At 48.3% G+C, this 71,822-nt stretch overlaps 1 protein-coding gene and 1 pseudogene across 2 annotated transcripts; one reads left to right on the forward strand and one right to left on the reverse strand.

Moving 5' to 3' along the window:
* Window positions 1-24,191: 24,191 nt before the first annotated feature.
* LOC307095032 (neurofilament light polypeptide-like) lies at window positions 24,192-26,684 on the forward strand (annotated as a pseudogene). Its single transcript has 2 exons — window positions 24,192-24,288; window positions 24,410-26,684. The product of its transcript is annotated as a neurofilament light polypeptide-like (transcript).
* A 5,387-nt stretch (window positions 26,685-32,071) lies between these two features.
* Window positions 32,072-38,772, reverse strand: LOC307095069 (uncharacterized protein). The gene is made up of 3 exons (XM_079764232.1): window positions 38,536-38,772; window positions 35,725-35,848; window positions 32,072-34,765 (listed from the first exon to the last, which is right to left on the reverse strand). The coding sequence occupies exons 1-3, from the start codon at window positions 38,536-38,538 to the stop codon at window positions 32,607-32,609; spliced, it is 2,286 nt and encodes a 761-aa protein (XP_079620358.1). The 5' UTR covers window positions 38,539-38,772; the 3' UTR covers window positions 32,072-32,606.
* Window positions 38,773-71,822: the final 33,050 nt, after the last annotated feature.

Genomic DNA, 71,822 nt, shown 5'->3' on the forward strand with positions numbered 1-71,822 from the left:
TGCAAAGGCTGGGGGTTTGCAAAGGGCTGTGGGTATGCAAAGGGCTGGGGGTTTGCAAAGGCCTGTGGGTATGCAAAGGGCTGGGGGTTTGCAAAGGCCTGTGGGTATGCAAAGGGCTGGGGGTTTGCAAAGGCCTGTGGGTATGCAAAGGGCTGGGGGTTTGCAAAGGCCTGTGAGTATGCAAAGGGCTGGGGGTTTGCAAAGGCCTGTGGGTATGCAAAGGCTGGGGGTTTGCAAAGGCCTGTGGGTATGCAAAGGCTGGGGACCTTCTAAGGACTGGTGACATGCAAAGGGCTGGAGGCTTTGGTTTCTGCAACCAGGTTGTTATGTTTCCATGGTAACAGGCAGCCCCCGGGTGGGGAGCAGGGCCTGCACCTCCAGGTGAGCTCCCAGGTCCCACTGCAACTCCCAGCCAGGCTAGAAGGCCCTTCTCTAACCGGAACAGCACAATCACAGTTATCCAAACGTGATTGATATTTCTTATCATTCTAGCTGGCCCCCAATATTCTATTTCTGCCTCCATTAGGGTGAATTTCCTGTGGCCTTTTGGAGGTGATGAGAACTAAGGCAAAACATCTGTCCCTGGCCTGGGGCCAGTCTCAGGGGTACAAAGCCAAGGGCAGGGGATTGCTGGGTAAGCCCCTCCCCCCCCCCCCCCAAGCCCTCACCCACGTACCACACTCAGCATTTCCTGGGGTGCCCACTTCCTGTGCGCAGCTAGTTCGTGTGAGAAATGCTCACCCTTCCGAATTCACATGACGGACCTGGAGACAGAAGGATGGCACAAAGGAGACTTTAAAAAATATATATTTTATTGATTTTTTACAGAGAGGAAGGGAGAGGGAGAGAGAGCTAGAAACATCGATCAGCTGCCTCCTGCACACCCCCTGCTGGGGATGTGCCCGCAACCAAGGTACATGCCCTTGACCGGAATCGAACCTGGGACCCTTCAGTCCGCAGGCTGACGCTCTATCCACTGAGCAACACCGGTTAGGGCGCAAAGGAGACTTTCAATATGCTCTTGAGAGCGGGTGTCTGTGGGGTGGTCCAGGCACGGTTGGGGCGGCAAGCACAGCCTGTTTACCTGGTCCCTCCTCTGGCTCCTCATTGGCTGAGTACTATGGGGTCATCCGTTTCCTCAGATGTCGCCTAGGTCTGGCTGTCTCCCTATTGGTCCATTTTTTAAAAACTGGGGTGAGGCCTTTTCTAGTGGCCTCCACCTTCCCTGTCCAACCGCAGCAGGCGCCTGGGGGAGGGGGGTCCCACCCAGATGCTGGCCCGTGCCCACAGTTCTTGGTTCCTAGATTAAGGTGACCAGATTAAAAATTTGGTCTATATTGTAATCGCTTTTGGTTTTTTTAATAAAAGGAAATTCACTTCTTAGATCATCGTTGAATTTGCATCCTCTTTTCTTACTCATTATGTTAAAAATCTTAAAAAAGTAATTTAAGCCGAGACCGGTTTGGCTCAGTGGATAGAGCGTCAGCCTGCGGACTCAAGGGTCCCAGGTTCGATTCCGGTCAAGGGCATGTACCTTGGTTGCGGGCACATCCCCAGTAGGGGGTGTGCAGGAGGCAGCTGATCGATGCTTCTCTCTCATCGATGTTTCTAACTCTCTATCCCTCTCTCTTCCTCTCTGTAAAAAATCAATAAAATATTTTAAAAAAAAGTAATTTAAAATTATATTATAAATTATTATATACATATTGCTTAAAAACACAGTAAGTAGGTACATAATTACATGAACATATTTTATTGTTAGTTTATAAATTAAATTAATTTGATTGTTATAAAGTAACTATATTTTAAAAATTATTTTAATTTTACTCCTATATTTCTTTCTAAATAATAACAATACTAACTTGTATTATTTTTCCTCTGAATTTGCCGTAACGTAAGTCGTAAGTGTCACTTTCAAGGCCGGCGCTAGACTTTTTGCCGCCACAATAAATAAAAATAATACGAGTACTGTCTGCTAAATTCAAGAAAATTTATGTATTTATGAAATAAATAAATAAATTACTTACCTAAATTATCTGAATAGCTGATTTGTAATGACATCACTTGTTTAACTAGCTTACTAGCACGCAGTACGATGTGTATCGTCTGAGAGACAGTTACAAAATGTTTTCGTACATCACTTGTTTAACTAGCTTACTAGCACGCAGTACGATGTGTATCGTCTGAGAGACAGTTACAAAATGTTTTCGTCGTTGCCAATCCCCAAAAATGCCATTGTTCATTCAGTCCAAACAATGGTGGTCGAATTCTAACAACTGATCAACAATGCGAACTTTGATAAGCAGTTTTCGATCATCAGTTCTCAACAATTATTTGTTATTATTAAAGTTTAACATTATAAAATTAACAAAAATAATAGAAAACTCCTATCCTGGCTAAATAGCCACACGGCCGCCGAAAACCGTGTATTCCCTTCCCGTCCTCCCGCCGCTCCCTAGCTTGTCGTGCATTCTTTCCAAAAATCGGGACTTTTTTAAAACGCCGCGGGACGCGGGACAAATTGTTAAAAATCGGGACTGTCCCGCCAAAAGCGGACGTCTGGTCACCTTACCCTAGAGGCCCACTTCCCTACAGGTAGGAGCATCATTCCCACTCCCCCCCCCCCCCCCCCCCGGAGGACACGGAGGCTCAGGGGACCGAAGGCCAGGACACAGTGAGTTGCAAAGCCAGGATGGAGCCCGGAGCACTTCTGATGTTGCCCTCTTGCAGGTGAGTCTCTTTATTATTTATTTACTTTAATATATACACTGCGTGGCCAGATCATGATGACCGCCGGACGTTTTGGGGGCAAATTAGCCGCACGCTGCATTGTACGGGACATGGAAACCGAAGGCCTGTTCGAACATCTTTGCTGTCTGCAGTTACCGAGATAAAACGTCTCCAATTCGCACAGGAACACAAGGATTGGACAGTCGAGCATTGGGAAAAAGTTATGGGTTCTGATCAATCACGTTTCCAGGTGCATCATGCAGATGGCAGAGTGAGAATTTGGCGGAAACCCCACGCGCCCCTGGGTCCGGGTGAGGCCACGCGCCCCTGAGTCCAGGTGAAGCCGTGCCCCTGGGTCCGGGCGAGACCAAACCAGAGGGAGTCGGACCTGCATTACCACCATTTGTCCACCATCCAGAGCTGAGGGGTCAGTGCCGACATGTACTCATAAGGAACTGGTGGACATTGATATTGGGTCTCAAAAGAACTGTTGGTCCAGAAAGAAACTCACTACAGACTGATTCATTTGCCTGTCAGCATAACTATTATTGCTCGTCTCACATTCGGTTCTTATAAGTAGATCTCTAGTGACACATGATTTCGCTCATCTAGGGGAAATGCTGAACAACATAGACTGATGAACAAGAACAGACCCAGAAACAAGGAGGCATCGATCAGACTGTCGGGCCTCAGAGGGAGGATAGGGGAAGGTGGGGGTAGGGGGGAGAGATCAACCAAAGGACTTGTGTGCATGCATACAAGCCTAACCAATGGTTAAGGACAACAGGGGGGTGGGGGCATCCGTGGGGAGGGGTGTGGGATGGGAATGAAGGGATGAGGACAAATATGTGACACCTCAATCAATAAAGAAAATTAAAAAAAAAAAAAGAATTTGGCGGAAACCGCATGAAAGCATGCCCCCCACATGCATGAGGACAACCCTTCAAGATGGTGGGGGCAGTGTTACGGTTTGGGGCATGTTTTCCTGGCATGATTTGGGCCCTTTAATTCACGTGAAGCAACGTCTGAATAGCACAACATACCTAAGTGTCGTTGCTGATCAAGTTCATCCCATCATGTGGATGGCGTATCCCAATGGAGATGGCTTCTTCCAACAAGACAATGCTCCATGCCACGGTGCTCGTATTGGGCAGACGTGGTTTCCAGAACATGAGGGAGACTTGACCTTGCTTAGGTGGCCCCCACCATCACCAGATCTCCATCCAATTGAGCATTTGTGGGACGGAGTTCAAAGAGCCATCAGGCAGCTGGTTCCACAACCATCCAATCTCACAGAACCGGACAGTGCTCTCCATCAGGCATGGTGTCTGATTCCTCGCATCACCTTTCAACATCTCGTGGCGTCGATGCCAAGAAGAATCGCCGCAGTCTTGAAGGCAAAAGGTGGCCCAGCGAAGTATATACACACTGAGCGGCCAGATTATGATGACCACCCCATCAGTACTTCGTTGGGCATTTTCCCAACGCTCGACTGTCCAATCCTTGTGTTCCTGTGTGAGTTGGAGACGTTTTATCTTGGTAACTGCAGACAGCAAAGGTGTTCGAACAGGCCTTCCATATCCCGTATGATGCAGTGTGCGGCTAATTTGCCTACACATGTCAGGTGGTCATCATGATCTGGCCACTCAGTATATATATTGATTGATTGATTGTTTTCAGAGAGGAAGGGAGAGGGAGAGAGAGATAGAAGCATCAATGATGAGAGAGAATCCTCGATCGGCTGCCTCCTGCACGCCGCCTGTTGGAGATGGAGCCCACAACCCCGGGCATGTGCCCTGGCCGGGAATCGAACCCAGGACCCTTCAGTCCTCAGGCCGCCGCTCTATCCACTGAGCCACACCCACTAGGGCCAGGTGAGTCTCTTCAGTCACCACACTTACGTTCTCCAAACTTATTGAACCTGTGAGCAGGGGAAACACCGGGTCAGCTTCCTGCCAGCCTCCCGCCACAATGCTTCTTATCAGCAAATCCACACGTAACCTTCTTGGTGGTTATTTGTCTTTCGAAACATGTTCTTTCCACCCGGCTGGTGTGGCTCCGTGGTGGAGCGTCGACGTAGGAACCAGGAGGTCCTGGTTTGATTCCTGGTCAGGGCACACGCCCAAATCGCAGGCTCCATCCCCAGTAGGGGGCGTGCAGGAGGCAGCCGATCCATGGTTCTCTCTCATCATGGATGTGTTTTTTTTTTCTCTCTTTCTCTTTCCCTCTCCCTTCCTCTCTGACGTCGATTTAAAAAAGAAAAAGGGAGCCCTGACCGGTTTGGATAGAGCGTCGGCCTGCGGACTCAAGGGTCCCGGGTTTGATTCCGGTCAAGGGCATGTACCTCGGTTGCAGGCACATCCCCAGTGGGGGGCATGCAGGAGGCAGCTGATGGATGTTTCTCTCCCATTGATGTTTCTAACTCTCTCTCCCTCTCCCTTCCTCTCTGTAAAAAATCAATAAAATCTATTTTTTTAAAAGAAGAAAAGCAAAAGGGAAAGCCAGGCCTGGCGTATCACGGGGTCCGCTGCAGAAGCCACATGAATATTCAAGGTGACATGGAGAACTCAAAGGGACATTATGCTCTGAGTGGCGGCTGCGCTGAGCTGAGCCCTCAGCGCGGCCCTCGGGAAGGCGCAGAGAAGGCCTCTGAGCGGGGCTGGCTGGGGCTTCCCCGCTGCTGTGCCCTCAGGGCAGACCATGGCTCCCCGGGGCCCCCTGTCTCTTTCCCCCTGGGCAGTTTACTTTATTATTATTAACTAGAGACCCGGTGCATGAAATCCTTGCACGGGGAGGTGGGGGTGGGGGGGGACGGTCCCCTCAGCCCAGCCTGCACCCTCTCCAATCTGGGACCCCTCGAGGGATGTCCGACTGTCCATTTAGGCCCCATCCTGGTGGGATCGGGCCTAAACGGGCAGTCAGACATCCCTCTCACAATCAAGGACTGCTGGCTCCCAACTGCTCGCCTGCCTGTCTGCCTGATTGCCCCTAACTGCTTCTGCCTGCCAGCCTGATCACCCCCTAACCACTCCGCGGCCAGCCTGGTTGATGCTTAACTGCTCCCCTGCCGGCCCGATTGCCCCTAACTGCCCTCCCCTGCTGGCCGGGTCACCCCTAACTGCCCTCCCTTGTCAGCCTGGCTGCCCCTACCTGCCCTCCCCTGCTGGCCCAATCACACCTAACTGCCCTCCCCTGCTGGCCCGGTCACCCCTAAGTGCCCTCCATTGCCATCCTGGTCACCACTAACTGCCCTCCCCTGCTAGCTTGGTTGCCCCTAACTGTCCTCCCCTGTAGGCCTAATCACCCCAACGGCCCTCCATTGCAGGCCTGGTCTCTCCCAACTGCCCTCCCCTGCTGGCCATCTTGTGGCAGCCATCTTGTGTTCACATGGGGGCGGCCATCTTGTGTGCTGGAATGAGGGTCAATTTACATATTACCTCTTTATTATATAGGACTAGAGGCCCAGTGCCCAAAATTCATGCACTCGGGGGTGGGGGGGTACCTCAGCCCGGATTGCGAGAGGGCACAGGCCAGGCTGAGGGACCCCACTGGTGCACGATTGGGGCCAGGGAGGGACGCGGGAGTTTGGCCAGCCGGGGAGGGACCGTGGGAGGGCTCCAGGGCGTGTCCGGCCCATCTCACTCAGTCCCAATCAGCTGGACCCCAGCAGTCAGCTAACCTATCAGTCAGAGTGTCTGCCCCCTGGTAGTCAGGGCACCTCATAGAGACTGATCAACCGGTCCACTGTCTGCCCCTGGTGGTCAGTGCACGTCATAGCAAGCAGTTGAGCAGCCTTAGCATATCATTAGCATATTACGCTTTGATTGGTTGAATGGCTGACCAGATGACCGGACACTTAGCATATTAGGCTTTTATTATATAGGATTATGTATAACAAGATATTGTAAAAATTAGGTTGGGAAATTTTTATTCAAATGTTTCTTACATACCGTTATATTGGCTGGGCCACAGAAATACGAGTTTCACTTGCTTGCCCTGGCAAGCTTGGCTCAGTGGATAGAGCATCGGCCCACGGACTGAAGGGTCCCGGGTTGGATTCCAGTCAAGGGCATGTGCCTCGGTTGCAGGTTTGATTCCACGTGGGCGAAGTCAACCAATCCATGTGTCTCTCTCACGTCGATGTTCCTCTCTCTGTGTGTCTGTTTCTCCCTCTCCCTTCCACTCTCTCTCTCCCTCAGAAAAAGAAAATCAATGGGAAAATGTCCTCAGGTGAGGATTAACAGCAAAATAAATGAAAAATAGTTTTTAAAAAAGACAGAAGGTGAGTGTGGTGAGCACTGAAGTTATAGTCAGGAGACCCACCACTGGCCCAGGCCTGGCCGCAAATTGGGGGATTCTGGGCAAGTCCCCTCCCTTCTCTGATCATCAATTTTCTCCATTATACTACAAAAGTATATTTTGAGAAAGTTCCAGTAGGTTCTTTCAGTAGCTTCTGAGACTGCTTTTATTTGTATTTTTAAAAATATATATATGTTTATTCATTTCAGAGAGGAAGGGAGAGGGAGAGAGAGAGAGAAACATCCATGATGAGAGAGAATCACTGATCACCTGCCTCCTGCACGTCCCCTACTAGGGATGGTACCCACAACCCGGGGACGTGCCCTGACCGGGAATCGAACCGTGACCTCCTGGTTTGTAGGTCGACGCTCAACCACTGAGCCACACCATCCGTCAACATGCTACTTTTTAGAAAAAATTTCACTCATAAAAGTGTTAAGATAAAGAAAACAGTGCACAGCAATACACATGCCTTCAACAGCTCACACTTGGCCTTCTGAAAAATTCATGTCTACGCCGAAACTGGTTCGGCTCAGTGGATAGAGCGTCGGTCTGCGGACTGAAGGGTCCCAGGTTCGATTCTGGTCAAGGGCATGTACCTTGGTTGCGGGCACATGCCCGGTAGGGGGTGTGCAGGAGGCAGCTGGTCGATGTTTCTCTCTCATCGATGTTTCTAGCTCTCTGTCCCTCTCCCTTCCTCTCTGTAAAAAATCAATAAAATATATTTAAAAAAAAATTCACGTCTACACCATCATCTCTTTGTCCAGCCAGCGTGGCTCAGTGGCTGAGCGTTGACCTAGGAACCAGGAGGCCACGGTCCGATTCCCGGTCAGGGCACATGCCTGGGTTGCGGGCTTGGTCCCCAGTGTGGGGCGTGCAGGAGGCAGCCGATCAGTGATTCTCTCTCCTCATGGATGTGTCTCTCTTTCTCTCCCTCTCCCTTCCTCTCTGAAATCAATAAAAAATATATATTAAAAACTAGTGGCCCAGTGCACAAAATTCGTGCACATTAAAAGGGAATTAATTAGAAGAAATATTTTAACCCTATGCACTCGCTTGCTTTTTTCTCGATTCCTTTATTCTACTCGGGATTTAATTTTTTTTAAATACCCCAGATTTTACAAAGTGCGGCAGTGGAATAAAAAACGGGAGTTTCTTTTCATACAAACTTATTTATTTGGATTTTTTTTATATTTCAAATTATTGATACATTCAAAGAGTCATTTTAATCTCGACATCCGAGTGCAAAAGGTTCATATTGCTATTTGCCCCTTCTCTATAATAGAAGTGTCAGAGATGAAAGAAAATTAGTGAGATGTATATAAAATATCTCTCCTGTCAGAGTCTGGGGCGTGCCACGGGACCTACAGTCAGGTCCCCACCCACCACCCGCACGCACTTCGAAATGCAGGAGACTCAGACCCTGCCGGCCCCACCCCTGTCAAGCTCCTCTGGGTGGGGGGGGCGCAGCCTCAGGTCCCCCATTAAGCCCTTCCAGGTGGGGGGGGGCGCAGCCTCAGGTCCCCTGTCAAGCCCTGCTGGGCAGGGGACATGGCCTGAGGTCCCCTGGCCTGGAGCTGGGGTGGGGGGTGTGGCCTGAGGTCCCCTGTCAAGCCCAGCCCTCTCCCCTGTGCCCCCCAGCAGCGTCACGTCAGCGCTGAACGGGGACGCATGCAGGCCGTGTCATGTCCCTAGCTGGGGATGCAGGCAGGCAGCCTCACCTTAGCACTGGGCGGGGTCGCACGCAGACAGCGTGACTTTAGCGCTGGGGGCCGAAGTCCCCCCGCCCCCCGTCCCTGCCCACAGACTGGTCGTGACTGGTGGGACACTGTAATGGACAAATTAGCATATTACCTCTTTATATGTATAGATACACACAATGAAACGCAATGACCCGACTTCTTGCATTTCTCCGGGCCACTGCCTGTCACTCACCCTGCACCGCACGTGGCCCGCTGGTGTGTCTGCTTCCCCCGTGCGCGCCCCTGACTCTCCGAGGGGCTGTTTGGGTTGGAAACCCCATAGAGGAACACTTGAGAAGGCTTTTCTCTGCTATAAGTTCCATCAAAACATTCCTCTGTCTGAAGTTTTCCAGAAGACACTCCGCCCTGGGAGGGTCCCGGGAGACAAGGAAGCATGACTACCCCGTGTTTACGGCAACCTTGGCAACCCATGTTGGACGGCTGAGTGCGAGGGACCGAGTCTCCTAGGACGCTGCCATCCACGTCCGGTCAGCTGGAGGCCTGAAGAACAAGTCGGCTGTGCTGTCACATGTGTTACCTGAAGGCCTACTGTGTGCTGGCGCATGCTAGGTCCTGGGAGCCCAGGGGCATGGGATACAGGCCCTGCCCTGAGGAAGCAAATGAGACATAATGTGACCCGCGATGACAGCCTAACCCTGCATCAGAGGCAGTGGGGGTAAAAGGAAACAGATTTGAGTTATTAGAGAGGTGGCATTGGGTAGACTTGGGGAAGGGCTTAAAAGAGGGCAGAGGGGCCCCCCTGGCGTGGCTCCGTGGTTGAGCTTCGACGTAGGAACCAGGAGGTCACAGTCTGATTCCCGGTCAGGGCACACGCCCGGGTTGCAGGCTGGATCCCCAGTCCGGGGCGTGCAGGAGGCAGCGGATTTTTTATTCTCTCTCATCATTGATGTCTCTCTCTCTCCCTCTCTCTTCCTTTCTGAAATCAATAAAAATATATTAAAAAAAAAAGAGGACAGAGGGATTTTGGGAAGTCCCTTCTCTATGCTGACCATCAACTTTATCTATAATAATAAAAGGGTACTATCCTAATTAGACTGGATGTCTTCTGGACATCCTTCTGGATGTCCTTCCAGAAAAAGCCATGGTGGCGGGGGCCGAGGCAGAGGCAATCAGGCCAGCAGGGAAGATTGGTTAGGGTTGATCAGGTAGGCAGGCAGAGTGGTTAGGGCGATCAGGCAGGCAGGCAGGCAGGTAAGCGGTTAGGAACCAGGGGTCCCGGATTGGAGAGGGTGCAGGCCGGGCTGAAGGACCCCCACCCAGCCCACGCACGAATTTTGTGCACCGGGCCTCTAGTTATATTATGAACGTAAAAACAGAAAAAGTTCCAAAAGGCCCTTCTGTTGTAGCCTTTGTATTGTTTTTTTAAAAAAATATATATATTTTATTGATTTCTTACAGAGAGGAAGGGAGAAAGAAACATTGATGCGAGAGAAACATCCATCAGCTGCCTCCTGCACACCTCCTCCTGGGGATGTGCCCGCAACCAAGGTACATGCCCTTGACCGGAATCGAACCTGGGACCCTTCAGTCTGCAGGCCAATGCTCTATCCACTGAGCCAAATCGGTTAGGGCTGTATTTTATTTTTAATTTATTTTTTAAACTATAGTTTCTTTTTTCTTTTTAGTCTTTTTATTTTGTTTGTATTTTGTTGTTGTTAATCCTTACCCCAGGATACTTTTCCACGGATTATTTTTTTTAGAGACAGTGGAGGGAGGGTAAGAGACACAGAGATAAAAACATCGATGTGAGAGAGACACATTGATTGGCTGACTCCCGCAGGCACCTCGATCAGGCTGGGGATGGAGCCTGCCACCGAGGTACGTGCCCTTGACTGGAATCGAATCCGGAACCCTTCAGTCTGCAGGCTGATGCTCCACCCACTGAGCTAAACCGGCCGGGGCCTGAGATGGTTTGGATGCTCTGCCTGTGTAACATAGCAACCCCTCCCTCGTCTAAAACAGTTTCTGACCTGGGCCGGGGTCACTCCCGGAGGTGGGAGACGTAAGGGGCGGCGGAACCTGCAGGGTGGGAGGAGGCAGAGCCTGGACCACGGCTTCACCGGCCACATTTTGAGCTGGAAATGCCTGTGGGGCTGGAATCGGGGGGACACTGGATGTCACAGGGATGGACGGACGGTACAGATAAAAGCAGCATGGGATACAGGCCCTGCCCTGAGGAAGCAAATGAGACATAATGTGACTGGCGACCGGTACCTCCATCCACCGTCTGCCCCTACTCCCGCTCCTCGGGAATTTCTAAACATTCGCTGACATGTATGTCATATGTTATAATCCCCCCTACACGGTGAAAACATCGAAGGTTGTTTTTTTTTTCTTTTTTTAAAAAATATATTTTGCCCTGACCCGTTTGGCTCAGTGGATAGAGCTTCGGCCTGCGGACTGAAAGGTCCCGGGTTCGATTCTGGTCAAGGGCATGTACTTTGGTTGCGGGCACAACCCCAGTGGGGGGTGTGCAGGAGGCAGCTGATCGATGTTTGTCTCTCATCGATGTTCTAACTCTCCCTTCCTCTCTGTAAAATTCAATAAAATACATTTAAAAAAATAATATATATATTTACTAGAGGCCCCGTGCACGAAATGTGTGCACTGGTAGGCTCCCTAGTGGCTGCTGGCTGCCGGCCAGGGCCTCCCTCCCTTCCCCCAGCCACCCCGGCCCCTGGTCAAACTCCCAGACAACCTCCAGGTCAAGGAGACAATTTGCATTCTATACTTTTATTATATAGGATTGATCTCAGAGAGGGAGGGAGGGAGAGAGGGAGAGGGAGAGAGGGAGAGAGGGAGGGAGGGAGGGAGGGAGAGAGAGAGAGAGAGAGAGAGAGAGAGAGAGAGAGAGAGAGAACCATCAATGATGAGAATCATGGATCAGGTGCCTCCTGAAGGCCCCCCACTGGGGATGGAGCCTGCAACCCGGGCATGTGCCCTGACCGGGAATCGAACCCTGACCTCCTGGTTCACAGGTCAATGCTCAGCTATGGAGCCAGCTGGCCAGGGCAAAGATCTTTTTCTTAAAAAGAAACCCAAAACAAAACCAAGAAGCAGTGATGGGGAGTCACCGGTGATGTCTACCTGTCTACACTCCTTGCCCCCACGGCTCAGGGGCTCGGGTGCAGGATGCTTCCTCCTTCCTCCGCCCTGGGCTTCTTACTGCCATGAACGTGGCCTGAAAGACACGTCCTGAGGCCTTGGACCCTCCCAGGCGCATTTGACATCATCCCGCCGGGGCCTCTGGTTTACCATCAAAGCCAGAGCGAGACTCACTCAGCATTTCCCATGAAATTGCTAAATGCTACTTCTCTAACCACCGGCTGGGGCCATGTGTTCTTCTTATTTTTATTTTTTTTAACTAGTGGCCCGGTGAATGAAATTCATGCACGGGGGGGGGGGGGGGGGGGGTTAAGGATCCCTCAGCCTGGCCTGCACCCTCTCCAATTGGGAACCCCTTGGGAGATGTCTGACTGCCAATTTAGGCCCAATCCCTGAGGGCAGTCAGACATGCCTCTCACAATCTGGGACCGCTGGCTCCTAACCGCTCACCTGCCTGATCGCCCCTAACTGCCCTGCCTGCCTGCCTGATTGCCCCTAACCCCTCTGCCTGCCTGATCACCCCTAACTGACCTCCCCTGCTGGCCTAATCTCAACCCCCCAACTGCCCTACCTGCCAGCCTGATCTCGCCCCCAACTGCCCTACCTGCTGGCCTGATCACACCTACCTGCCTCTTCCTCAGCCCCCAACACCATGGCTTTGTCCGGAAGGAAGTCAGACGTCCAGAAGATGGCCGGTCGACCCAGTCTAATTAGCATATTGCCCTTTTATTAGTATAGATTAAAGAAAGAAATCAAAAGACGTTAGAACAAACATCCCCGAAGCCCAGGCTGGGGGTCAGGCGGACCGGAACACAGTGTTCCGTGTGCTGGGAAGCGTGAATGAGAGAAACGGAGGAGAGACGTTTCCTACCTTTTTATTGATTTCAGAGAGGGAGGGGGAGGGAGAGAGAGAAACATCCATGATGAGAATCACGGATCGGCTGCATATGGGGATCGAGCGTGGGTTCCGTGACCTCCCGGTTCCCAGGTCGTCGCTCAACCACTGAGCCCGCCGGCCGGGTCAGGCAGAGACTTCTGAGCCAAGAGGACGATTTGAGCTCCAATGTGTCCCTCAAGCGGCCCATTCAAACCCCGCCCCCGCCCCCCTCCCCCCCCCCCCCCCGCCCGCAATCACTAGATGGAGACCAGGAACCAATGTTGAAGGCCAAAGATGAGAAATATGGACACCACATCTGTATTCTTTTTTATTTTATTTTTTTAAATGTTTTTATTTATTTCAGAGAGGAAGGGAGAGAGAGAGAGAGAGAGATAGATAGAAACATTAATGATGAGAGGGAATCACTGATTGGCTGCCTCCTGCACGCCCCCCACTGGGGATCGAGCCCGCAACCCGGGCATGTGCCCTGACCAGGAATCGAACCCAGGACCCTTTAGTCCCCAGGCCGACGCTCTATCCACTGAGCCAAACCAGCTAGGGCTGGCCTTGGTGATTATTTTATTTTATTTTATTTATCTCAGAGAGGAAGGGAGAGGAAGAGAGAGAAACATCAACAAGAAGAGAGAATCATGGACCGGCTGCCTCCTATTGGGGATGGAGTTCACAACCCAGGCATGTGCCCTGACCGGAAATCAAACCCTGACCTCCTGGTTCATAGGTGGAAGGTCAACCACTGAGTCATGCAGGCCGGGCTTTTTTTATTTTTAAATCCTCACCCCAGGAACGAGGATGTCTTTTTCTTTTTTTCTTTTTAGAGAGAGCAGAAGGGAAGGGGTGGGGGAGAGAGGCATTGAGGTGAGAGAGTCGCATCGATTGGCAACCTCCCACTCGCTTCCCCACCAGGGCCGGGGATTGAACCTGCAACCGGGAGGTACATGCCCTCGACCAGGAATCGGACCCGCGACCCTGTGGGCTGCTGGCTGGCGCTGTAACCACTGAACCGCACCGGCCAGGGCGAGTTGGGCTCTTCCACAGACAAACTGGACAGTGGAGGTGGGGGAGGGTTTTCAGCCCCAAAGTGGAAGGAGGATGTGTGTCCGAGTCAGGGGCAAAGTGAGGCCAGGCCGGCTGACGTCCATGGGCAGGAGCGAACAGCCACGCGGTGACCCCTGCGGTGACCTCTGGCCGGCCCCAGGCACAGGACTCTGCAGCCAGAGGAGACCGTGCTCACACTTCAACTTCACGTGAAGAATCACCAGGGCTGCCCGGCCGGCGTGGCTCCGTGGCTGAGCGTCGACCTAGGAACCAGGAGGTCAGGGTTCGATGCCCGGTCAGGGCACAGGCCTGGGTTGTGGGCTCCATCCCCAGTGTGGGGTGTGCAGGAGGCAGCCGATCCGTGATTCTCTCTCATCATGGATGTTTCTATCTCTTCCTCCCTCTCCATTCTTCTCTGAGATCAATAAATAAAATAAAATAAATTACCAAGGCCAGCCTTAGCTGGCTTGGCTCAGTGGGTATAGCGTCGGCCTGGGGACTGAAGGGCCCCGGGTTCGATTCCCGGTCAGGGCACATGCCCTGGTTGTGGGCTCGATCCCCAGTGGGGGGCGTGCAGGAGGCAGCCGATCAATGATATTCTCTCATCATTGATGTTTCTCTCTCTCTCCCTCTCCCTCTCCCTTCCTCTCTGAAATATATAAAAATATTTTAAAAAAAGAATGACAACTGCCTGCCTTGAAGAAACCACACTTACATATGTGTTACATAGCAAGCATGTCACATTCGCGGCCCACAGGCCACATGCAGCCCAGCCAATATCATGGAATGTAAGAAAGGTTTTAATAAAAATTTGGTAACTTAATTTTTACAGTATCCTGGTGTACATAATTATAACAAGCTACAACGCTCGCTAATGACTGATGACTGTCATCGAGTTGCATTCACGTCCCTCACGCGCCTTACGCGCAGGCGCACCATCTCTCCCCACTGATACCGGCAGCGAACGTTCTAGCAGCCGATGGCCACGTCCTTCGTCTCGGACTGACCGGCTTGGTGTGCGCAACAGGAAATACCTCACTTTCGGAGATCGAGAAATATGGGTTTATTTGCATGGCGCTTATTCATCTGTGCCATGACTCAGGGTCTGGTGAGTCAATGTTCAAGAGAAAAGATTAATTTTTATTAAAATGTTCTGTTACTTTATGTTCATGATGACTCGTTCATCTCAGCCCTTTGTAGTCAGCACGTCTCCATCGGAACAAACCTACGTGTCTACGAGAATGGAAGCTTTTGTCTTTTTGCGGCCACGTCCACGCAAACCTTGTTTATCTGGCCCGGGTTCGCCTCTGAGTGTGACAGGCTTGCTATATGGTTTTATCCTATGGCTGGGTGGAGCTTGCTACTCTTTAAGAGTCTTGCATCTGTATTTAAGAATGAAATTACATCCTAACCGGTGTGACTCAGTGGATAGAGCATCGGTCTGCGGACTGAAGGGTCCCAGGTTCGATTCCGGTCAAGGGCACGTACCTTGGTTGTGGGCACATCCCCAGTGGGGGGTGTGCAGGAGGCAGCTGATCAATGTGTCTCTCTCATCGATGTTTCTAACTCCCTCTCCTTCTCCCTTCCTCTTTGTAAAAAATCAATAAAATATATATATATTTTTAAAAAGAATGAAATCACTTCCTTTATATGTTCTGGTCACTTCCTTTAGCTATCATAGGCTTTGGTATCAGAACATGTGAACTTTATAAAATAAACTCTCCTGTTTTCTAAAACATTCCAACGTGGCCCTGGCCCTGAGCTCAGCTGGTTAGAGCATCGTCTCGATACGCCAAGGTTGTGGGTTGATGCCCGGTCAGGGCCCTAACAAGAATCAACCGCCCTGACCGTGTGGCTCAGCGGATAGAGCGTCGGTCTGCGGACTGAAGGGTCCCGGGTTCGATTCCGGTCAAGGGCATGTACCTTGGTTGTGGGCACATCCCCAGTAGGGGGCGTGCAGGAGGCATCCGATCGATGTGTCTCTCTCATCAATGTTTCTAACTCTCTATCCCTCTCCCTTCCTCTCTGTAAAAAATGAATAAAATATATTTATAAAAAAAAAAAGAATCAACCAATGAGTGTATAAGTGGAACAAAAAAATCAATTTCTCTCTCTCGCTCTCTCATCTCTTCCTCTCTAGCTCTAAAGTCAATCAATAAAAAATACAGTAAAAGAGTTACACTTGAAGGTTTGAAAAAAGAAACGGCTTCCAACGCGCGAGGCTGACAGATTTCTGAGTACAGCATGCTGCCTCGCGTGGGTCAGGAGGGTGACTGGGAAGATTCTTTCCAAAAATAGGGACTTTTTTAAAAACGCCGTGGGACACGGGACAAATTGTTAAAAAGCGGGACTGTCCCGCCAAAAGCGGGACGATCTGGCCACCTTACCCAAAGGGGACCTGTGGCCTCGGGGTTCCCATGGTCCCAAGCCACAGGGGAGGTAGTCTTGGGGAGCTCTTTTCCTGGAAAGGAAGGCGGGACTTTCCTGGAAAGGAAGGCGGGACTTCCTCCAACAGGTGGCAGCACCTGAGCCAGGGCCCCTGTCAGAGCCAGAAGGAGACCCCGTGCTCCGGACCCCCTCCCGTGACCGGCCCTCCGGCTGTCACCTCCTCGTGACCCACGACAATGCTGGGGGAGCCCAGTCACGACCCCACAGGCCACAGGGCTATGGACAGATCTTTCCTCCTACTTTTTTTTTTTTAATAACATATTTTTACTAGAGGCCTGGTGCACGAAATTCATGAACAGAGGTGGGGTGGGGGGGCGGCCCTCAGCCCAGCCTGCACCCTCTCCAATCTGGCACCCCTCGGGGGATGTCTGACTGCCAGTCCCTCTCACAATCCAGGACCGCTGGCTCCTAACTGCTTGCCTGCCTGCCTGCCTGCCTGCCTGATCGCCCCTAACCCCTCTGCCTGCCTGCCTGCCTGCCTGCCTGCTGACCCCTAACTACCTCTGCCTGTAGGCCTGATCGCGCCTAACTGTCTTTGCCTGCCGGCCTGATTCCCCTGTAACTGCTCTCCCGACGGCCTGATTGCCCCCTAACTGCTCCACTGCCTGCCTGATTGCCCCTAACCGCCTCGGCCTCGGCCTCTGCCACTGCAGCTTTTTTCAGAAGGATGTCCGGAAGGTTGTTTGGCTGTCTGGTCTAATTAGCATATTACGCTTTTATTAGCATAGACTAGAGGCCCGGTGCACGAAACTCGTGCATGGGGGGGGTGTCCCTCAGCCCAGCCTGCACCCTCTCCAATCTGGGACCCCTCGAGGATTGGGCCTAAACGGGCAGTCGGACATCCCTCTCACAATCCAGGACTACTGGCTCCCAACTGCTCGCCTGCCTGCCTTCCTGATTGCCCCTAACCACTTCTGCCTGCCAGCCTGATCACCCCCTAACCACTCCCCTGCCAGCCTGATTGATGCCTACTGCTCCCCTGCCAGCCTGATTGCCCCTAACTGCCCTCCCCTGCAAGCCTGGTCACCCCTAACTGCCCTCCCCTGCAGGCCTGCATCCCCCCAAACTGCCCTTCCCTGCAGGCCCAGTGACCCCCAACTTCCCTCCCCTGCACGCTTGATCACCCCAACTGCCCTCCCTTGCAGGCCTGGTCGCTTCCAACTCCCCTCCCCTGCTGTCCTGATCGCCCACAACTGCTCTCCTCTGCTGGCCATCTTGTGTCCACATGGGGCAGCCATCTTGTGTTGGAGTGACGGTCAATTTGCATATTACTCTTTTATTAGATAGGATTGCTTTCAGAGAGGGAGAGAGAGAGAAACATCAATGATGAGAGAGAATCATGGATCGGCTGCCTCCTGCACAACCCCCACTGGGGATCGAGCCCACAACCCGGACATGTGCCCTGACCAGGAATGAAACTGTGACCTCCTGGTTCATAGGTCGATGCTCAAACACCGAGTCACGCCGGTTGGGCTGAAATCAATTTCTTAAAGAAAAAATGCAGAGACCTGGTAACCCCGAGGCAGAGGCTGGGGCCACAGACCCAAGCGGGACCCGAGGGGCAGTTCTCCCAGCTGGGGAGGCGGTGACGACCTGGGCCAGTGCCCTCACCTGCCACCAGCAGGTCCTGTGGGCTCCCCATCCCGCCCGGGCAGCATCCTGGGGCTGAGATGCGGGGAGGAGAGAACCTTTGAGTGAAAACCAAAGCCCCTGCCCTGGCCGGTGTGGCTCAGTGGATAGAGCGTCGGCCTGCGGACTGAAGGGTCCCGGGTTCGATTCCCAGTCAAGGGCACATGCCCGGGTTGCGGGCTTGATCCCCAGAGGGGGGGCGTGCAGGAGGCAGCCGATCCATGATTCCCTCTCATCGTGAATGTTTCTCTCTCTCCCTCTTCTTTCCTTTCTGACATCAATAAAAATATATTTTTGCCGAAACTGGTTTGGCTCAGTGGATAGAGCGTCGGCCTGCGGACTGGAAGGTCCCAGGTTCGATTCTGGTCAAGGGCATGTACCTTGGTTGCGGGCACATCCCCGGTGGGGGGTGTGCAGGAGGCGGCTGGTCGATGTTTCTCTCTCATCGACGTTTCTAGCTCTCTATCCCTCTCCCTTCCTCCCTGTAAAAATCAATAAAATATATTAAAAAATAAATTTAAAAAAATAAAAATATATTTAAAAAAAAAAGAAGAGGTGAATTAAAAAACAAACAAACAAAAAACAACAACCAACAGCCCTGACGAAATATTTCAAGCGAAAGACAAAGTAACACACAGATCGCCCCCCGCGTTCTAGTGGAGGGGATCGAGTTAAACCGGGTTACCTCGGAATGGCAAGATCCCACTTTTTCCACCGCTAGGAGAAATGGAAAATATATATGTGTATATATGTATGTATGTTTTTGGCCAACTATACAGAGACGTGGAAAAAGGATTAAGCTGTTTCCGCCCCTGGTCCACACAGGGGCTCCCTGGCCAGCTCAGTTACAGACCCATGCAGCCCTGGCCGGTGTGGCTCAGTGGATAGAGCGTCGGCCTGCGTACTCAAGGGTCCCGGGTTCGATTCCGGTCAAGGGCATGTACCTTGGTTGCGGGCACATCCCCAGTGGGGGGCGTGCAGGAGGCAGCTGATGGATGTTTCTCTCTCATCGATGTTTCTAACTCCCCCTCCCTCTCCCTTCCTCTCTGTAAAAAATCAATAAAATATATTAAAAAAAAATAAAATAAAGACCAATGCAGCGGCTGCCCACCCGGGTGACCCTGTGACCTTCCCCTCTGTCAGAAGCAAGCCACTGTCCTCAGGGGCAGGACCGGCTGCCTTCCCCAGGGGGTGTTTCAAGGATTGAAAATATATAAATATTTTATTTTTTTATTTTTTAAATATATTTTATTGATTTTTTAGGTGTCCCCCCACCTAGGTCCAGGCCGGGGCGACCTGGAGAGACGAAGGGCGAGGAAGGACAGCGGTGGGGAACCCTGGCCCGAAGGGAGGCGCAGTCCAGCGGGTCCATCGCTAGGCGAACGCGCGGGGAGCCCCGGGCCCGAGGGGGGCAGGTCGCAGGCCCCCGACCCCCCTAAGCCCGCGGGGACCCCGCACTCCCTGCGTCCTCCTCCCAGCGCGTGGGAAGGGGGGAGAGGCACCAGCGGGGTCCCGGGTCGCTCCCCCGCTCCGCCCCCAGACCCTCACCCGCCCCCGCGCACTCGTAGGCGGGCAGACCTGGAGCCCGGAGGTCCCGGAGCGTCGGGGACCCCGCCCCCCCTTTCCCGCGCCCCCACCTGGCTGGCTTTGAGTAACCGCTTCTTCAGCCTCCCCACCGACAACGCGGCCGGGCGCCCCCGGAGCTGCGTGGTCTCTGCGCTGGGTCGGGCCTCCAGGAGGCGCCGCGCCGGGGGAACCAGGGCCGGTCCCCCCGCGCTGGGCTCCGCCGCGCCCGCCTCCAGGGCCGCGGGCACCCTCACCGCCTGGGTCACGGTCACTTCCGCACCCGCGCGCGAGGGGTTGAAAACACCGCGTTCCCAAGCCCCGCCCCCCGCGCTGCCCATTGGCCAAGCCTCCGTATGCAAATGAGGACGCTGGCGCCGCCCCCGCTACGTTGTTGCCTGGAGACCGGGAGGACGCCCAGCGGCGGGGAAGACCCGCCTAGGAAGCTGGGCCCCGGGTCAAGGTCAGAGGTGCGGGGCGCGGGGTCACGCAGCGCTTCAGGTTGCGCACAAGCTGAGATGCGCCCCGCTTTGTGATGGCCGTGGGTGGGGAGACGGGCACCCCTTATCCGCGCTTCTGGGACTTAACCTGGTTTCACTCACAGGCAACAGTGCCCCCCTCTGGCGCCGTTGGGTAAGGGACGCTCCAAGAGGCGCCTGTGGGGGGAGCAAACAGACCCAGGGATCCGCCTTGGGAGGAAGAGGCCCAGGGCTGCTGGGCGGTTCCTTCTGTCCCCAGGCCGTGCTCTGGGCGCCATCTGCTTGGAGTCCGGGTTACTGCGTCGTTGTCTGATCAATATCCTGCTCCCCCGCGCTGAGCCCTCTGTCACCTGCATGGAGAGCAACCATCTCCAGGCCTCGCTGGTGTGGCTCAGTGGATAGAGCATCAGCCTGCGGACAGAAAGGTCCAGGGTTTGATTCCAGTGAAGAGCATGTACCTGGTTGCATTTTCCCCAGCCCTAGTCCGGGTGTGTGCTGGAGGCAACCACTCAATGTGATTCTCTGATATCCATGTTTCTCTCTCCTCCCCTCCCTTCCACTCTCTCAAAAATCAATGGAAAAATATCCTCAGTTGAGGATTAACAAAACAAAAAAAAGAAGAAGAAGAAAGAAGAGCAACTATCTCCAAGGAGCCATCAACAGCCCACTCAGTCCCCTGGATAGGTCACCAGACGGGAGACCCAGCTGCCGTGGTGTGTCGCTGACAGTGTCATCTTGCACAGGGACCAGAAGTCTGAGTCCATGGCCCAGGCCAGCCACAGAAGGGCCTGGAGCAACCTGGTTGAGGCCCGTGTCCAAGCCGAGCCCAGCAGGTCAGCATCTTCGAGGCATCTGACCTCCAAAGGCCCTGAGGGCTCCCAAGACCTACAACCCCCTCCACAAAGAAACGCCTCCCCCTCCAGCCTCCACCTAAAACAAAGGACTCCTCTTTCTGGGCCCTCAGCACATCCATTTGGATGGCCAAGGCCCCCCGTTCCCTGGCGCCCACCCCTGGCGTCCTCTTTTCTCCAGGACAGAAGTCATCCAGCCTCTCCTTGGCCATTAGCTCCCAGCTCCTTTATCCCTAACTTCATCCAAGGGAGGATTGGGCTGGGAACCACCCCTCCCTGTGCCTCAGTGTCCCCACATTCCCTTAGGGGGGTGGACAGGAGCATTCTTCCTCTGAGATGGGAGATAATGGATCAATTGAGCCGAGGGGATGAAGGCAGCTATCCCGAGGGTGAATCAATATGGCTTGGCCGAGTGCTGTGGGCCTGACTGGGTGACTAGCCACCCTCTCCCCTCACCAGCAGCTGGGTCAGGACTGGGCACAGCCCCCCTTGTCCTGGGCAGGGCTGCTTGGAACCAGCCCATCTGACTTTTTCTTCCGTGTCCAAGAGTTGGTTAAATAGCACAGGTTTGAAGAAACTTCCCCCTAAACCATTCCAACTCTCTACCCTTTGGGAAGGGAGTGACTATATATTTACTTGAGAGGCCCTGTGCACGAACTTCATGCACTGAGGGGAGGGGGTCCCTCTGCCCAAATTGTGAGAGGGTACAGGCCAGGCTGAGGGACCCCACTGGTGCATGATCGAGGCCAGGGAGGGACACGGGAGGTTGGCCAGCCAGGGAGGGACCACAGGAGGGCTCCAGGGTGTGTCCAGCCTGTCTTGCTCAGACTCCATTGGCCAGACCTCAGTAGCAAGCTAACCTAACAGTCAAGAGCGTCTGCCCCCTGGTGGTCAGTGCAGGTCATAGAGACTGGTCAACTGTCTGCCCCCTGGAGGTCAGTGCAGATCATAGCGACTGGTAGACCAGTTGACTTCCCCTGGTGGTCAGTGCATGTCATAGGGAGCAGTTGAGTGGTCTTAGCATATCATTAGCATATTACACTTTGGTTGAATAGCCAACTGGAAAACCAGACACTTAGCATATTAGGCTTTTATTATATAGGACTAGAGGCCCGGTGCACGAAATTCGTGCACGGAGGGGGGTTGTCCCTCAGCCCAGCCTGTACCCTCTCCAATATGGGACCCCTTGAGGGATCGGGCCTAAACGGGCAGTCGGACATCCCTCTCACAATCCAGGAATGCTGGCTCCCAACTGCTTGTCTGCCTGCCTTCCTGATTGCCCCTAACCACTTCTGCCTGCCAGCCTATCACCACCTAACCACTCTGCTGCCAGCCTGTTTGCCCCCAACTTCCCTCCTCTGCCGGCCTGGTCACCCCTAACTGCCCTCTCTTGCAGGGTTGATCACCTCCAACTGCCCTCCCTTGCAGGCTTGGTCCCTCTCAACTGCCCTCCCTTGCAGGCTTGGTCACTCTCAACTGCCCTCCCTTGCAGGCCGGGTGCCTCCCAACTGCCTTCTCCTGCTGGCCATCTTCTGGTGGCCATCTTATGTCCACATGGGGGCAGGATCTTTGACCACATGGGGGCAGCTATATTGTGTGTTGCAGTGATGATCAATCTGCATATTACTCTTTTATTAGATAGGATTTTACTTTTATTATTATCCTCTATAATAAAACTCTAATATGTAAATGACCGCATGGCGGAACAACCAGTTGCTATTTCACGCACTGACCATCAGGGGGCAGACACTCAACACAGGAGCTGCCCCCTGGTGGTCAGTGCTCTCCCACAGGGGAAGTGCCACTCAGCCAGAAGCTGGGCTTATGGCTGGCAAGCGAAGCAGTGGTGGAGGGAGACTCTCCCGCCTCTGTGGCAGCACTATGGACCCCTCAGGGGATGTCTGACTGCCAGCTGAGGCCCGGTCCCCGCAGAGAGCGGGCTTAAGCCAGCAGGCAGACATCCCCCGAGGAGTCACCGATTGAAGAGGGTGCAGGCCGGGCTGAGGTACCCCCGGATATCAGTGCATGAATGTCATGCACGGGCCTCTAGTTTAAATACATTTTATTGATTTTGATTTTAGAGAGGAAGGGAGAGACAGAAACATCAATGATGAGAGTCATGGATAGGCAGCCTCCTGTAGGCCCCCCACTGGGGATTGAGCCTGCAACCCCGGTGCCCTTGACCAGAATGGAACCTGGAACCTTTCAGACAGGGCAGGAAGGGGTCATTTTTTAACTTTTTGGCCTTTCTTCATGTTGATAGTATATTCATTCACATTTCCCTCTGCAGATAATTTTGATGAATTATCTCTTCATTTAATCAACTGTAAATTCTACATCAAATTCTCATCATTTTCAAAGTTTGGAGTATTTCATAATTTCTTTTTTCTTTGTTAAAGTAGTGGTGATTTTATATATATACATATATTGATTTCAGAGAGGGAGAGGGAGAGAGAAACATCAATGATGTTAGCAAATAATTGAACAGCTGCCTCCTGCACCCCCCTACTGGGCATTTAGCCCATATCCCGGGCATGTGCCCATGACCAGAATTGAACCTGGGACCTTTCAGTTTGCAGGCAGACACTCTATCCACAGAGCTAAACTGGCTGGGCGGTAGGTTGCTTTTTGCCATTTTTATTTTTTATTCTGAGTTTCTTCTTACCTTTCTATTTCATCTTTTTACAGCAGTCCCTTTAGCATTTCTTGCAGCGCCTGACGCTGTCCATGGGGCGCAGGCCGCCATAGGGGACCAGGCAGGCATGGCGGGCAGCGCCTGTTGCCACCTGCGGGGTCCAGGCCGCCATCAGGGATCGGGCAGGCCTGGTGGACGCCGCCCGTGGGGTCCAGTCTGCCATCGTGGACAAGGCAGTCCTGGTGGGCAATGCCTCACACCGCCCACGGGGTTCAGCCTGCCATCGGTAACTGCGCAGGCCAGGCGGACAGTGCCTGTCACCACCTGCGGGGTTCATTAGGAAGCTAAGGATGAACCCCCCTCTGAAGGAGAAGCTGAAGAGGAGGAAGAGGAGAAGGAAGTGGCTGACGAAGAGGAAGGAGAGGAAGAGGAAGAAGGTGGCAAGGAAGAAGTTGAGGATGCAAAGGAGGAAGAAGATGGAGGTGAAGGTGAAGGTGAAAGAGAAGATGCCCAAGAAGCATGTGGAGTCCAGGCAGCCATTGGGGTTGGGCAGGCCTGACGTGCAGTGCCTGTCACCGCCCGTGGGGTCCAGGCAGCCATCGGGGACCGGGCAGGCCTGGCGGGCTGTGCCTGATGCCACCGCGGGGTCCAAGCCACCATCGGTAACTGGCACACCGGGCGGGCAGCGCCGGACGCCACCTGCGGGGTCCAGGCCGCCATTAGGGATCAGGCAGGCCATGTGGGAAGCGCCTGACGATGCCCGCGGGGTCCAGGCAGCCATCTGGGTCTGGGCAGGCCAGGTGGGCTGAGCCTGACGCTGCCTGCTGGGTCGAGGCCACCATCGGGTTCCCAGGTAGGGGCGGTGGCCAGGGTCTCTGGGATCACGGTCTACCCAGACCTGTGGCTGCCTGTGGACACAGGTGGAGCTGGCCCAGGTTGAACATTTTAATGAAAATGGGATGCCTGTGCCCCAGCCCACCGCGCCCTGTCCCTGGCAAGGAGAGGGCAGTGGGCAGTTAGCAGGCACCAGGGCTTGGAAGGGACTGGAAGCAACCTGCAGGCGAGCCACCAGGAAGAGGTGCTGAACCATGATGACGCAGAGGGCTGGCTGATGGAGGCGCGCAAAGGTGCAGACGAGGCGGCTCTTGCTGGCGCTGAGCTTGAAAATCGCATCGACAGCCTGATGGACTAAATCGCCTTTCTGAAGAAGGTGCATGAAAAGGAGATGGCCGAGCTGCAGGTGCAGATCCAGTACGCTCAGATCTCCGTGGAGATGGACATGTTCTCCAAGTCCGACCTCTCTGCAGCGCTCAAGGACATCAGCACCCAATAGAAGCTGGCTGCCAAGGACATGCAGAATGCAGAAGAATGGTACAAGAGCCACTTCACCGTGCTGACCGAGAGCGCTGCCAAGAACACCTACGGGGTGCACGCTGCCAAGGACGAGGTGTCTGAAAGCCGCCGCCTGCTCAAGGCCAAGACCCTGGAGATCAAAGCATGCCGGGGCATGAACTAAGCTCTGGGAAAGCAGCTGCGAGAGCTGGAGGATAAGCAGAACTCCGATGTCAGTGCTATGCAGGACACAATCAACAAATTAGAAAATGAGTTGAGAACTACAGAGAGTGAAATGGCATGATATTTAAAAGAATACCAGGACCTCCTCAATGTGGCTTTGGACACTGACATTGCAGCTTACAGGAAACTCTTGGAAGGTGAGGAGACCGGCTCAGTTTCACCAGCGTGGGAAGCATAGGCAGTGGCTACTCCCAGAGTTCCCAGATCTTTGGTCGATCTGCCTACGGTGGTTTACAGACTAGCTCCTACTTGATGCCCGCTTGCTCCTTCCCTTCTTAATACACCAGCCACGTCCAGGAGGAGCAGATCGAGGTGGAGGAGACCATTAGGAAGCTAAGGATGAACCCCCCTCTGAAGGAGAAACTGAGGAGGAGGAGGAGGAGGAGGAGGAGAAGGAAGTGGCTGACGAAGAGGAAGGAGAGGAAGAGGAAGAAGGTGCCAAGGAAGAATTTGAGGATGCAAAGGAGGAAGAAGAAGGAGGTTAAGGTGAAGGAGAAGATGGCCAAGAAGCTGAGGATGAGAAGAAAGATGAAGGTGCTGGGGAGGAGCAAGCAACCAAGAAAAGATTGAGCCCTCCTTTCCTTAATTATTTCAGGAATAATCCTCCTGAAACCAGGTCAACCCCATCACCAACCAAGTGGTTGAGTTCCTGATACTATATGAATTAAGAAGTCAAGATATATAACATTCTGAGGTGACTCAGGATGGACATTAAATGTTATGCTATGACTTTTCTCCTTATGCAGAGTATCTGTTTGCTGGCAGAGTGGCTTCCTGGCTTGCTGCCAGCCTGTGCATGCATGGTACATGCTTATGAGTTCAGGATCTATGACAATGTGAATAATTCAGATGTTTACAATAAAAACACATGAATTCACTGATGTTAATGTTAAACTTCATGGGAAAAAAGTCCTTTGAATCTTTGGTGGTTAGAAATTAAAGACCTCAAATCATGTGCAATAAACAGTAAATAAAGTTACACTGAATGACAAAAAAAAAAAAAAAATACATTAGGGGCCAGGAAACGTTCAAAGAACTGGGGAACCATTCCCAAATCAGGAAGGGAGGTCACAGGGTGTATGCTATTGCTACGAATACAGTATTTCCTACTACTTACAACATATACAATGTAATGTATTAGATGCCTTCCTATCACATGAAGTATGTATTCTCATAGAGTAATACTGGTACATGTTATAGTTATGGCAGTATGTCATATCCTATCTATATTAATAAAAGGGTAATATGCTAATTAGACCATGAGACCTTCCAGAAGTCCTTCCAAACAAAGCCATGGTGGCAGAGGCAGTTAGGGGTGATCAGGCCAGGAGGGGAAGGCAGTTGGGGATGATCAGGTCAGAAGGGGAGGGCAGTTGGTGGCGAGCAGACCGGCAGAGGGGACCAGTTGGGGGTGAGCAGGCCGGCAGGGGGGTGCAGTTGGGGGCAATCAGGCAGAGTGGTCAGGGGTGATCAAGCAGGCAGGTAGGTGAGTGGTTAGGAGCCAGCAGTCCCGGATTGCGAGGGGGTTGTCCGACTGCCAGTTTAGGCTGGATCCCACAGGGGTCTCAGATTGGAGAGGATGCAGGCCAGGCTGAGACAACCCCCCCCCCCCCCATGTACAAATTTCGTGCACTGGGCCACTAGTTTTTAATAATAGCCTTGCTGGATAGAGTATTCTTGGATTCAGTCCCTTGCTTTGCATCACTTTTATACTTTATTCCATTCCCTTCTGGCCTGATGTGTTTCTGTCAAGCAGCCAGTTGATAGTCTAATGGGAGATCCCTTGTTTATAACTGTCTCTCTCTGGCAGCTTTTAAGATACTTACTTTTTCAGGGTGTTTCCAAATTCCAGTACAATGTGTCTTAGGGGCAGTCTTTTGGGGTTCTTCTTGTTTGGGACACTCTGTGCTTCTTGGGTTGGTGTGACTTGTTTTCTTCCCAAAGTTAGGAGAGTTTCCTCTCATATTTCTTCAAATAGTTTTTCTATTCCTTGCTCAGCTTCTTACTCTTCTGGCATCCCTATTATGTGAATGTTGTTTCATTTCATGTTGTCCCAGAGCTGTCTTAGACTAGCCTACTGCTTTCTAAATTTTTTTTTACCAGTTGCTACACTGGTTGGGTGGTATTTTTTTCTACCTTATCTTCAATATGGCTGATTTGGTCCTTAGCTTCTTCTAGTCTCCCATTGAAACCTTCCATTGTGTTCCTTGTTATGTTTATGTCATTCTTCATTTCCTCTTGATTCTTACACGTTGGTGAATTTCTCAACTTCATAACATTTATGCATCCTTATAACCATTACTTTGATTACTTTCTCTGACAAATTGCTTGCTACCATTTCATTTAGTTCCTTTCATGGTGACTCTTCCCTGTCTTTCATTTGGGGGGAGTTTCTTTTTCTCCCCATTTGTTCTATTCCCTTGTAACTGACTATATATTAATCAAACTGCTATGCCACTCAGGTTTTTTTAATTGGTCTTATGTACTAGATGTTTTGTAGTACCCAGTGGTGCAGCCTCTCAGGTCACCAGGACTGGGTATTCTAGGGAGTGATCCTACTTGATATATTTGGGTTATTCTGATGTAATTAGGTCTTGAATATTATTGACCACTTCATGGATGGAGCATGCTCTCAGGGTTCTGATTAAGTGGCTTATGTCTTACCACCTTATGCCCAAGGTTATGGAGCCGCTGAGCCAAATGCACAAAATACAACAGGACAAGACACGACACAGAAGGAACAGAACACGAATGTACACAAGACACCTATAACCCAAATAAAAGTGACCACCAGAGAAAAGATAATTAGAAAAGAGAAAAGATAGCAAGAATGATACCAAGGAGTTAAAAAAAAAAAGAAAGAAAAAATAGGGGAAGAAAACACACAAAACAAACCAAAAGTCACAAACACCCAGAAAAAAAAATAGGGGTGGTAGATGCTTAGCTTAAAGAAAATATAGGTAAGGAATTGGATAAATAGGGGAGAGGCCACAGTTTAGAACAGAGGATGAAAAGAAGAAATGAGAAGGCAAAAATTAAATTAAAATTTTTGAAAAGGAGATTAGAGGAGACAGCAGAAAGGCCTAAATTAAAGAAATAAACCAAGTTAAAAATTGGGAGAAGAAAAGAGCAAGACAAGAGAGAAAGAAAATAAAAAGCATAGTGAAGAAAAGGGAAGGGGAATGGAGTAGGATCAGGGAAGTGGAAATTAGATATATGAATAAACCAACAGAGATTAGAATAATAACACACCAATAAAGCAGATAAAGTAGATTTATTATTTAAAAGGAGGAAAAATGAAATAGAAAAACTAAAATGGGTAAAAGATGAAAAACGGGAATAAGAGAAGTGAGAGAGAGAAAGGTGCAAAAAAGATAAAAGTAAAACCAATCATAAAATTTTAAAATAATGAAAATAAAAAGGTGAAGTGTCATTCACATCAGCTGAGTTTTAGTGCCCCATGGCTGCTGGTGTAGGACCCCACTCTTCTGTTCTGTCTGCTAATCCTGGGCTTCCTGTTAGGTACTGAGGTGCTGGCCCCTGTCAGTCACTGTCTTTTGGCTTTTAGCTCCCCGTTTGAAGCTGCAAGAGATACACAGGTCCTCTGCTTGTGTCTGTATGCACAGGCCATGGCTGCAAGCAGGCAGGGCCAATCTGCCCTCTTTGCCTGTCCTCTGGCCGTCAGTCTGAATGACTCAAGCATCTGTTTCTGACAGGGCTTTAGGTGGGGATGGTGCTGATTTTCTTTCAGGGAATAAGATGGGTGTTTTTTCCTCACCCAGAGATGCTCCTCCATGTGTGTTCCAAAATATTGCTCTGGCCTTGGTTGGTCAGAGATCCTTGTATGGAGACCAATGAGGTTGGCTGGCAACCTGGAGTTTTTATCAGTCTGATTCCTCGAATAGCAGGGTGACCAGCCCCTCTTCCAATCCAGTCACTGAGGGACTATTCAGACCCAAAAACTTGGACTCTGCCTTTGTTTCCTCTGTTAAGCTCAAAATGCAGGTGTGGCAGGCTGTATATCCTGCTAAAAGCCAACTGGGAGGGGCGAGGTCTTCAGGGGAGAAATGGCCGCTTAGGTTTGGAAGCTAAGAATGCCACAATTCTAGCAAAATATACCCCAAGAAATCAGAAACACCCATCAGAAAGGACATATGCACCCCTATGTTCATAGCAGCACAATCGTGGTTACAATGGCTATGATTTGGAAACAGTCTAAGTGCCCATCAGCAGATGAGCGCATTAAAAACACTGAGGTTCACCGAAACCGGTTTGGCTCAGTGGATAGAGCGTCGGCCTGCAGACTGAAAGGTCCCAGGTTCGATTCCGGTCAAGGGCATGTACCTTGGTTGCGGGCACATCCCCAGTAGGGGGTGTGCAGGAGGCAGCTGATCGATGTTTCTCTCTCATCAGTGTTTCTAACTATCACTCTCTTCCTCTCTGTAAAAAATCAATAATATATATATATTTTAAAAAAACCACTGTGGTTCATCTACACAATGGAATACTACGCTGCTGTAAAAAAGAAGGAACTCTTACCATTTGCAACAGCATGAATGGACCTCGAGGGCGTTATGCTAAGCGAAATAAGGCCGCCAGAGAAAGACAAATATCATATGATCTCATTCATTTGTGGAATATAATGAACAGCATAAACTGATGAACAAAAATAGAGCCAGAGACATAGAAGCATTGAACAGACCGTCCCAACTAAGAGGGAAGGCAGGGGAGGGGAGGGGGTAAAAGATCAACAAAAGCATTTGTATGCTTTCAAATAGGCATAGCCAGTGGACAGAGACAGTAAGTTGGTGAGGGCATGTGCTGGGGGGCAGAAACAGCTGGGGAGAGGTCAATGGCGGTAAGGAGACTCATGTAATAATTTTAAAAAATAAAGAATTTTAAAAAAAAGTATGTCCGAATGCAGGACTCTTGGCCGTGTCCCCCCGCCCTGCTTCGCTCCTCAGCCTCTCCTCAGGCTCCTCAAGCCTGTGCCTCTCTCCCTGCTCCAAAGCCCCGGGTGCGTGTTTGCAATAGAAAAGCCCTGTGTTCTGGGCTTAGAGAACAAAAGCAAAGACAAAACCAAACCACAGCAATGAAAGTGCTCGTTGGTCTCTCCCCCGCACCGCGCTGTTTGGGCCGCCTTTCCCGGGGCAGCCTTTGGGGCTGTTGCCTCTGGTCCCGTTTCCCCGGCAGCCAGCTGCCCTGTGGCTTTGCCATGACCCGGGTGGATGTTACCCACGTCGTGAAGGGACGCAGCTTTAGAGGAACACAGCTTTCCCCTCAGCCTCTGGGCCCCCGGCTGGCTGTCCCTCTCAAGCCCACGTCCCCGTTCTGGCCGTTCTACAGGCGTCCCCTGCCCTTCCCTGCTGTCAACCGTCTCCTCGGCTGCATGTGGTTTGTTAATACCATTCGGATGTTCTTCAACTGAGTGGTATTTCCAGTCTGGCTCAGGACGAGATGCACAAGACCTCTGCCTGTTCGGCCACCATTTATTTCATTTTTATTTTTTTTTACCACTTTCTGATCTTTGATGTTAAAACCAGCCAGAGTGCCTCCCCACAGCTCGCAAATGCACAGGGCATGCTCCCTGCAGGCTCCGACCTGGAGCCTGCCACCCCGTCCCAGACTTCCTCAGTGAAGACCCCACTGACCAACGCGGGTTTCTCCTTCCCCCATCGCTGCTGTCACCTGTCACAGGTGTCCTGGGCCATTCTCTGCGGACTGTCCTCCACTAGAATGCCAGTTCCCAAGGACAGGGGACTCTGTATTTGGGGCGTCTGAAACAGTTGGGCTCAACAGTATCCACAGCCTCAGTCTTTATATGTGTCCCTTATGCCCACCCATGGCTGCTGACCCTCCATCCAGCCTCATTCAAGTTCTCATCCCTACAGCCTTCCCTCAGCCCACCCACTCCAGACACCTGGCCCATGAGCTGGCAGGAACACCTTCACAGGCATCCGAACTCTCTGCCCCTCAACCACACACCCCAGCAGCACCCTATTACCCAGAATCCAGGAACTATGACCTCACTTCAGGTCTTGTATGCATAGGCAAAACTGAGGGAGAGGGCACACCAACCACAACTCATCCTCTGAATGTGGAATTACATTGAGACCAAGACTCTCCTTCTGGAAATGCTTGTATTGCGGAATGTTCTCACCACTGAAAATACACAGAACCATTTCCTGTAGAATCTATGCTACCGCCAGGACCGTCTGGGTAAGGGGGTGAGGAGAGGAGTCCTTTATTTTTTATAAAATTAAAGTGCAAAATAATCCCTAAAATGGAAAAAGGAGACTTAAACACTAGTGGGTCTCAGCGGTGTGAGTGGGTTGGCGGGAGGCAGGACTTTCTAAAGGTGAACTGATTTGGGGGCCCAAAGCATCAGGAGGATTCTCCCAGATACACAAGTAGGTTCATTTGCAGCAGGCCACGTGCCTGGAGGATGGGGAGGAGCACGCTGGAGAGACGTCTGGATAGAGATAGAAGAGCCCTGGCCAGCACATCTCAGGCAGACACAGAACCCAAATCCCTCCCAGGGCCTTGACTGGGCCTCCTCTCTTCCAAACCCTGGGAAGGACACAGTGTGCCCAGCTACAGTGGGAACATCCCAGGCAAAGGCAGGGAAGAGTGAGGAAAGGGGGGCTGTGCAGGCAGAGGCCCCATCTCAGGGCACCGGAGTGAATGTTTGGACTTTTTGGTAATCCTCATCTGAGGATGTTTTGAGAGAGAGTACAAGGGAAGGGGGAGAAGAAGAGAGATATTGGGAGAGACATCAATATGAGAGAGAGAAAAAATTAGATGGCTCCCACATCCCCATATGTGCTGGGATCAAACATGCGAACTGGAACCACAAAGTCAAGCAGTCTTTCTTTCAAGGCCTCGACTAGCAACGCACTATAAGCCAATATTGGCCAAAGAGCAATTTTCTAGTATTATGCTGTCCCTCCTAAAGCACAGAAAGGTTGGGATTCAAACAATATCTGTTAACTCTATGATGATAGGTCATAATTGTACTTGACAATCATCCCTGGAAGTGAAAATAACCAAAAAAATTAAGGTACTAAAGAAAAATACCTTTAATAAAAAATAATAAACCACAACAGAGGACAGTAAGAAATTTGCAGGCTGATAAATTACAAACTAAAACAATTCCTAAAAGCATAATGTGAGACTCACAATGTCCCTGAAAGTGGTAGCACTCATTAGCTGAGGATGGGTGCTCTGGACAAACCCTGGGTCAGTTGCATTCCCTAGTCAGAGAGAAAGGAATGAAGATACTGTCAAGAGCTGGAATAATCATAATGTTCTCAACCACAAGTGAAAACATAGAATTCATTTCCCCTGAGCACGTAGGGGTTGGGACACACGCTCGTCAGGTGATCCAGGTGGTAGAAGTGAAATCTCTTCAGCCACAAATGTATCAGGTATTAGATCTGGGCATGTCCTTCAAGACTCGCTTGTACTGCAAACACATGAGGAATATAGTACAGTGTATGTTCCATTAAAAAGTTTTAAATTCAGAAAAATAGGTCCCAAACAGTAGTCTTCAGTGTTGTTATTCTAAGTGAATAAAATAAAACATTCCCTGCACATTTAATACTTCTCTCCAGTGTGAACTCTCAGATGTTTAATAAGACTACATTTCTGGCGAAAAGACTTCCCACATTCAGTACACTCATATGGCTTCTCTCCGCTGTGAACTTTCAGATGTGTAATAAGAGTAGATTTTTGGCTGAAAGACTTCCCACATTCAGTACACTCATATGGCTTCTCTCCAGTGTGGGCTTTCAGGTGTTTAAAAAGGTTAGGTTTTTGTCTAAAAGACTTCCCACATTCAGTACACTCATATGGCTTCTCTCCAGTGTGAACTCTCTGGTGTTCAATGAATGTACTTCTTTCTCTGAAAGACTTCCCACATTCCGTACACTCATATGGCTTCTCTCCAGTGTGAACTTTGAGATGTGTATTAAGAGTAGATTTTTGGCTAAAAGACTTTCCACATTCAGTACACTCATATGGCTTCTCCCCAGTGTGAACTGTCTGGTGTTTAATTAGGTTAGATTTTTGGCTGAAAAACTTCCCACATTCAGTACACTCATATGGCTTCTCTCCAGTGTGGACTTTCAGATGTTTAATAAGGTTAGGTTTTTGGCTAAAAGACTTCCCACATTCAGTACACTCATATGGCTTCTCTCCAGTGTGGACTTTCAGATGTTTAATAAGGTTAGGTTTTCGGCTAAAAGACTTCCCACATTCAGTACACTCAAATGGCTTCTCTCCAGTGTGAACTCTCTGATGTTCAATGAATGTACTTCTTTCACTGAAAGACTTCCCACATTCAGTACACTCATATGGCTTCTCTCCAGTGTGAACTCTGAGGTGTACAGTGAGGTGAGCTCTCAGACGGAAGGAAACCCCACAAATACTACATTCATATGGCTTCTCTCCACTGTGAAGTTTCAGATGCATAATAAAGTTAGATTTTTGGCTAAAAGACTTATCACATTCAGTACACTCATATGGCTTCACTCCAGTGTGAACTCTCTGGTGTTCAATAAATGCACTTCTTTCACTGAAAGACTTCCCACATTCCGTACACTCATATGGCTTCTCTCCAGTGTGAACTTTCAGATGTGTAATAAGAGTAGATTTTTTGCTAAAAGACTTTCCACATTCAGTACACTCACATGGCTTCTCCCCAGTGTGAACTGTCTGGTGTTTAATTAGGTTAGATTTTTGGCTGAAAGACTTCCCACATTCAGTACACTCATATGGCTTCTCTCCAGTGTGGACTTTCAGATGTTTATTAAGGTTAGGTTTTTGGCTAAAAGACTTCCCACATTCAGTACACTCATATGGCTTCTCTCCAGTGTGGACTTTCAGATGTTTAATAAGGTTAGGTTTTCGGCTAAAAGACTTCCCACATTCAGTACACTCATATGGCATCTCTCCAGTGTGAAATCTCTGGTGTTCAATGAATGTACTCCTTTCACTGTAAGACTTCCCAAATTCAGTACACTCACATGGCTTCTCTCCAGTGTGAACTCTCTGGTGTTTAACTAATGTATTTCTTTCACTGAACGGCTTCCCACATTCACTACACTCATACATCTCTTCTCCAGGGTGAACTCCCTTATGTCCAATGAGGTTAGAGATTCGTCTAAACACTTTACTACATTTCTTACACTCATAAATCACTTCTCCAGAAAATTCACCCTGACACTGAACAACGTTCAGGATGTGGCTGGCAGCATTTTCACAGTCACCCCACTGGTGATGACTTTTTTCATCAAGAAATTCCTGTGAAATCTCCCTGCCACAGTGTAGCTCCTCGGTGTTGAGAGAGGCCTGGTGCTGGTGAAGCTCTGAGTTGTATCGCAAGTCTTCCCCAACCTCCCTGCGGGTTGAAGGCAACAGCGATAAGTAGAAGCTGCACCTGCTCACATAGGATGCCCTGTCCATACCTTGTGTCCAGGGCTCCGCTCCACATTCATTCCTCTGTTGCTGGTGAGCGTTTGCACTGAAACAGAAGTCTCCAACACATGCGTCACTACAGAAGACTTTCTGCTCAAAGTATGCTGAATGTGACTCAGTCAGGTGCAAAATATCTTTTAACAGAGAGAAACACCACTTACACAGAAGGGTCTTCTGGGTGGCTAGAGCTGTCTTAGAAGCCCTGACCTGTGACTCTCCTTGTATAGATACACTCTGATCAGAACAGGCCACCTCATCATCCATTTTATGCCAACAACCTGAAAAGTGAGAAAGGGGGAGGAAATGAATGTTGAATGTGGTGACAGTGGGAAGTCCCATTGCAAAAGTGTGTTACACATCACACGTTGGTTCCATGAAAATATCTGAAAATAAGAGATGTGCAGGAAGGATTAATAAGAGGCTCTTGTGACTTTTTGGGCTAATGAAGATCACAACACAGAGAGGCCTCACCAGAAATATGACATAAATAAGGCAAGCACCACATGGATTAGAATATGGATCTCCAGCTAATCCTTCAACTAACGGCATTCAGCAGGGCTTGCCTGCTAAAGATGAATGTGAGCTGTGCAAGAGGTTCCTTCCATCTTACTCCAAGTAAAATTCAATAAAGGAGTAGCTGGTTTCAAAAAATACTTAGCACATATGTGCTTCTCTTAACATATGTGCAAGTCAATGTTGCAGAATACTGCGTAGGCACCAGTGCAGAGGAACAGGTGAAGAGGTGAGCCGTCAGCACTGGGCCAGAGAAACACAGCTTGCTATAGTATTCAGGGAAGAAAATATTAGAAACATCTGAATGAGGGCCTTACAAAAACAGCACATGGTTCATGTAGGTACAGACCATAACACGGCACAGGCTGCCACAAAGAACCCTTACCTAGAGAAAAAGGGCAGAAGTTGAAGCCATGCATGTGGACACTGTCAGCCTCCCATGGAAAGAAAGTGAAAGCTGGGACCCATTAAGCTCACTGCAAGACACCTCACTCCCTGACACTTCCTGTACTTTTCGAGGTTACGGGTGTTAGGGATGTTCGTGGAGTCCTTTGCTCAGGGCTCCCCATCCAGCTCATCCCTGGCAGCCACAGAACTTTTGACAGGACAGTGGGGGACATTAGCAGACACCATGTTCTGCCTGTGGGAGAGAGAAAGCTACGGCTGAGCCATAAAGGAAGAGAGGTCATCACCTCAGGACACTGGGAGAACGTGAAGGTCTTACCTACAGATGACACAAGTGCGAACACTTCCAGCATCACATCGCAGTACAGAAGTCGCTGAGCCTCATCAAGGAGCCCCCACTCCTCCTGAGAGAAGGCAATGGCCACGTCCTCAAAGTTCACATCCTGTCATAATGGGGACAGTACAACCATGATCAGATTCACTCCTAACATTATAAGTCCATCCTACTACCCACCCTCCACACGCATCTGCTCTTTCCACTCTACACATCAGAGGAAATACCAGCCCTTCATCCCATGAAACCCACTGTCTTCTTATTTTCCTGCTGATATTTTTCTTCCAACAACAATTAAGGCAGTTGAGCAGATAGAAGATACCTGAGCTCTGGACCTCCCATGTACGCCACACTGCCTCTTATCAATACAGTGGGTGTCCATATATAGGTTAGAGATATGTTGGCCATAAAGAGAGTGTGAGTGATTTGATACTGTTTTCTCAGGAAATAGCATTGTAGTCCCTCAGATTGTTCCTCTAAGACACCAAACACATGGCATCACACTTCACCCTCTTGACCCCAATCCCAATGTGCTGAGGCCATTGCTTTGTACTACCCGCTGTACATAGTTCCTTGAACAACACTTCTCTCACACAGCTTCATTCCTGGAGGTACAACTTCAAATGAAATGCAAATATGCCATAATGTGGATAAATTATTTCCTAATCACCTTCTTTTCCAAAATTATAGTTCACCACCTCCATAATCTATTTCTCTCTTACCCTTTTTCCTTACCCGTGCCAGTGGAGGTTTACAAGCATGGATAACACTGATTAATGCTATGTCATTCTTTTCAACCAGTGTGTCACAACCAACAACAAAAGACAGGTGGTTAGTTAAATAGCACCTAAGCTCTTAACCTAGAAAGTAGCACCCAAACTCCTCTCTTTACAGGCAATTACCCTAAAGTTCACCTTATTGTTACATCCAGGGACGACCAGAAACAGACTCTTCCTTCATTCACTCTATGTCAATGTCATGGTGCTGTGACCATGAATTCACCTTCCCTCTCTGAGTGCACATCACTCTTTCTACCACACCTCTCTCAAACCTGCACTTCCACAGGCCCAGACCCCATCCTCATCTCCTGGCCTTTTAATTATTACTCAGCATGTGTGGTCAGAGGATGGTTGCCATATTGAATCAGAAGCAAGCACTACCCAGACTCTGATAGTCCACACTCATAGAGGCAGCCTTGATTCCTGCTACGTAGGCCTCTCTCCATGACTGTTTATTTCCTTCAACCTCAACTATTAAGAACAATCAGATCTCAGATATCCAGAGCCCACCTCCTGTGATGCTGCACTTGATGTCCCTTCACTAGTCACAGCCAACAACTCTCACTTAACCTTCACTCAAGTCCCAGCCCCAATGGCCCTCTGCACCATGCCCAGTGAGTCTCACAGATGACCACTCAAGCCTCTTAGATAATCCACAACACTGACTACAGCTCCCCACAGCCAGGCCACACCAAGAGTCACAAGAAAATCCTGGTGAGAGTTTAGAAAAGTTGATATGTACCAGCCTCGGTCTCATCTTGCTTGAATTACTCTTTGGCCTCCAATTAATCTCAGGTCCACTCACCTTTCAAAGGCTTTGGCCACTGCTAAACGATTATCTCTCCCCCACACTCTACAGGACAACTTTTGTCCCTAAGCTGTGTTGTGACACTCCCTTCTCACAAACAGTGGCCCCAGGAAGAAAGCCATTCCTCAGGCTCACACCGTCCCTTCTGAACTACTACTACCATTAACAACCTGACCATGATCCCCTGTATTAAAGGGATATACTGTCCTAGATGATGTGTCTCATTTTGTTGAGCACAGACCCATGCACTGGTGTGAGGTCACATGCCTGGGTTGTGGGCTGGATCCACAGTAGAGATTGTGCAGGTGGCAACCAATCCCTATTTTTTGCTCATCCCTGTTGCTCTGTCTTTCTCACCTTCCCCCCTTCCCCTCCTTTTGACATCTAAAATCAATAAAAATATAGATGTACTTTTTAAAAAAACATACCTGCAGGTTCCTGATTCAGCTCCCTCTTTACTCCAAGCCTTTGCACATTCTGGAACCTATGTCTGGAGGACCTCGCACTCACTACACTGGTCGCCAAAAACAAGGTCCACTCCATGAAGCCCTCCTCCTGGCCTTTGGAGTCTGGGCTCATTGTCTGTTCAAAGTCCCCAGGTCCCCGGGATACAAGAGCGGCTGACCGACCCAGGACTCCACTATCTCAGAGGCCACAAGGGGGTGAGGCCCTGAAATAAGCTCCACAAACCCGTACACCTGATCGATTCTGCATTTGCAGGAATTTCTGGAAAGATAATGGTCTGTTGGGAGCCTGGCAACCACCAGGCTCTATGGGCTCAGGCTGCCCAGGACCCTTGCCCAGCCCGGAGGCCAGGTGCCCTCCAGATGCCTGTGTGATCTCGGGGCTCAGTCCCCAGTGCTCACTCTTGAACATTATCATTTACAGGACCTCCCCTTCCTGTCCACAACCGCTGTCCTCTGTCTTCTAGTCTGTTCTTCCTCTGAGCAATGTTAGGAAAAGTTAGTCCCCTGCCTCAGAAAATGTCCCTCTTTTTTTTCCACAACCATCTATGGACCCAGCGTTCTGAGAATGAAAGTAAAACTCCTCACGCAAAACCACACCTCATCTCTTTGTTGCCTTTAGACCCCAAACAGGCCCGGGTTCCCGAATCCTCCCAGCTCAGTGTCACCATCACGTCCTCACAAGGTGGCCCTGCAGCCTTCCACCCTCTTCCCCATCACCCACGTGTCACCACCAGGGACTCACCATTCTGGACGCTGGGACCTGGGCGGCAGGACCTGAGCGGCGCCGGCCCCCAGGCTGGAGGGTTCGGGGGGTCAGGCTGCGGGAACGCTGTGAGCAGAGAGGATCCGGGAGGCACGGGGACCCCGATCTCGGTCTGTTGGGGCGCCAGGGGCCTCAGACACACCCTGCACCGCAGGCAGCGGCCTCCCAGGCCTCCTCCTCCTCAGTCCAGTGCCCTGAAGCCTGTGACTCTGTGAACAACAGACCTAAAACTTTAAAATGGCCACCGCGAGGAGGAAGGCGGAAGTCCCGCCTTAACCGGATGCGCAGACACCAAAATGCCCGTTAGCGCCGCCCACCTGAGTGCAGTGCCTTCTGGGTAATGTAGTTTTCTCAACCGCCCAGGGGAGTACTAGCATCCCAGCCAATGACAGGTGTTGTGGCCCAGCTAGTGATGCCTGGGGAGGGACTAGATGGGGCCAGAGGCCTGGCTAACTGGCGCGGACTAACAGATCTCTGAGGGGAAGGAGGTGGGAGGAATTCAAGAGATCCACCAAAGAATATACACAGAGGGGGGGAAATGGGAGACATCGATAATGCTATCAACAATAAAAAATATATGTATTTTCGTAAACTTTAAAATAATGTACCTGATGTAGCTCAGTGTTTGAGCCTCGACCTATGAACCAGGAGGTCATGGTTCTTTTCATTTTATTTTTATTTTTAAATTCGTTATTGTTTAAAGCATTACATATCGTATGGCATACAACTCCTTTTTCCCCCTTTGAGCTCTGCCCAGCCACCCCCATGCCTCAGCACATGCCCTCACCTCCCTAGTGTCTGTGGACATTGGTGCTGCTTATATACATGCACTACATGCACACAAGTCCTTTGGTTGATCTCTTACCACCTCCCCATTCCCCCCCCCCCCCCCCCCCCCCGCAAACCCCTGCCTTCCCTTTGAAGTTTGTTGGTCTGTTCGATGCTTCTATGTCCCTGAATCTATTTTTGTTCATTAATGTATGCTGTTCTTATATTCCACAAATGATGAGGTCATGTGATACTGGGTCTTTCCCTGGTCAGGGCACGTACATGGGTTGCAGGCTCAATTCCCAGTGTGGGGGTGGAGTCCTGCACGAGGCAACTCATCAGCAATTCTCTCTCATCACTGATGTGTTTAATTCTCCCTCTCCCTTCCACTCTCTAAAATCAACAAAAATATTTCAAACCAAGTATGTACGTAGATGCATAGGCCATGGACCTAGACAATAATGTGGTGAGGGGCTAGAAGCAGAGGGGGCAGGGTAGAGGGAGAAAGGGGGGAGGAGAATGGGGGGAGATTAGGAACATCTGTATTAGAGTCAACAACCCTATCTAATAATAATAAGCAGGGCTTGATGGGGGCTCTCAGGCCACACCTCCCGCCCCTGTGGGGGGACAGGGACCTGAGGCCGTGCCCCTGGCCTGGCGGAGCTTGACGGGGTACCTCAGCCCACGCCCCCCGTCTGGCAAGGCTTGACGGGGGACCTCAAAGCCCACTCCCCGCCCCGGCCCTGGTCTGGAAACCTCAGGCCGAGCCTCCCACCCCAGCGTTGGGCCAAAGGGACCTCAGCTGTGACCCCTGCCCTGGAGCTGGGAGAGGGACCTGAGGCTACAGCCCCCGCCACAGCACCAGGCTGGGGGACCTGAGGGTGCACAGGGGGATCTGAGGCTGTGCCCCCCACCCAACGCCGGGCTTGGGGACCTGAGGCTTTGTACCCTGCCCCGCGGGGCTTGACAGGGGTGGGGCTGGCCGCCTCTGGATCTTGCCCAATGGAGGTGGGGCCGGCGGGGTCTGTGTCTCTCACGATTTCAAGGCGCAGGTGGGTGGTGCCTTGACTCTGGGTTCCACAGCGCATCCCAGACTCTTGACAGGAGGAAGATTCTCAAATACATTTTTACTAATTTTCTTTCATCTCTGACACTTCTATTATAGAGGAATGTCACGTATGGTCAGGGCAATATTAAAATATCTCCTCTAATTAGTACCCTTTTAATGTGCACCCATTTTGTGCACCGGGCCACTAGTAAAAAACAGCGTGCCCAGCCGGTGGGGCTCCGTGGTTGGGTGTGTACCCATCAACCAACATACCGCTGGTTCGATTCCAGGTCAAGGCACAGACCCATGCTGGGCGGCTCCATCCCAGCAGAGGGAATATTGGAGGCAGCTGGTCCAGGACTCTCTCTCCTCATTGATGTTTCTTCCTCTCCCTTTCTAAGACACCAATAAAGACATTTAAAAAACCAACAGTGTTAAGACTGATTTGACTCAACCACAACAAAGTGACTGTGGGCCTTCACGTTTTCTTCCAAGTCTTGTAAGCAAAATCAGGCCTTGTTCAGTCTGTCTGTCTCTCTCCCCCCCCCCCCCCCCCCCCCCCCCCCCCCCCCGCTTTATTGATTGAATCAAGTTCGGCCAAGTGCCTCCAGGCGCTCAGAGGGGCGGCGCTTAGGAGGCGGGCACGCCGTCGGTCTGCGAGCCCAGCACGAAGGGCAAGAGCACAGCCGGGCCCGACGGGAAGGGCAGCTGCGGGGCGCACCCCGGGCCGGGGGTCCGTGCGCCGGGTCCCCCGCCGGCCTGTGCACGGTGAGCGGCGCGCCCATGGGCGGCGAAGGTCTGGGCGCTGGCGTCGGCGCCCGGGTTCTGCTTCTCCCACTTGGTGCGGCGGTTCCGGAACCAGATTTCCACCTGCGTCTCGGTGAGGCTCCGCGACACCCACCCGGTTGGGGTCGCCGGCGAGGGCGCGGGGCCCCAGCTCCTCTGCGCGCGGCGGGCGCCCCGGGGCTGCGGGGACGAGGGCGCACGGGGCCCGGGGCGCACGGGGACGAGGGCGCACGGGGACGAAGGCGCACGGGGACGAGGGCGCACGGGGACGAAGGCGCACGGGGACGAGGGCGCACGGGGCCCGGAGCGGACGCGTCAGGCGCCACGGGGCCCAGCAGGACGCAGCGGCGTCTTGTGCTGTTGAACTTGTTGGGGTTCAGGATGTCCAGCACCGAGAAGGGGTGGGGCGCGGCAGCGGCCTTGCTCTGTCTTCACCCAGGCTTGTCCCAGGCATCACTTTTAGGGAACAGGAGCCTGCCTGGAGCCGGTCTGGCTCAGCTGGGCCTGTCGTGTTTGAGTTCTGGACTTCATGCAGAAAAGATTGCATAAGAGTCCAGAGATTTTGAGGGAACATTTATTAAAGGTGGGGATCGTGAAAAAAATCTGGGGCTTAGGATAGAACAAGGAACAGCAGAGAGACTAGGCGGGGCTCGTGGGGCTCTCTAGAAACACGACTGTGAGCTAGCTCCCTGGAGAATCAGAAAAGGAGGCCTTGAGCACAGGTGCAGGGGGTTAGCCCGGGATGAGCTGTCGCTGCTCATTGCTGCCCTGGTTGCAGGTGGAGCGGGATCCCTTACAAGCTTAGGAGAGCCTGGCTGGTGTGATTCAGCGGTTGAGCATTGACCTATGAACCTGGAGGTCACGGCTGCATTCCCAGTGAGGACTCATGCTCAGGTGGTGGGCTGGATCCCCATTGTGGGGCGTGCAGGAGGCAGCCTATCCGTGATTCTCTCTCATCATTGATGTTTCTGTGCCTCACTCCTCCCTTCCCCTCTGAAGTCAACAAAACATATTTTAATGTGTGTTTTACTTTAAAAAAAATATATTTTATTGATTTTTCACAGAGAGGAAGAGAGAGGGATAGAGAGTTAGAAACATCGATGAGAGAGAAACATCGACCAGCTGCCTCCTGCACACCTCCTACTGGGGATGTGCCCGCAACCAAGGTACATGCCCTTGACCGGAATCGAACCTGGGACCCTTCAGTCCGCAGGCTGACGCTCTATCCACTGAGCCAAACCGGTTTCGGCTTTAATGTATATTTTAAATCAATTATACTTATATCAAAGTTTAAAAAAATATTACAACTTGCCACTTCTCAATTATTTCACTATTTTATTCGGAAAGTTCTTGAGCATCTTTATACCTACTGTATCAATATGTTGGAAATAAAACACAATGATGTGCTACGGAAATATCTCATCAGCCCATGTTCAGTGCTGTCACTTTGGGAGTTTGAAAGTGACGATGATGAGAGTACTTACACCAGAAAAATGGACAAATACTACAGACCTTGACTTCACTTAATCTACTGTTGCATGCTTCAACTTAAAGTGAATGGTGGACAATTTTAGCAACCTAGGTAACATGCAAGTGGGCTTTAAATTGAACATAGGATACAAATTTAGAAAAATAATTTTCCTCCCGGTATTCAAAACATATACTTCCAAATGGCAAGGAAAGAAGTCGAGTCCTTGAGGAATGAGTGATGTCCCAGTCAGTGTAGGCTATGCTGACCCATTTGCGTCAGCTACTAAATCATCCATAGAAATGTCGTTATTAACGTGTGCACGAGGGAGTCCATTGTGGGACTTCAAGTCGTCTCGCTCCGTGGAGGCTACTCTGGGCTGCACTGAGGCTCGAGGGCTTATTAATCCCTTTCCACTTAACATGACCAGAACCACCGGAGGAAATACACTACAGAGACATCAATGCAGCTGCGAACCACACGGTGCATTACACTCACACCGGGACCTTCCTGATCTCCGGGTGCCCTGGGCGCTGGCTTAGGGGACCGGGAGGCTGATGCTGTCAGGCGGGCGTCTCTGGGTGCGGCTGGAAGGGCTCCGGTTCTGGAACAGGCTGTGCCCTGAGCTCAGCGGGGTCCCCGGGAGTCCTCCGGGAGGAGCGCACTCCATGGGGCCTTCGCCTTCTGTGGGCCTCACGGGGGGCAGCAGGTGATTCCATCCAAGGCCTGAGCACAGCGGCTCGGGCTTCCCCAGGAGAACTTGCATGCGTTTCAGCTCCTCTTCTCACAGCCAGTTTGCTTGCATTGCCCACGCAGCCCAGGCCTCATCTGGGGGGAACAGACTGTGGGGGCGCTTACAGGGGCTGCACCCTGTGAAGTGTGTGGCCAACATGCTAATTGACTCAATCTTTTTTTTTTTTTAATATATTTTATTCATTTTTTACAGAGAGGAAGGGAGAGGGAGAGTTAGAAACATTGATCAGCTGCATCTTGCACACCCCCTACTGGGGATGTGCCCTCAACTAAGGTACATGCCCTTGACCAGAATCGAACCTGGGACCCTTCAGTCTGCAGGCCGACGCTCTATCCACTGAGCCAAACCAGTCAGGGCTAATTGACTCAATCTTAAAGCGCTTCCCAATGTTCAGGTTTACATTCTGTCACAATCCACACTTCAAATTCATTCTTTATCGCTCTCACACCCAGAAGAGACACAATTTTTTTTTAAGTTTTTTAAATGTATTTTTTTATTGTTTAAAGTATTACATATAGCAGTACATATATATCCCTTTTTCCCCCCCATTGACCTTCCCCCAGCCTCCCCTCCCCACTGTCGCATGCCCTCATCCGCCCCCCCCCAATGTCTTGTGTCCATTTTTTGTGCTTCTATACATGCATATAAGTACAAATATATTAATACTGGAAAAATTATTTCGTACCGGTGGTCTGAAGGTGACATTAGATTTCTTCAGCCTTCCACCCAGGAAATACCATCTGGAAAACATGGCAGATGTCTTAGTGGGATCTCTGTAAATTTTGCCAGCCAGCATTACTGCGCCGGTCCAGTATGTCCCTGAGGCCAGAGGAAAATTGCCACGGGGGGTTTATCCAAGGGGACAAAGGCTCTCTTCCTGAAATGTCCATTCAGAGGCCTAGAATTTAAAGTTAGAAGCAGCCTAGTGCCCTTGCCTTGTTTAAGCCACCTTATACCCCCAGCAACAACATCCTGGGGAGTAATGAACCCCTGTGTCCTTCCCCGCTATGTGACTTACTCTCCTCTGCTACTCCATTTCTCTTCCTCTAAGGGTCACCTTACATGTTCTTTTTGGCCCTGACTGGTTTGGCTCATTGGATGGAGTGTCGGCCTGCGGACTGAGGGGTCCCAGGATCAATTCTGGTCAAGGGCATGTACCTTGGTTGCGGGCATATCCCCAGTGGGGGGGGGGGGGGTGCAGGAGGCAGCTGATGGATGTTTCTCTCTCATCGATGTTTCTAACTCTCTATCCCTCTCTCTTCCTCTCTGTGAAAAATCAATAAAATATATTTTTTAAAAAATCCATTACGATTTGTAAATAGGGTTGCATGAACCTCCTCTTAGCTGTCTTCAAGTATTTCTATGTGGAGAGGTGGTGGAGACATAAAGATATAAATTAGACATATAAGTTAGGCAATTTCATAGCTCAGTCATTTCGTTAATGAGAACCTATTAAGCGTCTACTCTTCTAAAAACAAAACAAATAGTGAAGAAAATAATTTGTTTTCTCACGAATGGCATTGGGAGAAAGTAGACAATAAACAGATACGTAGCAGGTCCAGTGTGAACAAAAAAGTGAGCACATGCTAAACCTGACAGGCCCAGAGGAGGTGCCTGGCAGCCCTCACAAACTCAGAGACCTACAGGCACCGCACGGTGTTATCAGTGGAAGTGGGTTATCCACCCGTGGAAGTGGGTATCCCCTTCCCCCCTGGGTGCTTGGAGTTGGGTCCTTACACTGTCTGGGGGGAAAGAAATGTCGGAGACTCACACGGGAGGAGGAGTAATTGACATCCCGGGGTTTGCAAAGTCCCGTTTCCCTCCATCCAGGCAGCTGGGGACTCAGCAGAGCTTGAAGCAGAGTCAGGGTCCAGAGTTTGCTTTCCATGGTGGAGCTGGGTCCTGCGTAACATCAGGCTAGTTGCAGTCCATTAGTCCATTGTGTGTGGGGTCCACATGACCTTGGCCTATGTGGGCAAATGCAGGATCATGAGAGTCCCGCAGGCCAGGAGCGTGGGCCTAGCAAGAGAGAGAACTCCTTTGTTTGGGAGGTCAGTGTCTCAAATCCCCTCACACATGCAGTGGCCACACCTGTTGTCACCAGTGACCCGTTCCCAGGTGTTCCTGACAGTCGAGTGCTATAGGGAGCCGTTATAGGGTTAAGCCTCGGACTGACCTGCTGGCAAAGCCGCAAACAAGTCCCAGCTTGGAGGGCACAGTCCTCTAAGCATAATTAAGTTTGATCTTGTGACTGCTCCCTAGGTCTTTCCTGGGTAGCTGGTGGGCTGTGGGAGGGGCAGCAAGTGCTGCCAAAACAAGTGAAACTCACAAGAACATTGTAAACTACCTTGTTTGCCCCTGACTATAAATAAAGCCTCAGCTTTGCCGTCTGGATCTGTTCTGTGGCCTCAGCCAGGCACAGAAGATCCTCCTAGACCCAGCTTATTCTCTTTGTCTGTCTTTTCTTCATCCTTCGCCGGCCCTCCCTCAGGCTTGCCGAACCCTTGGCTGTTGCTGGTGCAGCCCAAAGTACCTTCCCTATTTCACGGAGACTTGACTGGGCATGCATGGACTCTTCCCCTGTCCAGTCCCTCCCCCCTGCCATCTGCGGGGAATAGCCCTGGGGAGTGTTAAATTGCCATTTTCTGGCAAAGCTGCACACAAGACATGCCTATAAAAATGTGGCTTCCCTTTGCTCCTCGCCAGTTATTTGTACCTGGGTTTCTTACAGCGGTATCACTGATGCAAAAAAGCAGCAGACCATTTGATGGATGAGAACAGAAAACCCAAAACCCAAAACACAACCTGAGAATTTAACGCACAGTACAGGGACATTTTAATCTCGGCGAGGAAAGGTGGTTTGTGACAGGTGAATAGCCCTTTTTTTTTTTTTTTTTAACAAAAAGTTCTTAAAAGTTAACACCATGCTCCAAAATAAATCTTGGATTGATTAAACATTTATTTGGGGGAAATAAAAAGTAAGTGTAAGCCCTGACCGGTGTGGCTCAGTGGATAGAGCGTCGGCCTGCGGACTCAAGGGTCCCAGATTCGATTCCAGTCAAGGGCATGTACCTTGGTTGCGGGCACATCCCCAGTGGGGGGTGTGCAGGAGGCAGCTGATTGATGTTTCTCTCTCATCGAGGTTTCTAACTCTCTCTCCCTCTCCCTTCCTCTCTGTAAAAAATCAATAAAATATATTAAAAAAAAAAAAAGTAAGTGTAAGAGGTGGGCCTAAGGGGAGATTTAGAGGCACGTGGACAGAGGTTTTATTTCCTCTGGAGAACAGGCACTGGTTTCCCACCAATTTGCACTCGCAGACACCTATTGCCACAATCTCTGAAGCCGTGAAAACATCCTTCTGTTCTTGCATCGGGCACATCCCCTGGAGCTTGGCTGGGGCACAGCGGGGTGAGGAAGAGAATAAACTGAGTCACAAGGAGATTTAGAGATGTTTTTAAGGGGAGTTTTCTGGAGCACCAGACCTTGAGCATCTTGAAGTCCCACCCCACCCTAGCCCTGGCCTTAGGCAAAGACTGCTTTTTCACGGGGCTGCGTAACCTTTGTAAGCGTCTGGAAACACTTAGCCAACTCCCAGGGAGGTTTGAACAGAACCCACCCCTGCCCACAGGCAGTTCCTGAGATTTGAGGGGCTTGGGCCTTGCGCGTGGGGCTCTGGCTGCCCTTGACCACAAGGTTCTGTGCACATGGGCAGTGATGTCAGAGGCTGTTGCCTGGTTACCATGATTATGAGCTGGGAGTTGCTAAACTTCTAAACTGCCAAACTGCCCTGCTTGAGTGTGTGGCGTGAGGTGGTTGGATAGAGAGCTAGTTTTGGGCTCAGATAGCGCAAAAAGTGAAGGGAGGTAGGCTTCCCTGAAGCCTAGACTCCTGCCATGAAGAAGGTGTTTTCTTTTTGGAAGATGGCCAGTGTGGCAGCCAAGGACTCCCCTGCCAGCGGGGCCAAGGTCTGCCCTACCAGTGTGGCAGCCAAGGACTCCCCTGCCAGCGGGGCCAAGGTCTGCCCTACCAGCGTGGCAGCCAAGGACTCCCCTGCCAGCGGGGCCAAGGTCTGCCCTGCCAGCGTGGCAGCCAAGGACTCCCCTGCCAGCGGGACCAAGGTCTGCCCTACCAGCGTGGCAGCCAAGGACTCCCCTGCCAGCGGGACCAAGGTCTGCCCTACCAGCGTGGCAGCCAAGGACTCCCCTGCCAGCGGGGCCAAGGTCTGCCCTACCATTGTGGCAGCCAAGGACTCCCCTGCCAGCGGGGCCAAGGTCTGCCCTACCATTGTGGCAGCCAAGGACTCCCCTGCCAGCGGGGCCAAGGTCTGCCCTACCAGTGTGGCAGCCAAGGACTCCCCTGCCAGCGGGGCCAAGGTCTGCCCTACCATTGTGGCAGCCAAGGACTACCCTGCCAGCGGGGCCAAGGTGTGCCCTAATAGCGTGGCAGCCGAGGACTCCCCTGCCAGCGGGGCCAAGGTCTGCCCTACCAGTGTGACAGCCAAGGACTCCCCTGCCAGCGGGGCCAAGGTCTGCCCTACCAGCGTGGCAGCCGAGGACTCCCCTGCCAGCGGGGCCAAGGTCTGCCCTACCAGTGTGACAGCCAAGGACTCCCCTGCCAGCAGGGCCAAGGTCTGCCCTACCAATGTGACAGCCAAGGACTCCCCTGCCAGCGGGGCCAAGGTCTGCCCTACCAGCGTGGCAGCCGAGGACTCCCCTGCCAGCGAGAAGAAGGTCTGCCCTGCCAGCGTGGCAGCCGAGGACTCCCCTGCCAGCGGGGCCAAGGTCTGCCCTACCAGCGTGGCAGCCAAGGACTCCCCTGCCAGCGGGGCCAAGGTGTGCCCTACCAGCGTGGCAGCCGAGGACTCCCCTGCCAGCGGGGCCAAGGTCTGCCCTACCAGCGTGGCAGCCGAGGACTCCCCTGCCAGCGGGGCCAAGGTCTGCCCTACCAGCGTGGCAGCCGAGGACTCCCCTGCCAGCGGGGCCAAGGTCTGCCCTACCAGCGTGGCAGCCGAGGACTCCCCTGCCAGCGGGGCCAAGGTGTGCCCTACCAGCGTGGCAGCCGAGGACTCCCCTGCCAGCGGGGCCAAGGTCTGCCCTACCAGCGTGGCAGCCGAGGACTCCCCTGCCAGCGGGGCCAAGGTGTGCCCTACCAGCGTGGCAGCCAAGGACTCCCCTTCCAGCGGGGCCAAGGTGTGCCCTACCAGTGTGGCAGCCAAGGACTCCCCTGCCAGCGGGGCCAAGGACTCCCCTGCCAGCGGGGCGTTGGCCACCCTTGCCAGCGGGGTGATGGCCACCCTTGCCAGCGGGAAGAAGATCTGCCGTACCAGAGGGGCCAAGGTCTGCCCTGCCAGCTCGGACACGGTCTCCCCTGCCAGCTCGGACACGGTCTCCCCTGCCAGCGAGAAGAAGGTCTGCCCTACCAGTGTGGCAGCCGAGGACTCCCCTGCCAGCGGGGCCAAGGTGTGCCCTACCAGCGTGGCAGCCAAGGACTCCCCTGCCAGCGGGGCCAAGGACTCCCCTGCCAGCGGGGCGATGGCCACCCTTGCCAGCGGGGCGATGGCCACCCTTGCCAGCGGGGTGATGGCCACCCTTGCCAGCGGGAAGAAGATCTGCCGTACCAGAGGGGCCAAGGTCTGCCCTGCCAGCTCGGACACGGTCTCCCCTGCCAGTTCGGACACGGTCTCCCCTGCCAGCGGGAAGAAGGTCTGGCGTATCAGAGGGGCCAAGGTCTGCCCTGCCAGTGTGGCAGCCGAGGACTCCCCTGCCCGCGGGGTCCAGGTCTGCCCTACCAGCGTGGCATCCAAGGACACCCCTGTGATCGAGGGGTACAGTCGCTTGAGACGCAGAAAGCCCTGCTTTCTAGACGAAAATCTGTTTGAGATCCACAGAGCTGCCAGAGATAACAACCGGTGGAGAATGGAGCTCCTTCTCCTCCTAGGGATAAGTGACGTGGATAAAAGAGATAAGATCAGCAGGTAATAGGGACTGCAAGGCTGGGGGCCCGGGGTCCACTGGGAGGAGGCGGGTGGAGCTGGGAGAGGCGTGCCCTTGCCTGGGCTCAGCAGCTGGAGATCAGCCCTCCTGTCAGCCAGGGCGCTGGGCTGACTTCCCTTCCGGGGCCCCGCAGCACCTCCCTGGTGGACACCTGACCTGGGGGTCTGGTGCTCAGACCAACTTTATAAGCAGCAAAAACAAAAACATAAAGACCCACTCGTAATTCCTCTTATAGAACACTTTACTGGCAACTTTTAAGTGATTTAACTGCATATCAATAATTGAAATGAAATTGATCATATACAGCATTTTATATTTGATGTGCACATTTTTATACCATAGCTAGTAGCCCGTTGCAGGAAGATTCCTGTAATAGGGCTTCCTGCTGTGCTCTCCCCGGCCCCGCCTGCTTCCCTTTTCTGCTGCCCCGCTTGCTTGCTTCTCCACAGCTTCCCTCCCTTCTGCAGGCTTGGCTTCTTTCTACGCTGTCTTGATATGCCAATTAACCGCCATCTTGGTTGGGTTAATTTGCATATTTGTCCTGATTGGCTTGGGCGTGGCTTGGGCGTGGTGAAGGTGCAGTCAATTTGCATATTACTATTTTATTAGGTAGGATGTTGCATGCTATAGAAAATTGCATAATGAGCCGAAACCGGTTTGGCTCAGTGGATAGAGCGTCGGCCTGAGGACTGAAGGGTCCCAGGTTCGATTCTGGTCAAGGGCATGTACCTTGGTTGCGGGCACATCTGTGCAGGAGGCAGCTGATCGATATTTCTCTCACATTGATGTTTCTGACTATCTCTCTCCCTTCCTCTCTGTAAAAAATCAATAAAATATATTTAAAAAAAAAAAAAGAAAAGAAAATATTTAAAAAAAAAATTGCATAATGAGAGCGATAATTCCCATAATGGATCAACTTCTAGGCCAAAAGTTCTTTGGATAAAATCCAATAACCGCTTTATATGAATGTATGCCTATGTTCTTTATTAAAAATATTTTATTGATTTCAGAGAGGAAGGGAGAGAGATAGAAACATCAATGTTGAGAATCATTCATTGGCCGCCTCCTGCATGCCCCACACTGGGGATGGAGCCCACAACTCAGACCTGTGCCCTGTCCTGAATCAAACTGTGACCTCCTGGTTCATAGGTCGATGCTCACCTGCCGAGCGACATCAGGGCTCACCTATGTTCTTTATTGAGGGACCTCAGAAGGAATTTGAAGTGGGAAGATGGCTGTGGTCCTGATTAGGAAGATTCAATGTCTGAAAACGTGTGCTCTTCCTCTGTGTATCAATTTCACAACCAAATAGATATGGTTTAAAATTTTTCAAGTTACATGTTATCGTTTATCGTTGTGATGAGATTTAGAACAGTTTTGTATAGTAGACAAGGTTTATCATTTTAGATATCAACGTCTACTATAGATTTCCACAAAGTAGTTGTTTACTAATAGCTGAAAAGACAGATAAATGATTGGAACAGAATGGAAAATGCCCAAACACCCAAATATATGTAAAGACTTTAGAACTTGATGCGGGTGACATTTCATGTTTGTAGGAAAAGGTCAGTGACAAATGGCGGAGAAATATCTGTTGAGTATTTGGAGAAAACTAGCTAGATTTTATCTCCTCCAAATAAATTCCAGATTTAAAAATTTAAATATATAAAATGAGAAAAGTTCCAGAAGGAAACACAAATGCCTACTTATACTTTTTTTTTAAAAAAAAAACAATTTTTTTTTATTGATTTCAGAGAGGAAGAGAGAAAGAGAAACATCAATGATGAGAGTGAATAATTGATTGGCTGCCTCTTGCACGCCCTTGCCACCTCCCTACTAGGGATTGCGCCTGCAACCCGGGCATATGCCCTTGACCAAAATGGAACCCGGAACCTTCAATGCCCAGACTGATGCCCTGTCCATTTAGCTAAACCAGCCAGGGCAATTTATACTTTTTTTAAAAAATGATTATAAACACTTCAAAAGAAAGATTTCTGGAGGTTGATTGAGCAATCTAAAAAAATTCAAATCCTCTGTAGGTCAGAAATTAATATTAGCAGGGTAAAAGAAGAAGTACTGGCAAAATATTTGCAATGTATGTGTATCAGAGACAAAAAAGTCTCCATTTTACCCAGAAATTTTTGAAATCAAGAAAAAACTAATTTGAAAGTGGACACGTACATTTGCATATGTACAAGTGACCAGTGGACAAAGGAAAAATATTTAGTGTCCTTGGTAGGAAAAGGAATTTAAGTTAAAAGAGGAAAATAATATTTTCCATCCACATGGTCTGTGAAGATGACCCGTGATTATCCTCATACTGCTGCTTAAAGTTTAAGTTGCTTCTGACTTTTGCCATAGGCAATTTGGTGCTGAGTACCACATGAAAAATATATTTATATTCTCTATACCCATCAGTTCTATTTATACTAAAATATCCCTATGAAATTGACAAATTACATAGTTTGTTTTATTCAGCACTGCTTAAAATAGCAATATAATAAGTAGAAAAAGGTCAGTTTGGTTACACATACACACAAACGGGCTATGATCTTAGCCAAAAGTAGGTACAAAATGTGATAAAATTTATTTCTGAGTATTTGTATTAAAAATGAGCATTTCTTTTAAAAATCCGATTTCTGCAATGACCCTGTACCAAAATTCTAGTAAGTATTACTTTGAATGAAATAATCCTGGGGAAGAGCAATAACATGAATCCTGCACTGATCAAATTGATTGCTCACTTCCTGTGTCTTTGGACTTATGTTTGAAAAATTTTTGAGGATTGGTATCTTCAGAAGGAAAGGGAATCTTTTTTTTTACGTTTATTTTTATTGTTGACACTGTTACAGATGTCCCCCATTCCCCTCCCCCCTCTCAGTGCCTTTCTGCCCTGCCCCTTTCAGCCTTCACTTCACAGTTGTCTGTGTCCATGGGCTATGCAAATATGCATATTTGAGTCCCCCCAACCCCCTCCCTCTGACATCTGTCAGTCTGTTCCCTATATTCAGGGCTCTGGTCCTATTTTGGTTGTTAATTTATTTTGTTCCACATGTAAATGAGATCATAAGGTATTTGTCTTTCTCTGATTGGCTTATTTTGCTCAGCATAAGAATCTCCAGGTCCATCCATGCTGTTGCAAAGCATATGAGTTCCACATATTTTTTTAAGTTTCTTTATTGATTAAGGTATCACATATTTGTCCTCATCCCCCCATTCCCATCCCACACCCCTCCCCATGCATGCCCCCACCCCCCTGTTGTCCTTAACCACTGGTTAGGCTCATATGCATGCACACAAGTCCTTTGGTTGATCTCTCCCCTATATCCCCACCCTCCCTTACCCTCCCTCTGAGGCCTGACAGTCTGATCCATGCCTCCTTGTTTCTGGGTCTGTTCTTGTTCCTCAGTCCATGTTGTTCATCACTTCCCCTAGATGAGTGAGATCATGTGCTACTAGAAATACATTTATAAGAACCGAAAATGAGACAAGCCATAATGGTTATGCTGAAAGGCAGATGAATCAGTCTGTAGCGAGTTTCTTCCTGGGCCAACAGTTCTTTTGAGTCCCGGTTTCTATGTCCAACAGTTGTTTATGTGTTCATAACAGCAATGATATTTCAGTTCTGGATGGTGGACAAACGGTGGTAATGCAGGTCCGACCCTCTCTGGTTTGGTCCTGGGCAACCTGCAGTGACGCACAGCTGCTGACTGCTCGTATGGCAAGGCGACGTCAGCGTCTTGAGTTCCTTCTTTTTGATAGCAGTGTAGTATTCCATTGAGCAAATGTACTACATCTCATTCTACTCATCTGCTGATGGGCACTTGGGCTGCTTTTTATCTGTGCCAGTAGAGTGTGTGCATATATCTAATTACACACATATGTGTTTTATTTTATATATATTTATTACATATAATATGCAAATGATTATAGATTAATCATTTTAGTTGTGTGCTTATGACAATAAAATATCGAAAATAGTGCCCAGTATAACTCAGTTGGTTGGAGTGTTGTCTGGTATACCTGTACAAAATGTGATAAAATTTATTTCTGAGTATTTGTATTAAAAATGAGCATTTCTTTAAAAAATATGATTTCTGCACTGATCCTGCACCACGGAAAGGGTGTGGGTTCATTCCAGGTTAGGACACATATCTAGGTTGTGGGTTCAATCCCTGGTCCGGGTACCTACGGGAGGGAACTCCATCTCTAGCACATTGATGTTTTTCTCTCTCTCACTCTCCCCCTCTCCCTCCCTCTTTCTTCTAGAATGAATTAAAAATAATTTTTATAGTTAATTTTTTTCTTTTTGTCTTGTTTTTGACAGTATGACAGATATCTCCTATTTTTTTTTCATTTTTGTCCCCCCTCAGCCCAGCCTCCACCCCCCCACAGGCCTTTCCCATACTATTGTCTGTGTTCATGGGTTATGCATACATGTATGTATGTTCTTTGGCTAATCTCTTCCTGTTCCCCCATCCCCACCCTGAGATCTGTTATTCTGTTCCATGCATCCATACCTCTGGACATATTTTGTTCATCAGTTCATTTTGTTCATTGGATTCCACATGTAAGTGAGATAATGTAATATTTGTCTTTCTCCAACTGGATTATTTATTTAAAAAATAGAAAATAGAAGTGATTATTACTATTCCACAAGTATCATTTTAACTTGTAAAAGTTTTCTTTAAAAATATTGAACTCTCCCACTGTTTATCCATTCTTCCAATCCATTCGTACATGAAACATAACCTGAATATCTATTGTGTAGCAGGCATAGTCTACTCAGGACCCTTTCAGTCTATCTTTTTTTTCATTCTTAAAAGGTTCATGTTTGCCAATATGAGCAAAATGAGACATTAAAAATGGAAGTATTAGAATTTAATCACAGTTGAAGCTTTTTTTCTCCCTGCTTTCAAACAAAAGTATTTCTGAAGGTAGGAAATTGTAAATAATAACTATTCCCTGCCTTTTGGAAAAGTATAATAGTATCTCTCTATATAAAAGCCAGGTGACCAGAACAACAGAACAACTGGGATGACCGGTCGCTATGACGCGAACTTCAGTGGCCAACCAGCCTGATTGGCAGTGGCCTCTCCCCATGGTAGACCCTAACCCCAATCAGCACCCCCCCTCCACACTGATCGGGGGAAGGGGGACTGGCCAGCCAACTGCCCACGGCCCCCCCCCCCGCTGCTGGCCTGGCCCAGATCAGCCCCCATCAGGGAGGGCTGGCCAGAATTCATGCCTCGCGCCTCTAGTTAAATAATATTGATCATTGGGAACATCTATTTTCCAGACAATCTATACCAGGTACATCTAAATATTGGACAAAGTGAATCATCCTATTTATTTGAATGCTGCAGTTCCTTTGGCTTAAGTTTTCTTGAAAATCAAAGTATGAATTACTTTTAAAACTTCTTGTTTTGTTTTTTTAGTCCTCTTTTCCCCATAAGGCTTTTAAGAACTAAAATTTATTTAAATGCCAACCATTGATTAGAACTGCAAGAGCTCTAATATATACTCACCATTATGTCACTTAATGTAAGGCACCATGGATGGCATGATGCCAGTATTTTATGCATCAATAAACTTTTTAAAATGCTGTCAATAACAGTTGTAACATGTTCTGAATGAGAAATTGGATTCCAATGTCAGAAATGTTCAAGTGTGAGCAGATAAGCATTTGAGAATCATTGAAATACTGGTCTGCAGAGTAGGTACAATGAGATCATTTTATTTCATTGAAATGTCTTTATAAAGTGGTAGCAATAATGACACTAATATTATCTAACAATTATTGAGCCAGTTTTTTTTGTGTGTGTGCTGGGAACTCTAGTAAACACTTTGCATAGATTCTCATTTAAGCAAACAGTGGTGTCCTGGGAGATAATTCCTATTTTTTAAAAAAATATATTTTTATTGCTTTTTTACAGAGAGGAAGGGAGAGGGATAGAGAGCTAGAAACATCGATGAGAGAGAAACATCGACCAGCTGCCTCCTGCACACCCCCTACCGGGGATGTGCCCGCAACCAAGGTACATGCCCTTGACCGGAATCGAACCTGGGACCTTTCAGTCCGCAGGCCGACGCTCTATCCATTGAGCCAAACTGGTTTCGGCAGATAATTCCTATTTTTATGTCCATTTGGTTGGTGAGGAAATTGAGGCGCAGAAAGGCCAAGTGACAGCTCATAAGTGACAGTTAAAATAGGGTCAGACCCAAGTTGAGCTGAATTCCCAGGTCATCCTCTCTCTGCTCAGCTAGGCTGCTCCTTCAGGAACGTGGTGAGTAACAAGAACGGATAAGTATTGTACCGCTTCCAGAAGGAAAGGCAGTATTGGCTTTGAGGTCACAGGGACAAATGTCCGCAGGGACGTGGGTGAGGTGTGTTTGGAGACAGTGCCCTCTGGGTGCCTAAAGCGTCCCCTGACCCCGTAGGACTGCCCTCCACGTGGCCTCTGCCTTTGGCCGCCCCAGGATGGTGAGACTCCTGATCCAGAGAGGATGCGACATCAACCTCGGCGACGCGGAGAATAAGTCAGCTCTGATCCAGGTAGGCCCTCGCCAACTGTGTCGGCCTGAGGATGGGGTTGATGTCATGGCTTCGAATACAGATGGATTCACCGCATTGACCACACGTCATCGGTGAAGGAACGAGATGGGGTGGATTGAATTACTTAGGGTAAAAATCAATTCATCTCACCGAACTAAAAGTCATGGGTGAAACTGGTGGAGTGTTTGCTCGGATTCCTAGATTTTATCATCTTATTTCTCGGCGTAATGCTGACAGGCTCTCCATCACCGGAATGTGGCCTGTGCAAATGAGTTGCTCAACAATGGTGCGAATCCAAATATAGTAGACATCGAAGGCAACACGGCTCTCCACCATGCAGTCCGGGGTCACAATCTAGCCATCGTGAAAAGGCTGCTGGCGTGCAACGTAGATATTGAAGCGAGAAACAAGGTATAGCTCAAGTAACCGTATTTACAAAATGTGTGAAATGCATGCTTTAGTTTAGTTACAAACATTTTTTAAAAAAAATGTTTGTATTGAGAGAGGAAGGAAGAGGGAGAGAGAAACATCAATGAGGAGAGAGAATGACCCACTGGCTGCCTCCTGCACACCCCCTACTGAAGACGGAGCCCCCAAATCCAGCATGTGCCCTGACCTGTCATCGACCCTGACCTCTAGGTTCATGGGTCTACCCTCAAACACTGAGCCACACCAGCTGGGCACAAGCATTATCTTTCTCACATACATATACTGAATGGAAGAGATCAGGCCCCGTCACCATGGAAACAACTCCAAAGCCCAATCAGGGGGGGCTGGGGGACTGTAGTGTCCATGGAAGGGTCCAAGCTCTGCCTCCCAGCTACCCTTCCACCCCGGAAGGCAGAGCTTCCTGTTAGTGCCCGGGAGTGGGAGACAGGCTCAGGGCCCGCTAAGGATGGGAGGCCTGGGGGAGTGAAGTGATGCTGGGGACTGGCTGCTATGCCGGCAGGGGCTTAGGAATGGGGCTGCTGGGGGTGGGTGGGAGGAGGAGGCCTGGTACCCAGCAAGGGGAGCTGGGTGAGTGCAGGGGGGAAGAGGAAGCCCCAGTCCACAGGCAACAAAATAATGGTAGTACGCCACGATAACGAGCCAAGATTTCTTGGAACCCGTCCTGTACACGTTGGAAGTGAGATTTGGAGAAGGACGTTGCCGTTTATCGGTTGAAGAGGGAGTGGAGGGCGTTTTAAAGGGAAGGACAGCCCTAACCGGTGTGGCTCAGTGGATAGAGCGCCAGCCTGCGGACTGAAAGGTCCCAGGTTCAATTCCGGTCAAGGGCATGTACCTTGGTTGCGGGCACATCCCCAGTGGGGGGTGTGCAGGAGGCAGCTGATCGATGTTTCTGACTCTCTATTCCTCTCCCTTCTTCTCTGTAAAAAATCAATAAAATATATTTTTAAAAAATAAAATAAAATAAAGGGAAGGACAGCCAGTGAGTGCACTGGGGTGAGAAGAAAGGGGCTCTTATTTTTTTTTTTTTAAATCCTCACCAGAGTGAAAGATGAAACAGAGGGCCGGAGACCATGGGATACCAGGACACAGGCTTTATTGGAGATCACCCTGCTGGCCGCCTTCCAGAGGGGGAAAGGGAAGAGAGAGAGCAAGAGAGAGAGAGAGAGAGAGAGAGAGAGAGAGAGCGAGCGCTGGGGTGAGAGTGCCTTTTAAGGGGAGAAAGAGAGGGGACGGGGCTTAGGGCACTCAGCCCACGCTGATTGGTGGTTTCCTGTGAGGCACATGGTTAGGGGCCTAGGGATTTAGGAATGGGGGCTTAGGGTATTTGGCAGGTGCTGATTGGTGGTTCAGTGTACAGTCCATATAAGGTGTTCAGGAATGTCCGGCTGCAGGTGGAGTGTACGTCATACTCCGTCCATCAGTTGGGGGAAGGGAGGATCTATCACAGAGGATATTCTTTCCTATTGATTTTAGAGAGAGTGGAGAGAGAGAGAGAGAGAGAGATCTATGTGAGAGAGACACATGGATTGGGTGCCTCCCCCATAAGCCCCCTCTGGGGTTAGGGATCCAACCTGCAACCCAGGCACGTACCTTTGAATGGGAATCTAACTCTCAGCCCCTCTCTGGGCAGCCTGACACTCCAGCCATTGGGTAACACTGGCCAGGGCAAAAGGGGCTACTTTTTATTTCCTTTCTATATCATAGGTGTGGCTTCAGAGGATCTTTCCTAATTTTTAACATTCAATTTGGATATATCGAATTTCTCACATCATACATTGTCTTTGCTGCTTTCCAGAGTGGCCTCACACCCCTCGCACTTGCTCATCTTGAGAACAATGAGAAAATGGTGGAATTACTAACATCCCGGGGTGCAAACCAGGACGAGATAAAAAGGTACAATTGTTTGTGGTTTTTAAGCTTTTATTGGGAGAGCACATTTATGAAAGCTGGGGACCGTAAAACTGGAAGAGCTTCAATAGAAGGGGCAGGTGTCAGTTGGAACCACCCTAAGCTGCCAGAGAGATTCAAATAATGCCGCAGGAGAAGGCCAGACGCTACTTTCTCTTTTGTAGTACTCTCTTCCTGTGGAGCATCTTTGTTTAGGGCAGTGATGGGCAACCTTTTGAGCTCGGTGTGTCAAACTTCGCCAAAAAACCGAGCATAACTCGGGTAGTGTGTCACTTGGAGGAAAAAACATTATTTCGCGATATTTGTAGTTTAAATAACATAAATGTATAATTGTTATATATCATCGTATTTAATAAACCAAAAACTAAAGATTTAGTGCTGATACGCGTGTCAGAGGTTCGCCATCACTGGTTTAGGGAGTGGCAGGTCCCACAAGGCCTTCCCAGACTAGTAAGCACCAGCTTGCCTGGGGCTCCATAACTGAGGTCGGCCCCTCCGGGGATCTCTTTGCCGTAACAATGAAACTTTCCCAAAAGACTTGAAGGAACCTCAGGTTGCAAAGTATTTTCAATTATGCCTCAGTGGAAGCCAGTCAACAGAAAGCTCTGAGTCAAAAGTAGGTTATTGGTCCTTAAAATTGCTTAAAGACCCATCCAGGACTCATCAGTATTCATGGGTGACCAGGAGGATTGCATCTTCCAAGCCAGTTGGGGTGGACAGCGAGATTAAACATGGTTTTCCTGAAGATCTGCTGGGTCACAGTTTGAGGAGGTAGAGAAGGGGTGGGTAGTAGGAGTGTAGGCCAGGTCTTGGCTTCTGTTAGTTTTCTGTGGTTGGTGTGATTCGCTGCAAAAAGAAGGGAGCATGGTGTTACCTGACTGCATGAGGTCATCTATTTGTACATACATTTGGTTGCCAGTCACATAATAGCTGAGATGCCCTGAAATACACACCACAACGTAGGTACAGGTCATAACCCAAATTCATAACATTTCCTGAAAACCGCACTATTTGGATGTGAGAAAACCATGAAAAGTTCACATTGGGATTTATTTGGGGTTCAAAAATAGTTTCAACAAATAAAGTTTAATTTTTTCCCTTTGCTTTACTATTTCCTGAGCATATGTTTTTGCTCTAACCTCTCATTGAATCCTCCTAACAACCTTCTGAAATAAGGTAGTAAGATTCTTCTTTTGTAGAGGAGGACCTTGAGCCAAAGAAAAGTGACTTGTTTGGGAAGAAATGGCTGTGGGATATAGAAGTAGGAGGTGTGAGTTCAAGACATTTGTGATAATGTCAAGCTAACCCAATTAAATCACTGAACTATACTACCCTCAAATCATGACTTGCTCTAACTTTTTTTAAATTCCATACTTCATAAAACAGTTGTATAACTTACAAATGTATGGTATAAATAAAGTTTTAATATTAGTGATGATATCATCTGAAATATTCTAAGAATTTACAATATTTGCAACTATTTTTATGTTAATATTAAGAGGGTAATATTATTTATCACCATTTTTTTGTACACAGTAAGGAAGAACCAACTCCTGAAGAAAAGGTACCCCCAAAACCTGAAAGTTGCACTCCTGGTAAGATTTCTGATAGTGAATTTCCCTTGCTGGTCCACCATGCATGAAGTGAGAGTAAGGAAGTTTTGATCATGAAAGAGCAGGGAAAAATACCAAACCATGTGGAGGTTGCATGTATAGTTTTTCTTAATCTCTTTCTTAATAGCATAGTATTCAGTCTGATTAACAAAGTTAATTGTAGGTAATTTAAAATCTGGGGCAATATCCTTTAAAAAGAAGTTCATTTATTTAGTCCTGACCTCTAAAATCTCACATGAGATGTAAAAAAGAAAAAGAAAAATTAAGTTAGGATGGTGTATGTTTTCTCTATATTCACAATAACAAATTGGACTTGTTCTAAAATGGATCTTTAGTTTTAACTGTGAATTGATTACATTTAGTAAATGAGTACTTATTATTACATAGTGACTATGATGAGCTTAGTTTAATGATTTCTCTTTTTGGAGTTGGGTAGATACTACCTTATCTATACTAATAAAAGGGTAATATGCTAATTAGACTGGGTCGACTGGACATCTTCCGGACATCCGACTTCTTTTGGACAAAGCCACAGTGGCAGTGGCTGAGGCAGAGGTGGTTAGGGGTGATCAGGCCAGCAGGGAAGCAGTTAGGGGGTGACCAGGCCGATGGGGGGCAGTTAGGGTGCAACCAGACAGCCAGGGGGGCAGTTGGGGGTGACCAGGTCGGCAGTAGATGTCCACTAAGGGGTCCTGGATTGGAGAGGGTGCATGCCAGGCTGAGGGACCCCTCCACCCCCATGCATGAATTCCATGCACCAGGCCTCTAGTTTGTGTATAAGGACAGTAAACATCCAAATAGCTTTGTGGGCCGAAACTGGTTTGGCTCAGTGGATAGAGCGTCGGCCTGTGGACTGAAAGGTCCCAGGTTCGATTCCGGTCAAGGGCATGTACCTTGGTTGTGGGCACATCCCCAGTAGGGGGTGTGCTGGAGGCAGCTGGTAGATGTTTCTAGCTCTCTGCCCCTCTCCCTTCCTCTCTGTGAAAACATCAATAAAATATATTTTTAAAAAACAAAAACAAAAACAAAAAAACCCAAATAGCTTTGTGGTTGTCCAGCAAGAATGAAGACTAAGGTAGGAATCCAGGAATATTTACTGCAGAGTAAATATTATTCATTGTCGTTTTGAGCAGAAGAGGAACAATATTAGATGTGATAAAGGCCCTGTGGCTGTTGTATTAAGCAGGCATCAGCAAGCTTTGTCTGCAAAGGGCCTGATTTTAGTCCAGGAGGTCTGTCATATCTACTCAAGTCTGCCATTGTAGTGTGAGAGCAGTCCTAGAGAATCTGTAAGTGAACATGCACGGCTGTCTTCCAGCAAGACTTCATTTGCAAAACCAGATGGCAGCTTGTATTTGGCCCGTGGGCCCTAGTTTGCTGACCCCTCCTGTAGAGGATAGATAGAAGGAAACCACATATAGAGCCTGGGAGACAAAGGAACATTTTGCCTCCTTGGACTAGCATTCATCTATTATGAAGATTTCATTCATCTACAATGAGATGAGTCAGGAAGCTCAACTTATTCCATTTAAAGTGTTGGTATTTTCTAGGTCTATTTCTCTCTTATTCGTTTTGCTTAAAAATAACGTATTAATTTAAGAGGGAACAATAATAGTTGGTAGTGTTTCCCCCCCTGTGAGAGCCATCTGTTAAGAGCTCCTGTTTGACTAGGGCAGTTAACGGTAACAAAGTAAAGCAGAGACAGTAGAGAAGTCTAGTTCATAGGTTTTTTGTGATGTTTGCATGTAGAGAATTAGTGGAGAGAGAGAATTCTAAGGTGCTTCGTAGGTTTCCAGATAGTGCACTGGGGATTAGATTGCACCTGAAGAATAGGACTTCATCAGGTGAGCAGAAAAGAGCAACAATTCAACAGGAAAGACCAGTATTTGTCCATACAGGTTGAGTTTAATGAATATCTATGGATATCCCCACATTTTGGATACAGTTTCTTTTACTTTTTGACTCATCCTCTCAACAACTGCCTTCAATAGGCGAGCCATGATGTTAGTTTAATAAGAAATTTAAAAATGATTAGGAGTAAATAAAAAGAACTCTGCAATCATTAGAACACTTCTTTAGTACATATGATAATTACGTGGTTGGCTTTGTTTTATTTTGTTTTGTTTTGCAGTTAGCCTAGTTAGTTGTTGGTTCATAACTCTTGTAAAAGGGAATTAAACCCTTTTTAGTTGGAGAAAATTGTCAGTGTGATGTCTTCATTTACTTATAGGAACTTGGATATTATAGAACATGTTGTCAATCATTAGGACTCTGTATTTCCTATTGTGACTAAATAGGAATGTTGCTTGTTTCACATTTTTTTCTGACATCACTGTTTCATTTATCCCTTTCGTGTCTTTATTACAGTAGTTACAGAGCAACAGGAAACTCGAAAACAAGCATGGACTGAAACGAAATCAATGACAGGTACTTTGGGAAATCAGCTTGTGTATTGTAATCATGTATCCAAAAATAATTTCACAGAAGGCAATTTGGTTAGGGGTTCAGAAACCCACCCTTAGGTTTGCTTATTGACTAGAAAAAAATTACAGGACTCAGCATATAGCTGTGCTCAGACCTAAGATTTTTACAGTGAAAGAACTAAAGCAAACTCAACCAAGAGAAGAGGTGTGTGTGACAGTAGGCACAAGCTTCTAAGTGTCCTCACTCTGGGGAGTTACCAGGAGGTGCTTAGTTATTCCAGTGTCAAATTCTGAAAACACATAGGAACTGTGTCATCTACCAGTCTGGTTAGACTCAGTGCCAAGGTTTTCATGGCATGCTGGTCACATGGGCATCTTCCCCATCGCATGGACCAAAGTTCTAGATTCCCAGAAGAGGTGCAGGTGTTCAGCATGAACCCCATCGGTTGTACAAAGTGTTTAGGCACAGGGGGCCACTCTTCTCAGTTAGGGAAAGGTGGAAACCCTCCCCAGATTCAGGTTTTCAGACTCCAACGGAAGGGTAGCCATTGAAGCAGGACTTTCCAAGGATAGCAGTCTTAGGCCTGCTGCATGGAAATTTTCTGCACAGCCGGTACAGCCCTGATTGAATTTTTGGCCTTGACCTAAAATTTTTATTTTAAGAGCAAGTACTAGTAATATGCTAATATTATACGGTTCTTGTTTCACTTGCATCACTTGTAATTGCTTGCGATGCTGTTTACTTTTGTGGCTCCTGGTATTTCACAGGTATCTATAATAATAAAAGTGTAATGATCCACCTAATTTGATGAACAAGAATAGATCCAGAGACAAATGGTAGTGGATAGGGAGTTAGAGAGCAACCAAAGGACTTGTATGCATGCATATTAGCATTATCAATGGACACAGACACTGGGGTGGCGGGGGCTTGCCCGGGGTGGGAATGGCTGGGGGAAAGGAGACATATGTAAAACTTTAGACAATAAAAAAAGTGTGATATGCAAATAAGACTGGATGTCCTTTCGGACGTTCTTTCGAACGACCTTCCAGACGAAGCCGGAGCTGTGAGGGAATCCCGGGTCCCGGGTGCTAGAGGGAAACCAGTGCCGGGGGAAGGAAGGCCTACTCGTGCATGAATTTCGTGCATCAGGCCTCTAGTTTGTACATAAATTACTAGGGCAATATTAGGCAATTGTAAGTTCTCCTTTTTATTCAACTTATGCTTCAAGATAATTTTTAAATATATTTTATTGATTTTTTACAGAGAGGAAGAGAGAGGGATAGAGAGTTAGAAACATCAATGAGAGAGAAACATCGACCAGCTGCCTCTTGCACACCCCCTACTGGGGATGTGCCCACAACCAAGGTACATGCTCTTGACCGGAATCGAACCTGGGACCCTTGAGTCCGCAGGCCGACGCTCTATCCACTGAGCCAAACCGGTTTCGGCAAGATAATTTTTAGATAAAATCAGAAAAAATAATTTCTGATTTAAAACTAGAAGAAAAAGTGTCTTTTAATTATATGGATGATTCAGTTCTGATTTATATTGCACTAAATCCCTGTTTATAATTATAAAGCAAGATATTTAATCACCTTTATCAGGTGCTTTCCTGTCCTAGTATACATTTAAAAGTATTTGCTTCATTCATGTCTTTTCACATGGCTTCACTCAATTGTGGGGATAACATCTATCTTCTCATACTTCCATCCTTACCTTAATGACCAAGGTGACTGTGTCTTGAAAATAGCATTAATATGTTCTCATGTGCTAATAGCAGACACAGTGGATACATTTGGGGGGTGCGATAAGAGACCAACCAAAGTACTTATATGCGTGCATATGAGCATAACCAATGGACACAGAAAGTAGGGAGGTGAGGGCATGGGCTGGAGGGTGGGAGTGGCCGGGGAGAGGTCAATGTCGGGGGGGGGGGGGGGTGAGACTTATGTAAAACTTTATTATTTTTTTATTTTTATTTTTTAATTACTTTATTGATTAAGGTATCACATATTTGTCATCAACCCTCCCCCCCCCCATTCCCATCCCAAACCCCCCCACACGCATGCCCCCACCCCCCTGTTGTCCGTGATCACTGGTTAGGCTCATATGCAAGCACACAAGTCCTTTGGTTGATCTATCTCCCTTGTCCCCACCCTCCCCTACCTTCCCTCTGAGGTCGGACAGTCTGATCAATGCTGTTCTTTTTCTTCAGTCTATGTTGTTTATCATTTCCCCTAGATGAGTGAGATCATGTGCTATTAGAAATACACTTATAGGAACCGAAAATGAGACAAGCAATAATGGTTATGCTGAGAGGCAAATGAATCAGTCTGTAGTGAGTTTCTTTCTGGGCCAACAGTTCTTCTGAGTCCCGATTTCTATGTCCAACAGTTGTTTATGTGTACATAACAGCAATGATATTTCAGTTCTGGATGGTGGACAAATGGTGGTAATGCAGGTCCGACCCTCTCTGGTTTGGTCTTGGGCAATCTGCAGTGACGCACATCTGCTGACTGCTAGTATGGCAAGGCATGGTCAGCGTCTTCCATCAAAACTTTAAACAATAAAGAATTTAAATGAAAAAGAAAAGAAAAATGAATAAGCTTTATTTTTTTGGAGGAGTTGTAGGTGCATATTAAAATTGAGTGGAAAGTGCCCATAAACCACATAACCTAAACCCACTGCTTCTCTCATCTTTGATATCCAGCAACTGAGAGATATATTTATTTCAATGGAGGGGGACATGCAATGACAGATTATCAACCAAAATCCATAGTTTGCATTAAGGTTCCCTCTTGGTGTTGAACACCCTATGGGTTTTGACAAAGCTATGATAGCACATACCCACTATTACAGTATCATATCGAATCTTCTCACTGCCCTAAAAAATCCTCTGTGCTCTGCTTATTCACCCATCCCTTCTCCCTAACCCCTGGAAACCACTGACCTTTTTTACTGTCTTCCTAGATTTGTCTTTTCCTGAAGGTTGTATAGTTGGAATCCTACAGTAGGTCCCTTTATGAATGTTTAACACGTGAAAATTCCAAGGTAATTGGATGTAGTTATCCAAGATGGTCTTTGACCTGAGTTGTTTTTTGTTGCTGCTCATCAGCATCGGATCTGATGACATGTCCCATACAAGCTGAAAGAGAATGATTTCTGTAGGCATTTGCCACCTAACGGGGAGAGTTGAGAAAAATGACCTCACACACTCCTGGAGAGCACTTACTACCTGTGCCAAGCTGCTCTGTGAGGTGGGAACAGATACTCTAGCCGTGGAAGGAGATAGTTTCAAGAGGTTCTACTTTATGCAACTGGAATAAAAAAGTCTTTCCTACTTATCTTCCTATGGGATATGGGGCCAAAAAGAATCTGCCTCCTATGTTTTGCTGAGCTGCATAGTGCCTAGCAACAACATTTCCTTATGATGAGCGTGTTTCATCCTAAACTTCAGTCTTCACTGAAGGCGTGTAGAATTTGTATTGTGTTAGGGCAAATCAGTATACTCTCTTCTAACTGCTATTAATGGAAGAAGCCAGAAAACGCATGCTATTTAAGTTTGACGTGGTTAGTCTATGATTCTGCTTCCACTCACTATACAGTTCTCTGTCAGGCTGATGGGGTTTGGTTAGATTGTGTTCATTGTACATGGCAGTTCACAGGTAAGTATCAAATTTTGATAGATCCTAAGCTTTTTATTTTTGCACTTGGTATGTTTGGAAAGGAAAGTAAATGTTCCTAATGTATTAATGGGCTACCAATAGTATGATTAATGTTCACTCTAGTATAGTCTTCAGGTGTGGTCCCGGAGTTACACTTTCTAAGAAAGCATTAAACCAGTACTTTTAAAGTTCTGTATATTTATTGTTTTAAAATGTATTTTCCTTTTTCCATAATAGTGGTTGATATATCTGATGAAGACACTTTAAGCAGGTAGGATTTTTCAAAATTATATGTTAACAGCAGAGAAAAGAAACTAACATTTCTAGAGTATTCTACTTTGGGCTATACCCTATACTACGTAATTAACCTGTGTTATATGGTCATCACAATAGCTTGGCAAAGTAGCTGTGCCATTGTAGCCTACTTTTCTGTTGTTTCCATTGATTCTATTGCTGCTGAGCTGCCATTGAAACCCGTTCTATAGTCATGATTGATCTTTGCTCCCAGGTTGGCCTTGCTGATTCCGCTTCCTGAGTCTTCATGTTGACTCACCCTTGGACTTGAGGGTCACACCTTTTATACACCTGTGCTTGCATGCTTCGCCACTATTCCAATGACCAGCACGCTATTCTGGCAGCTGGGCCTCCTAGCTCTAGCCACCCACAGCCTCCCGCACACACTGGGAAGCTTACGTGGAGCTCACTTCTTAGCCCAGATCTTTGGAGATGAGTTATCCTTTGAGCTTCAAGTTTGTTTGTTTTTCTCTGCTAGCAGGTGTTACTTAGAACAATACTAAGCTGCCAGGGAAGATTCAAATAATGCCTCAGGAAAAGACCAGAAGTTTCTTTATCCTTTGTTACCACATCTGTGCGCTAAGGTCATTTTATACCCTGTGGAGCATCTTTGTTTAGATAGTGGAAGGTCCATATCTTTTCCCCACAGTAGTAGGCACAACTCGCCTGAGGTTCCTTAATTGAGGTTGATCCCTCAAGTGATCTCTTTGCCATAACAATGAAACTTGCCCAAGTGACTTGAATGAACCTCAGATTTCAAAGTTTTTAAATTATGCCGCACATGGAAGCCGGTCATCAGAAAGCTCTGATTCAAAAGCAGGTTTTGGGTCCATACAATGGCTAGAGCCCCAGGCATGATTCATCAGTTTCCATGTGTGACAAGTAGGATTTGTTCACCCAAGCCTTTTGCAGGTGGACAGGGAGATTAAGCATCGTTCTCATAAAGATCTGCTGGGTCACAGTTTGAGTAGGTAGAGAAGGGCAAGTATTAGTCCAGGCCAGGTCCTGACCTGTATTACTTTTCTGTGGTTTGTAAGATTTGCTACATAAATAAGGGAGCATGGTGTTATCTGACTTCAGGGGGTAATCTATTTGTACATAAATTTAGTTGCCAGCTACATGGTAGCTGAGATGCCCTGAATTACAAACCACAACCTAAGTACAGGTAATAACCAAGATTCATAACATTTTCTGAAAACTGCAACATTTGAATGTTAGAAACCATGAAAATCCCACATTGAAGTCTATTTGGGATTCAAAAATAGTTTCAACAAATGAAGTTCATAACTCAAATTTTTCTTCGCTTTACTATTTCTTGAGCATATGTTTTTGCTGTTATCTCACTTGATCTTCCTACCAACCTTCTAAATTAAGGTAGTAAGATTCTTATTTTGTAGAGGAGGACCTTGAGCCAAAAAACTGTGACTTGTTTGAAAACAAAGAGCTGTTGGTTATAGAACTAGGATGTGTGAGTTCAATACATTTGTGATTATGTCAAGCTAACTTTTCTTATTAATTCACTGAACTATACTGACCTCATATCAAGACTATGATACCTTATTATTATTTCTTAAATATATTTTTACTGATTTCAGAGGGGTAAAGAGAGGGAGAGAGAGAGATAGAAATATAAATGACGAGGGAGAATCATTGATCAGCTGACTCCTGCACACCCCTTACTAAAGATTGAGCCTACAACTTGGGCCTGTGCCCTTGACCAGAATCAAAACTGGGACCTTTCAGTCCGCAGTCCCATACTCTACCCACTGAGCAAAACTGCCTAGGGCTGTTATACCTTATTTAAAAAAAAAATACATACTTCATACAACAGTTGTAGAACTTACAAATTTAAAGTGTGTGGTACAATTAAAATTTTAGTTTTAGTTCTGATATCTGAAATATTCTAATAACTTACTATATTTTGAAAATATTTTGTTAATATTAATAAAGTAATATTACTTATCACTATTTTCTTTTGTACACAGCCAGCCAAAAATAACCTCTGAATGTAAAGAAGAAAAGCGACCCCAAAAATCTGAAAGTCGCATTCCTGGTAAGTCTTCTGATAATGAATTCCTCTTGGTGCTCTTACCATAGATGAAGTAAGAGTAGGGAAGTTTTGATAATGAGAGAGCAGGGAAAAAATACCAACCATGTGGAAGATGCATGTATAGTTTTTCTTAATCTCTTTCTTAATAGGATTGTATTCAGTATGATTTAAAAAGTTAATTGTAGGTAATTTAAAATCTGGGACAATATGCTTTGAAAAGAAGTTCATTTATTTAGTTCTGACCCCTAAAATCCCACATTCTATACTTATGTAAAAAGGAAAAAAATTTTAAGTTAGGATGGTGTATGTTTCCTCTATGTTCACAATAACAAATTGGACTTGTTCTAAAATGGATCTTTAGTTTTAACTGTGAATTGATTACATTCAGTAAATGAATACTTGCTGTCACATAGTGATTTTTCTCACTGAAAAAGTAAATAAAACTGGGAACTCAACAATATTTCTCTGGTACCAAAAACTATGGAAAATGATAAGAGCTACAAGACTTAGCCAGTGTGCAATAATCCCAATGAGACTGTTTATAAAATGTACCTAACCATTATATAGTCGTCCGAAAGGCGATGCCTGATGAGAAGCATAGTGAACTTATTTTTTAATTTTTTTAAAAAATATATTTTATTGATTTTTTACAGAGAGGAAGAGAGAGGGATAGAGAGTTAGAAACATCGATGAGAGAGAAACATCGATCAGCTGCCTCCTGCATACCCCCTACTGGGGATGTGCCCGCAACCAAGGTACATGCCCTTGACCGGAATTGAACCTGGGACCCTTGAGTCCACAGGCAGACGCTCTATCCATTGAGCCAAACCGGTTTTGGCTATTTTTTAATTTTTTTAAATAAATCTTTATTGTTCAGATTATTACAGTTGTTCCTCTTTTTTCCACCCATAGCTCCCCTCCACCCTCTGCGCTACGCCCACCCCCCACTGAACTCATCCATAGGTGTACAATTTTTGTCCAGTCTCTCCCGCACCCCACACCCTTTCTCCCCCAAGAATTGTCAGTCCACTACCTTTCTATGCCTTTGATTTTATTATATTCACCAGTTTATTCTGCTCATCAGATTTTTATTCACTTCGTTTTTAGATTCACTTGTTGATAGATATGTATTTGTTCATAATTTTTATCTTTACCTTTTTCTTCTTCTTAAAGAATACCTTTCAACATTTCGTATAATACTGGTTTGGCAGTGATGACTTACTTTATTAGCTTTGTCTTATCTGTGAAGCTCTTTATCTGACCTTCAAATATGAATGATAGCTTTGCTGGGTAAAGTAGTCTTGGTTGTAGGTTCTTGCTATTCTTCACTTTGAATATTTCTTGCCACTCCCTTCTGGCCTGCATAGTTTCTGTTGAGAAATCAGCTGACATTCCTATGGGTACTCCCTTGTAGGTAACTGTTGTTCTCTTGTGGCTTTTAATATTCTCTCTTTGTCTTTTGCTCTTGGCATTTTAATTATGATGTGTCTTGGTGTGGTCCTCTTTGGATTCCTTTTGTTGGGGTTCTCTGCACTTCCTGGACTTGTAAGTCTATTTCTTTCACCAGGTGGGGGGAGTTTTCTGTCATTATTTCATCAAATAGGTTTTCAATAATATGGAAAAGGTGTTGCTGGTTTATTTCTTTGTTTTTCTAAACATAATTTTCAAAGAAAATGTCAACATTCATTTATTCATTTTTCAGCTGAATGGTCTGCCATTTAACTTTCAGGTACTAAGTGTTATTCTGATGTTGCAGAATTGAAACATTTTAAAAACAGTCATTGTCCTTTAAGAGCATGTTAAGTTCATTTTAATTTCCATGATTTGCTGTATTTTATTTAGTGCTTACTAGGAGCTAGAGCTCATTAACATCTTATAATTATTCCTATTTATTCATTTTATTGGTATTTAGTATGTGTCAGACGCTTTATGTCTATGACGAGAATTAGAGTTTTAAAAATGTGGCTTAGTCTTTGGCTGTGTTTCTCAGTTGCTTAAAATATTGTCCCTGATATACCAAGGATGTGGATTTGATGCCTGGTCAAAATACCAGATTGGTCCAATGAATTCACAAATAAAGGAGTACTACAAACCAGGGTTTCTATCTCTCTCTCCATCTTTAATCAGTTTTTTAAACAGTTCAAAAAAAAATGTGGACGGGTTTTAAAGTAAGCATGCAGGCCACAAAGAAGATTTCCAGGTAAAGGGCAGAACGGTGATGATCGGCCGGAGGAATATCTATTCAGAGCACATGTTTGGCAGCAGGAAGGCAGGTTGCGGGGATTGTGAGCAGTACCGTTTTGATGGTACAAAATGTGTGCTAGGGGGATGGTTGGGAATGAGGTGAGTGCTTAGCTAAGGGAGACTTATGAAAGTCTTTTGTACCACAGCAAGGTCTAGCCCAGGCGTCCTCAAACTACGGCCCGCGGGCCACATGCAGGTGTTTTTGCCGTTTTGGTTTTTTTTTACTTCAAAATAAGATATGTGCAGTGTGCATAGGAATTTGTTCATAGTTTTTTTAACCTTTTGCACTCGGATGTCGAGTGTGACTCGACACGGTTAGCATCGGTAGCAGCTCTTTTTATACTCTTTGAATGTATCAATAATTTGAAATATAAAAAAATCCAAATAAATAAGTTTGTATGAAAAGAAACTCCAGTTTTTTTATTCTACTGCCGCGCTTTGTAAAATCTGGGGTATTTAAAAAATTAAATCCCGAGTAGAATAAAGGAATCGAGAAAAAAGCAAGCGAGTGCAAAGGGTTAAACTATAGTCCGGCCCTCCAACGGTCTGAGGGACAGTGAACTGGCCCCCTGTTTAAAAAGTTTGAGGACCCCTGGTCTAGAGCTTATCCTCCAGCCCTTGGGAATTGATCAGAATGCTTTTATCTTCAGATAATAGGTGGCCCAATGAACAGAGACCAAAACAATAGGAACCAGGATTGCTTTGGTGACCCAGTGATGTCATCAGGATCCCAGTTGTCCTTTTCTCAGTTGTGAGGTTGTTAGTGTTTATGTCTGCCTTCCTGGTCAGTAGTTAGCAAAGGCCCCAAAGCATCCTATTCTCACATGCCAATATGTGAAGTCCAAAAGGACTGCTTTTCCTTAGACGTTTCTTTTCTCTTTTTTAAAGGTTTTGTTAAAGTAGAGTTGGCACACATTATATTACTTTCAGGTGCACTACCATAGTGCTTTGACATTTTATGTTCCTTATGATGTGTCCACAATGATATGGCTAGTAACCATCCATCACCAAGCAACATTATTATGATACTAGAGGCCTGGTGCATGAAATTTGTACACTGGGGTGCGGGATCGGGGGAGTCCCTTCAGCCCAGCCTGCACCCTCTCACAGTCTGGGACTCCTCACTCCTTACTGCCCACTTGCTCACTCCTTACCACTTGGCTTGCTGCTCTGTAGCATTGACATGGAGGTTGGAGAGGCTCCTGCCACAGCTGCTGCGTTTGCCAGCTGTGAGCCCGGCTTCTG

The sequence above is a fragment of the Cnephaeus nilssonii genome, assembly GCF_951640355.1.
Source record: "Cnephaeus nilssonii genome assembly, chromosome: 24".
In the NCBI taxonomy this organism is placed as follows: Eukaryota; Metazoa; Chordata; class Mammalia; order Chiroptera; family Vespertilionidae; genus Cnephaeus; species Cnephaeus nilssonii.

Bases quoted from the DNA above. Each gene is read 5' to 3' on its own strand.
- LOC307095069 (XM_079764232.1), bottom strand. The intron at 34,766-35,724 runs GTAAGACCTTCA...CTCACTTTTCAG, and splicing joins CGCACTTGTGTCATCTGTAG to GTTGTTGGCATAAAATGGAT.